General features: G+C 41.5%; 2 protein-coding genes across 2 annotated transcripts; both read right to left on the bottom strand.

The window, feature by feature from the left end:
• Positions 1–16012: 16012 nt before the first annotated feature.
• On the bottom strand, positions 16013–61270 carry LOC137900896 (unconventional myosin-XVIIIa-like). Its single transcript, XM_068745043.1, has 45 exons — positions 60568–61270; positions 57326–57415; positions 57076–57147; positions 56460–56486; positions 55749–55802; positions 55220–55307; positions 54711–54817; positions 54452–54628; positions 54138–54348; positions 53902–54044; positions 53596–53696; positions 53439–53502; positions 52894–53038; positions 51563–51733; positions 50696–50786; positions 50083–50275; positions 48503–48589; positions 47039–47177; positions 46723–46882; positions 46432–46618; positions 45471–45696; positions 45187–45296; positions 43594–43659; positions 42157–42285; positions 37704–37847; positions 37487–37576; positions 37219–37338; positions 37014–37128; positions 35698–35825; positions 35398–35552; positions 34508–34631; positions 34205–34405; positions 33868–33978; positions 33338–33442; positions 33005–33151; positions 32653–32766; positions 31720–31836; positions 30497–30580; positions 28694–28831; positions 27149–27334; positions 26915–27054; positions 26248–26292; positions 22196–22318; positions 20237–21659; positions 16013–18156 (listed from the first exon to the last, which is right to left on the bottom strand). Exons 1-44 carry the CDS (start codon positions 61207–61209, stop codon positions 20246–20248), a joined length of 7281 nt encoding a protein of 2426 aa, XP_068601144.1. The 5' UTR covers positions 61210–61270; the 3' UTR covers positions 16013–18156; positions 20237–20245.
• A 9725-nt stretch (positions 61271–70995) lies between these two features.
• On the bottom strand, positions 70996–72060 carry LOC137900897 (gap junction delta-2 protein-like). The gene has a single exon (XM_068745044.1). It carries the CDS (start codon positions 72058–72060, stop codon positions 70996–70998), a length of 1065 nt encoding a protein of 354 aa, XP_068601145.1.
• Positions 72061–72089: the final 29 nt, after the last annotated feature.

Genomic DNA, 72089 nt, shown 5'->3' with positions numbered 1-72089 from the left:
CCCTGTTTGTTTTTGTTATAGCGATTTTGTACACCGAAACATCATTTATAGAAACAGATTGCACATTTATAATAAAGAGCAAAATGATTGATTTCAAATACACATTGATGCTGGATTCTTTGGAGATTCTTTTCATGCTTAGGTTATTTAAATCTAAACTGAGAATGTGTTGATGCCTCTGATGGGCATGTTTTACAAAATAATAGTTTTTTTGTTTTTTTTTAATTACTCTGACAGTATAAACAGTTTTGGAGTGTAGAATTGGCATGTTGAGATTAAAATGTTTTTTCCCCATTCAGATTTTGATATATTTACTTTTTTTTTTCTTCAACCCTGGTGAAAGGAGGATTCTGACTGAGGCTAGTTAGCAAATAATTGAATCTCAGAGCCAAGAGATGCTCTTTCTTATATTTGTGCTTATAAGTGTATAAGTTCCCCTCAACAGGAAACATCCATGATATTACAGGAAGTATTATTCCCATTACCGAAGGGAATCTAGCTGCCACTAGACATTTTTGTGTTATCTGTATCTCCTTATTTTTCTTCCTCGTGTTATCCATTGTGGTCCTTGCTTCAACAATGACCCAATTTCTATATGGATATCATGTTTCCTCTTATTTGACCCTTGCCCGTGTAGTATAAATAGTTCTGTGTAGTTTGCAGCATTACGCCGTCTCCCTTCTTCACAACCCCCCCCTTTTTTTTTTGTGTGTGTAGAGTACTTCCTCTTGGTGGAGCCTTGTTAATTGCACATTCCTCATTACCATGCATTCAAAAAAGAGCTCCCTCTGAGCGCGTCAACGGCACAGTAGACAGTTTTTCAAAGCTTTCAGAAAATCCATTCTCTGCTGGAGAGAAGGGAAATGGGGGGGGGGGGGTACACACAGGCTCCACCTGATCTTTAACCTCATCTTAAGAATTTCAGCAACCATTCCATGCATGTGTAAGTTTTAAGTGCAAGAGCGTTGGGAGAGTCTGTTAGATAAAACGTTCCTCTTAGCCACTCATTCTCATGTTTTTTTGTGGCAAACTGTGTGTGAGCAGCACAAATTCTTGCCGAGTCCCATCAGTGGGAATAGAATGGATGTGACCCAAAACACAGAGTAGCATCTGTTAACCCCCCTGATCATAGCTTCTATCTGACGGCTAGGCTGGAGCGGTGTCTGCCCAGTCATGCGGGACCCTGCCAATACATTCGGCAGGGTATGGTAATGAGCCCGAAAAGGATTCCCCGGCTCTGCGGTCACCTTGATGACTCCAAAATTAAGACTGGGCAGAAAAATCCCCCCCCAACACCTGCTGTAATAACATTCAAGGTAGAAGGAAAACATCAGAAAGGGAGATACAAGAAAACAAATGTAACCCCACTTGTCAAATGTAATTAGGACTGTAGTGCACCGATAAGGCGCAATAAGTTATTTGAGGGGGGGCGAAGAAGAAGAAAATATTGCTGGAGCGTGAAACTATACTGCGCTGATAACAGTATCTCCTGTGCTTTTGCAGAGGCGTATGTTCAGATTGAGATTTCTGTCCGAGAGGAAAATAGATTTTCTCAGCTGGAAGGTTTTAGACTCTGCAAAACATTCAAACACTCCAGAGCACGGCAACACAAACGCGTTGTGGCAGGAGCACATGGAAAATTAGCATTCACGCACTTTCTCTCTCTCACACACACACACACACACACACTCATGGAGAGTGTGACATGCTGTCCCATACTTTTACATCCACATCTCTGTTCATCATTTCTACTTTCCACCTCGTCATTCTCCTTGACCTTCTCTTTTCATTAGTCAGAGTGTGTCTCGTGCCCCTGAGCATGCTGATAGTGCACTGCTCCAAGGCTGCATTTATCAAGATGATAAAGCACTCTCAGACAATAGCCAAGTATCTCAAGGCTATAGTGGCCACGATACCTGACAAGTGGCAACAAGTCACACAAACAGCCCCCACTCTCAAGCCTCCCAGTCTCCCCGCCCTCCTGCTCTCATTGGGCATGTACCGTGGATAGCCGGTCACAGGTTGTTGCTTCATGTCACACAAGCCCCTAATGAGATATTAAGTGCACAGACAAAGGTGGGAGTGTGCAAAAGACAACAGATCTGCCCAGCTTACACCTGCACACACACACACACACTTTCCTTCCACACAAAGACTCATCGGAGCACACAGATGTCCAATGCACTGTCTGGGTTCATTGAAGTGCTGTTAAAACATGCAGGGCCAAAGTCACAGCAACGCAAGCCTGGCCACTTTAGCTGCAGCTTTCATCTTTCCCTGCCACTCACCGGCTGCTCCTCAATTCAATGGATGGTTTTCTACTCTCGGCCATAAAGGCGGATGTCTGGCTTGAGAGAGCGGGTTCTCCAGTCGGCAATCGCCTTTCTGCCCTCGGACTCAAGCCAACAATGGACATAATAGCAAAGTTATGTGGTTCTCCTCAAAAAAGTATTAGCCGTTTTCCTAATGGGAGGAAGTGGGAGATTTTAACAATAGAGCGTTTGTATTTATTTATTTATTTTTTAATCTTTGTCGTCTTTTCTAGTCACCATTAAATTTAATTTAGATGTAATTTTCTATTAAAGCACAATCTTCAATTAAAATTAAGAAGCCTATTGTTCATGGAGAGTTATTTTTAATGAAAAGGCTCAAAAGGCAATTTCCCTTTATTGCCACATTTATATTGTTCCTTCAAGCTAAAATGTACTTCCTTTCGCTGTATTGTGTGCTCTCTCTCCCTCCCTGCCTCTCTCTCTCTAACACTCATACTTACGCCATTAAAGTGGCTGTATGACCTAACATTAGCCACAGCTGTATGATGCTTTACCGTTTGTCAATAATTATATTTTCTAAATCATTGCCTCTGTATTCAACGGTGGCTTAATAACTATAATGAAATAATTATGCATTAATAAATGCATATTTAATTTAATTTAAACGTGGAGGAGGATGCGTCACTGTTACATTTATTTTTATCTTTACGCAGCTGCCATTTTAATAAACTATTAGAAAAAAAGTGCTGACACATTATTTAATAAATGATATATGTAAATTCCTTTGAGGCTTTTAAAATATTTGTAAGGTTGAGTGTCGCCTGACACTCCCGAAGCCTTTTGTTTTTTTATCTTGATGACCTCTGATGACCTTACCTTTGATGATCCACCAAATGACTGCTGGATAATTAAAGATCTTTGTACTGTAGAGTTCACTGTAATCTTGTGTTTTTCCATCTACTTCAGTCTCTTCGCCTCATGAAAGGATTTGCTACTGTAGTGTTTGTTTGTGCGTATTTAGGACTTATTGTACATTAGTTAAATTAGCCTCATAAAAACACAGCAACGCTTTAGAATCTCCTTTAAAAAAAAATTAACAGTCCAGCGGTAACCAATAATGAAATAACCCTAGCTGAACCCATTTGATTTCGCCACATCATTCTCCTCTACAGATACTGCTGTTCAGTAATGCTACCCCCCCCCCCCCCACCAACAAGGTTGTTCCTTTATTTCAGATCAAATCTTTCTGCTGATGCTTATCTCTCACCTTTGTCAGTCCTGCTGCACATGAACCGACTCGCTTTGCAGCAATATGTCAGTGTTAGTGACCACTGCAGCTTTTTACTTTATATTTTCAGCTTAAACGAGTATATTCATCTTTATACTACATATTTCACCATCTGACATTTCCCTCCCAGCAGAAGCATCCCAGGCTGTGCGGTGGTGGTGGTGGTAGCGGCGTTGCACACTTGGCGCTGCCAGCTGCGTTTATGTTTCATGCCTCACTATTTCTTTTAATGTTCCTTCACTGTGTGAGGACTTTGCTTCCTAATGGCCTCCTTGCGTGAGGTTGCGTGTAACAGTCAAGAGACGCACAATCTATTCTACACTTTCCTTTTTTCTTTCTTTTTGTTTATCCACATACATTCGTCTCCTCTTTATTCAGCACTGTTCAGATGGCTTCCGTGTTATCAGGCTCCTTCCACGCACCGTGACACGACGGTCAGATTCACAACACGACCGAGTAAACATCATTAAAAGCAGCATTTATTTCAAATTGCGGCTCAGACTACAAGAATAAAAAAACAAAGAGGAGAATGGAGTAATGAAGCAGAGTTGCTTTTAATTGATATAGCATCTCTCTCTCTTTTTTTTCTGTCACAGTGCCACAGAACAGCTGCAATGAGCACATGTCAACAGAGCAGATTAAATTTCATAAGGCAGAAACACAAAGACACAAAGAAATCGTCACATTTTTTCTGATGTGTTTCACGCACTCTTTTTGTGATCTATTCACCCTGAAGGACGCAAGACAACCAAGACTTTCCTGTTTCACTGTCTGCTTTAATCCTGTATAAAATACTGTCTGTATAAATAATATTAACACTATGTTCAAAGACACAGTAGCCACTCTAGCCCGCAAATCTGACTTACAGCTGTGACATTTCCAGCAATTGATTTATTTTTAGTTTGACTTGTTGATTTCCTCAGAGGTGTGTGTGTGTGCGTCATTGCTGAATATGTGACATTACACACACATCACTTGTGAGTGGTTATTGTCTGGGACTGATGCAGCCCTCTGGACCCACACCCCACCCACAACGGGCGAATGCTTAAATACCTTTGAGCAAACAACTCCACATCCTGTCCCTTCAGCAGAGAAGAAGAGAGTGTGATTGGTGATAGACAGTCACACAATGGAGCTCCTGAGTTCTGCCTGCTGAGGTCATCACTTGCTTGTAGGTTGACTTTGACTTTGTTAAATGGCCTGCAGAAACATTGGTCATCGCCTCTTGGCCACTGAAAGCTGCTTTCGAGGTAGCCTAATGAAAATTGTTAAATAATTATGAAGGTGATTCTTTATTTTTCACCCTAAATCCTACACATTAGACCAGAACTGCCAGACATGCCATCCCAGGAATAGCTCAGCAACAGAAAGTCAAAATACAAATAAATTGTGCTTAATTAACATTTCTTGAAATAAATTAAATGCATTTTGACACAATATAATCATTTAGACAAACCATTTTTAGAGAGTTCTGCTAACCATGTCTGAACCAACAAAAAGCACTGAAGGCAATGAGCCAATGGGGGTGGCAATAAATAGTAGGACAGTGGTAATTTCAGCTAGAGCCTGAAGACAGGGCGGCGGTTGAAGGGGATGCCAGAAGCTGCAAGGTGAGTGGAATGCAGAAGGTGGATTATTATAACCCGGGAGCTGAAGCAGAGAGGGTAACAATAAGGAATCCATGTGACCGAATCAGAACGATGGGCTTACCTAGCCATGAATATTTCAGACAGCAGTGAGGTGTGTTATTACAGCACAGAGGCAGCAATCACAACATGGGGCAACACATGTGCCATCACAAGACAGCGCCAACACTAACACGCGCGCGCAATAGATTTTCTGTAACATTTTTCCATCATTCAGAATGAGCACATTTCAGATTGCTTCTTCAAGTTGAACCGCTGAATGAAAAATCTCTATCGGCAAACTAACAACAACATCTTCCGCTGACATTCTCCCTTAAATCAATACACCAGCTAATCAATAAGGAGGAAGAGGTTTGCACACGGACCTAGCTCTGCAAATGGAGGAGAGAGAAAAAAATCCATGCACAGCATTTTACTTCCGTTGGAACAGTTCCTCATGCCACAAAGACAGTTAAATAAACATTCTGTTTACATGGACTGGCTGCCCAGGGGTCTGCAAACTAGTACAGGAAAGCAGCTTCACTCACCAAGCTAACAATCTAGAGCCTCTGGCTACTCTCATATATTCCCCTCCATTATTTCACCAGCATGTGCCTCTCAAGTCACCATGACAAAACACTGTCTGGAGATGAAACTGTCAGAGAGCGCTCGGCTGGGGAGGAACGCTATACGATCGAGAGGAGCGATATGAAAGAGAGGGGAGCGCCAGGAGGGAGAGGAATGTTGATTTGGAGAACCCTCACAGACAGACAGACAGACAGATGGGTATTCGACATTAAGGACAGTTGCTTCCTAATGGTTCCTTCCAACATGGACACCTGAAGCAACAGGAAAGCCCAAAGCAGAGGACAACCAGCCTTATGCATTAAACATCATCCTTTAGTTATTCATTGGGAAGGACGCTCATTGACCTGTGCACAATCTGAGCACTATTAATATTCAGCAGAGAGCACCGGTTGAGCCAGTCCAACAATGAACTGTGCGAATTGTGTTCTGGTAATTTAAACAAGGGCTCACAAAGATGTGCCGTTTGGCGGACAGAGGTCATTCCTGCCCTGAACTTGCATCGATGTTTGAAACGTCTTGACGATAGCGCTTTAATTTGTGATCACATAGAGATTTTTACTTAAAGCAATCTGGAGCCCTTCTAGTTAAGGGCAGATATACTGAGCAGGTATAAGTAGCTACACCAAGGAGGGATTGTTTTGCAGGACTTGGTTCGTTTATTTGTTTACTTGTATTTCAGGTCTGACTGTTTGTCTGTTTGCAGAGAGACACAGAAACTGCTTGATGGAGTTTCATGAAGCTTGGAGGGAGGGTTTGGATTTACGATAGGAAAGAAGCCAACAAAATTTTGTTTGGACACAGCATAATTTTCAATTTTAACAATGGAAATGTATTTGTATGTTTGTTTGTTTTTGGCTAAATCAAAATAGCAATTACGCATAAACATAAAACTGGAGAGTGAGAAAAAAGTGTTTGAGAAAAAAACTATCAATATTTGATACATGAAATTATGTTACTGCCTTCAAAATAGCAATATATGATTTTATTTTTTACATTTGAATAAATTATATATAAACTACGCACATTTCCAATCAACTTATACACTCTCATCGTCTGACTGCAAGCCACAAATATTTTTAAAAGATGTCTGAAAAACATGGAAGTGTTAGTATTTTCTCTGTTTTCCATTTCTCGCCCTAAGGTTTTATAATGTTGTATATATATTTTATAGATGTTTTTTTCAGTTCCTGATAACTTTTCTTTTTTGCTTTGTTACTCTTATTTTACCTTATTATTCTTTTGTCTTAAAAGAAGTCAAATTAGTTAATTAGACCAGAATCTTTTTTAACATAATTTGACATACAAACACCGTACCAGGTGACATTAAAAAAAAAAGAAATTCAAGCTTATACTGATGCAGCAGTTATTTGTGTTCTCATGGGCGTTTTAGAAATAGTCACGTGTCTCTGGCAAATCCAAAATCAATATTTGACCCAGACAATATAAATATTTGCTGCAAATATTCTGCAAAATGATAGTGAGAATCCCACAAGTGTAACAGAACTGGGAAAAAGTTCATGCTGCTCACCTGTGTGCCCAGAAATACAATTCTACGGCTGATTCAGTTAGCTTGTGAATCCCGCTGGCAGGCATCGAGACCATCGTGTTGAGACTAGGGAGGCATCCTCAGAGGAAGCTACCGTCCTTTGCAAGCATGAATTGCACCTGTAAAATAGCCGAGCAGGTGTACATTCAAACTGTGTGGAGTGTTTCTCACAGAGCACATTTCCATACCTGCCAGAATGTAATTTTGGAGGAGCAGCAGGAATGCCTTCCACTTTATCCACAAATCACACTGGCCTTGTGTGTGGGCAGGTGTGTTGTGTCTGTGACAGGGTTGTCCGTGAGAAATTTCACCTTCTTTTCCCCTGTGAACATGAAACGTGCCACTCGTGTCCGAAAAGGAACTGGATCCAAATGTAAAAAAGATATTGAATTTTTACATTTGGGCAAGCAAATGTCAAGCAGAATGTGATCAGTCGCCAGGCCATGTTTTTGTAACTAATATTACCCCTCCAGTTTTCATTAAACAGGAGAATTTTTAACTATTTTCGAGATTAGAGTAATGGGCTGGAAGGCGAGGGGGTCATAAATGTCATCGTTTTCTCAATTGCTCTCATTTCAATAAACCTGACACTGAACTTGCACTGCAGGGGTCAGCTGGTGGAGTTAAAATAAAATCATTACCAAATCATGTTTTACATTAGCCTCTGCTTATTACCCCCCAAAGACACAGGAGGTCATCTCTCAGTCAGGTTCACTCGTATAAATATGAAACTTTTAGCGATGAGGCAGATAGAATTACCACCGAATTGCAAAAGAAACATTAAATGAACTGAGAGGAATATCTGTTTTGTTTTTTTGGTTTAACTTTTGCCACATTTACAAAAAGTGTAGCTATAATTCAGATATGGGATGAATTTTGAGTCAAATATTAATTTATTCGGTAAGCAAGCAGAGAAATGAAGGGAAGTCAAGCGATTTCGTATTGAATGTTTCCAAAGTTTTGGGACAAAGGTGTGAGCCTATGAGTCAACGGCAAGTGGGGCTATATTCATGCACAATAGTAGTTAGAGTTAAATGCCATCTCCTCTTAGCATTGCATGTTTAATTCCAATTCCATGTTTCAGAAAGTAGCACCTCAGTGTTAAGAGCAGCGTGCGTTCCACGGCTTGGCCCCGACTCTTGGCTGTTGCCAAGGGAGCAGCCGTGAACCTTCATGAATACTCCAGAGGAGATTGTGACTTCATCCTCCAGCACTGCCACCAGCTCGGGGCAAAGCGAGATGAAGCCAACGCCAATGGAATGCAGCAGCTCCTTCATATTTAGAACAATGATACAAAAACACAGAAAGATATTCAGAATAAATATCAGAATAAATCTGACAAAAAGAAACAACTATAAAACAAATCATAGAACTTAAAAAAAACATGTCCAAAAAGGAGTGAGAAGTGAAACATATACTCACACCCCTCTTACACTGTAATTGACAAAACGTACACGTGTATACACAGTATACAAACATGTAACTACACATCAGATACACCTTATTTGTTACTGCTATGACTTACTGTAGATCAAATAGACACACTATATGTTACATTATGAATAAATACACTACCTTATATACTGCAGCAATTCCAATCAATGCTGTGCTAATATGTTGTATATAGTATTATACTACAAAATAATAATACAAACAACAGCAATAGTAGATATATCTTTTACCACACTCTACTACCCTATTGTCCATTTCCAACCTCACTGTATTTAGTGAACATCATACATTTGTTTTAAATTGATTAATGCTTGGATATTGCTTCTGCTCCTCATCCATACCATTCCACAGTTTCACACCAGCCATTGATCTACAAAAACCTTTCACTGTGTACTTTCTATTTCTGTCATTAACACAAAATATTTTATTAAAGGAATTGTTTTATTAATCTAGAATAGAATCTGCAACAATGGTGATGACAGACGGATGATTAATGACTAATCACTGTCATTAGGTAGGACTGGATTCTCTCACATGTTAAATAAGCAAGTCTAATTAAGCATAATCTCTGTATACTTAAATACTTAATATTCTCTTTCAGTGCTTTTGATAGAGTTTAATGATAATCGGTCCTTATTACCTCTGATTATTCTGCAAACACATTCTGTATGAGCCAATCCTGCATTGCATCACACTCAATTTTGTTGTTCGGCAAAGTAATGTGAAAACAATGAGTGTCAACTGTACCGCAGAGCATTGCTGCTGGAACCAACGTAAGGGAATCTGATTTCCGTCGCGCATACAATGAGGCCCATCACTCATCGTCTGCCCTGCAGTTCTATAGGCTGCATTTTCACCTCGACAGCACATCGGGACTCCAGGGACACAATGGGTTGCACAGGAAGCGGAGGTCACTTGACCAAACGCAAGCCACAAAGGACCTATGGGAAGAAACCAGCAGCCATGCCTCATGGCTTAGAGACCATTTGTCATCCAGAACGCCTGATTTGTGGCAGTCAGTTTGAGATTTGTTGCGGTTGCTGGCCCTTCAGGGACAAGCTGGTGACAGGGCCTCCTACAAATACGCACCATAGCGCTCAAAAGCTGGACATCGCACGTAAGTCAGACGCATCAGGAACCTCTCATAAAATACAACAAAAGGAAGTAGTTCAAAATCCGTGTCACTACGACTGTATATGCAAATAAACAACCCGGATTACGCTACATGCCCCTTTTTTTTCATTTTTCTTTTCCAAATTTAAAAGAACTTGCTTCGTACTACAACAGCGACAGCCGAGTTCTTTGACAAGACACGTGTCCAGTGGTGATGTATTTCTCCGACAGTGATTTTGGCGCTCATTGTCTGCAACTTGAAACATTCCCATTAAGCCTACACAATGCGCCAACACACAAAAGGCTCTTTTCTTGTCTTCTGACAGACAAAAAGGTACTCTGTGAGAGAGACGCGCGCGAATGCGTCTGCAGCGATGATTCACTGGTTTCTGTACGCCAACTGCGCCTTTTCGGGTGCAATCAGATGGAATGTGGCACTTGTTGGAAGAGTGTCGTCTGATTCTACAATGAGTGGAGCATTTCTGGAAGAATAGAAATCAATTTCTAAATTATAGCTAAATGCATCGTACTGGAAGCAGGACGATATTCTCCCACATGCCAACTTTGAAGCTGCTCGTGGCTTCCATTTCATTTCTTTGGTATTTTAGATTTTAATTCTGACAGATTTATGGCTACAGCAGCCATAATTTTTTTTGCAGAGTGTTGTAAAACACCTACTCAAATTTCCTGCTAAATTTGCCAGCTGCCAGAAAATCGTGTTCCTATAATATGGTTGGATTAAAAGGCCATGTAATTCTGATTACCAGTTACTTTATATGTTGTATATTTTACATTATTAATCTGCATAATACAACCTTGATGTAATTAAATGATGCCGCTGTGGAAAGGTCAAATGTACACTCGCCACTGATGTAATGATGCGGGCGAAAGGACAGCGGAGCTATTAATAGCATGTCACAGCGACACTTCTCCAACAAGTACTCTGCGCGGCTTTGCGTTTCCCCTCTCATTTGTCCGTAGCTACCTGGACATCATGGTGATGCAGATTACACACTGAACCACCAGAGAGACCTTAAGCTGTATTTTTCTACGTAGGCTCCATCTGTCATTTCCTATTTTTAAAAAAAAGGCCACGAGCAATTTCCTCTTAAGTCCCCGTTACAAAAATAGCAGCAAGCGTTGCCACACAACCAGCGCTGCAGAACAGACACATATATATAGTAGTATATACCTGCCACATACATCAATGGAAGAGTTGTAAATTATTCATTCATAACAGTGCAGAGTTTAAGCCTCATTTGTCATGTCTTTGGAAAACCGGCTTTTTTCATGCCGATAAGGCTTAAATAGCAATAGTTGCCCTCTCACTGAAATGCTGCACCGTTTAGCCAGAAAACCTGCAGATAGTGGGACAGAAGCTCGAAATTATATGCCTCTGTGTGTGTTTAGCCCCAGCAGGAAGGAAGCGAAATAAATGCTCGTGTTGTACGGGGTCCATGCAGATTATACATTCTGTACATGGCTCGAGTGTACAGAGCACTTCTTGCTTGCCCTTCAATGCAGAGGATGAACATGCAGTATTATACATAAATGGATCAATGTGAACCTTTAATGATTCATCCATTTTGCGAAAGGAATCGGGAAGAGAAAAAAAAAGGCCTTCGGAGCTGATGTAACCTTTCTGAACAGCATCGCTTCAAGTACTTACACTGAATAATTCACTGTTTATTAGGCTGCCATTCGCCCAGACTTCAAGTCTCCCAGCAATGTTGCTCGGAAACACAATCGGGAAGGTGTTTGGTCAAGAGAACTGCGACATTGCTGCCATATTCTACTTTAGATTGTAGCATATTCTCCATGTCTGTCTTCAGGGCTTCTCAAAGCTTCAAGATTTAGAACATTTCTGTCCAAATGGGCAGATATCCTAAAAATATTTGGTAGTGCCGTGCAATTCATGCGTAATTCATGAGCGTTATTTCTCCCACATACGCTACATTGCCAGTTCCCTGGGTATGCTACAGAGCCAATATTTAAAAAAAATAAAAAAATTGTATTTATCTTTGATATATTCAGAGTAAGAACAGCTAAAGGGAAAAATATTTGGCTCACACGGTATATGCTTACTATCAACAACGAATAATGACCAAGAGGCATAAATGTATTATAAATGTGCAGTATGGCCACATTATCACTAATTTAGACTCAGACTATCCGCTACAATTGTGTTTTCATAGAGTAATGGTAGCCCACACTTTGCAGCAGAGCAATTGCAAATGTCAGTGGCTTGTCACTCAGACTCAGTCCCACATGGTCAGTGAGATGGAGTCTGCAAAAGGGAAAGACCAAATGACAGGACAGACATTACTATCCTGTCTGACTCGCTCAGCATCCGACTGTCAATCTCGGCATGTGTTTGAAGCCCTTCTTTACCACTTTATGCATTTTCAGATTTCTGTTCATTGCCTGATCATCTCCGTTTAATACCTTACGGCAGGATGCCGATTGGCTCTGCTCCTTGAATAACTGTTTAAGGTCTTAAATTTCGATGCATCTTAAATTGCTTTCAATAAATTCAGTGCCCTTAAATTGAGATTGAAAGGAAATGCAGGCTGCAGTTTCAGGGATTGGATGCGAGTTAATATCTTCTGACACAAAAAAGTTAAGTCTTTTAAATATGTAAATATCACAAATCCTAATGAAACTTTATTCATTGACTCACCCATTCGATTATAAAGGACAACCGGTACACCCTACAGTCCCCTATAATATGTTCTGATGTCTTCGGCTGACGATCTATCCATGCAGCCATTCCAATCCATCTTCAGCTATTTGGACTTGGACCAATTTGGACCCTAGTTTCACTCTTGCATTACGTTAAATAAATCCCACTTTGCATTGGAAAATATTTCCCTGGATTCCAACATTTTGCAACATCCTGAGGTTTGAATAAAGTCACTCCAAACATGTCAATGGCTCCCATCTGCTCGGTCAGTTATGCTTATAAATTCTGAAATTAGATGAATAACTAATTTCTGCTATCCATCAGTTTACAGCTCCTGAATTTAGCAGCAAAGACGACCAAGCTGTCAAATGTTGGCACAAAGACGAAAACATTTGATTTCTCAGTGCAGTGATTTGCCGAATGCAAAGACTGAGCTGTAGAATTTATTAGCAGTTTGTTTAAATTGCCATGATGTACGCTGCCGCACTTGCTGTCTAACTTTATTCAATTCCTTTAAAATAACTGACCTTTATATTCTCAAGAATGGATCACTTTTCATTTTCATGAAGAAAAGGTTTCCTCCAGAATAAGAATGCTAAATTTAATTAATGACATTCACTTCAGCGATCTTTGGGAGATGGAGTTTCTACTGTCGCTGGGAAGAAGAGACATGAGGGAGCTGGAATTTCAGGGATGATTAGAAATGGGCCAAATTGCAGGAGAGGTGGTGCAGAGGTTGCAATGCAATAATTGAGCAGCACCTTATGAGTGCAACAAAGAAGTCTGTGCTTAATTCTTGGCATAACATTTTCTCTCAATAAAACATACAGTGCAGTTCATTTAGTCACAGGAGGGGCAGCTGTGACTACAACTTCTAGATCAGCCTCCTACACAGATCGCTGCTACCCCCAGCCACCCATGACAACTCTCCCATCTGTTTGGCCACTGATTAATACGGATCATAGAGCTGAATTTTCACAATAGAGACGTAATAGCAAGAGGAGAGATCCAAGAGAATACAATAAATTAATTCTGTTGCAGTACAACTGCTTCATCGTGGACCATTTCAGCTTGAAAATGAAATAAAGCAAAAACTCTCACACAGCACTGGACGCCATCACTGGACAGTAGGGGGAAGAAAGGGAATGGACAAACAGGGGGGGGTTATAACAGGTGGCTAGATGTCATTCCTACCGAGTAATCGGGTTTGACGAGAAGCCACAAATCTCTGCACAATGCAATCACTACAAATCAACAGTCAAATGCACAAAACACATTAATAGCATGTTTTGTTGTTTTATTTTATGATGCAAAGAGAGGCGAGGGAAAATATGACTTGTGTTCATTTCAATGCAGAGTGTATTTGAGGCAGATTTGAACTCTGGTGAGTCTTTTCACTTTGATTTGTGAGATAACTTTACCTTTTCACATGCAGTGTACAGTGGAGAAAGAATGTCCCTAGAGAGTGCAACAGTGGAGAATGAAGGACAATGCCTTCCTGCCGATATGTTGGGTCGAAGGGGAAGTTGAGCACCTTTTAAATCCCCAATATGTTCTAGATTGGTGTGGAGCACATCCTCACCCCCAATATATGTATACACACACACACACACACACACACAAAGTCAGAGAGACAATGACTCTCCTCTGACAGGGATGCCGAGCACTGAATAGCTCTGAGCACAGCAGGAGGCATCGACCACATGAATACTGTTCAGTGGAGAAACTCAAATCCAATGGTGAAATATTTGATAGATACTACAGTCTTTCTTTTATCCCCTCTAGAGGCTTCACCTATTTGTTTTCAAGATTTAAACTGCACTTTGGCATATTGGGCACAAAGCACAGTACAATAAAGATTTCAGATTGCTGTGGGTCCTGAAACAAAATTTTTACAACACATGAAGGGGAAGTGTGTTTGATTGCTCTCCAGACAAAAAAAAAAAGACCAATGTAAAACGTAAACAACATTGAGCGCAACTCTGAGCCTTGGTACAAAGGGCAACGGCTGTGCAGTATTCATTAGAGTGGATATGATATGTGCAAACAAAGAGAGGAGCCCAGGCAGCACACAATGCTGCGTCTTTTCATCTCAGAATTGCAAATGAATGCAGCCTCCTCACCTGGTCCCTGCAGGCAGTGTCCCAGTTCCTCCAATCAGGGCTTCATTGACAGCAAGCATCCAGCAGTGAACCAGGCACGCTAATGGTTGCGGATGATGCCCGATAAACACATTCCCCCTCTAACTGCTCCCCCCCTACGTATTTTACTGCATGGCAGGATGGCCTCCAACCAAGGTCAAAATGTGAGGATGCTTGGCAAACAGAGCTGCATAAGCAAAAAAAAAAAAAAACTGGCACACAGTTTTACCGAGGAGTCCGCTGTGACTCATTTTGGATGCTCTCCATCTGCTTTGTAATTTTAAAAAAGGTGCATCCTCATCCATACCGATGCTAGATCTCGCTGGAGGAGATAAGAGTTTTACATGAATATATCAGGAAAACTATACAATTTCAGGTGAATTCAATGAATATGAAACAACAGGAAAACAGCAGACTCAGATGTTCTGCCCAAGTGACAAATGAATCAAGACTACTGGCATTCAGTGTTGTTGTATAGGCCAGCTCTCGCCGCGGAGGCACAGCATTAGACTGCCAGTGCCGCAAATATATGTGTCCAAGCCATTATGTTGAAATAACGGGGAGGGTGGCACGGTAAACACAGCCTTGCTTGGCTTTGTCGAGCTAATGACTTCCTGCTCCAGCGGCTTGCGAAACAGTGTTGGAGGCCAAAAATAAGTAAAATCAGGAGCAGAATTTAATCTGTCACTCAGTGGAAAGCCTTTAAGCAGGAAGATGCAGCCACCCGGAGGGTGCACACAAGTGAAGTGAAATTACAGCGAAAGCTCAGAGTGACGCATCAGAACAGGTTGTGTGTAGGAATGAGGATTACAGATTGGTTGGATAAATAGCGGATTCTTTAAAGCAAAACAAGCCAAGTGTGAATGTCAGCCAAGGTGGTGATTTAAAAGCACCAATCCCTTTGAAAGTAGGTAAGCTTCACCAGCGTAGAATAGAGATTTATGTTGGGAGGAAGACTATGCTTGCTCTCAGTTTCTGATCTTCCTGAATTTGCCCCCAAGCTTTGGTTTTCAGCACTGCCGCTGTGCTGTAGTCTGTTTGTATATATTAACAACCCGAAGGTTGCGAGCGGGCGCGAGAAACATTCAGTCTCAGAATTAATCATTCCGATGAATTGTTTCCTTTGTAGTCGGCCGAGAGAGCTGGAAGGATACAAAGAGCTGTTACTCTGGGGGTAACTGTGCTAAAATTAATCAAACACATCAATGACTTGTTTTGTTTCCTGCTTACTTCAAGGCTCCGATTCCCCAACCGCTGTGAATTTGAAACACTGTTGTATCCAAATGACACCTCTACGCACTGATTTTTGTAAATAAACACCTACCTTTATTTACTAAAAATAAATCCTTCAAAATCACAAATACATATGGTGATCTGTTCAATAAAGAAAATAGACAAACATTGATGAGAGACAGGAGGTGGTGTACAAACTTTTAACCTCCAACGCCAGCTACTCTGACAAGGACACGGCGACTGAGAATACAATATATAGGTTTCCAATTGAACAAGTCTATTCCAAATCATTGACATCAAAGTTTTCGATATTTCTCATTAATATTCATGTGTGAAGGAAAAAAAAACTCAGAAAATAAGACATGAAATGCAGATTAGCTTCCTGTGAGAGGATATGCAAATAGCAATACCAGACACTTGCTGCCTTTCTTTTGCGCAAGCAGACACTACACACTGCTCATATAGTGCAGCTGCTCCTGTATTCAAATATTTCTACACCATAAAAAAAGTTTCAAAAGGTCATCACCTAAAGATTCCATTTGAATTTTTTAATTCTGTATTTGGCTTGCCAAATACAGAATTAACCAGTTTGCCCGGACAGCAAAAAATAAACATGTAAAGGCAGTACATAAACAGGCTTTAAGCTTTAATTTTTTAGTATTTCTAGCAGTATGCTTAGAGGTAAAAGCCAATAGAGTAAGTAGTAAATGGAGTACCGCTAACAGTCTGACAACAAAAATACTTCTGAAAATGTGTAACTTGGGAATACAGCAGTATTAGGTGTACAGGTAGGGGACGATTCCATCAGACACGAATCTGTCATTGAAAAATTATTTTTAAGACCCACGTTTCGCACCAGTTCAATAAATCCAGAGTCTTTGGCACTTTAAAATGGGAGAACCCCGTTGTACTGGTCATTATTTTACCGCTTGTTTCAATATGGGCCAGCACTTCTGTCTTTTCAAGATAATCTCCACTGTGCACCTGGGAAAGTACATTTAAACTGGAGGGCTGACATTAAGCATAATTTTTCTTGAATACCCTTCTGCAGGATTCACCATCAGAATGAGATTTGTTCAGTCATATTGTATCCAGTGTTCGTGCATTTTCAAAAGAACTACACATGTCTGTCATAAGGTCTTAAAAGCTTGATAGAAAACTCATATATATGGAAAACACTGCATTCTGTTCAAGTAATATGACATTAGCAGACAAAGAATGATGGAGCATCAAAGAGCCAATGGAAGCATTTCAGCATCCACCGCACTAAATAAGAGTAAATATCAGAATATCAGAAATATGACAAAGCTTATCTTCATAAAATACTTCTTAAAAATAACTTAATGTTTGGTTATATATCTGATATAAAGGCTTTAATTCAACATTTTATATATATTTTTGTCTGTAAACCATATTTACATCTCCAGATCATCAATTTCTTAGTATTTTAGACACATCTTAATCTACTAGCTTGGCTTAAACAGTAACTTATTTCCTTTACTTATTTTCAACAATCATGAGCACCACTCACTGTAAATGATGAACATCTCATCCAGGGAAATGGGCCACATGTTAACTTGTAGAACGATAACTAATTGAAAATGGGTTAATTCCTCCATCTGTGCAAGTCCACATTAAAAGGAAGAGATAAGAACAGACTTAATAGTTGGTCAGACCTTTTTGGAGAAATGCAGCCAGAGAGAGCTTATCTAAATCCTCTTGGCAGTGCTATCTAAATAGTGACGGCAAGTGCAGAGGAGTACTTAAATCTCCCTGAAATGCAGATATTATAAATAATATTGCAGCAGGAAATTGTTTCAATAGTGCTCAACTTTACTATTCAGTATCGACAAAAACATTTTTTAGATGATATATTAAATACATTAATGTGTGAGTGTTGATGCAAGTGTCAAAATAAGTAAAATGTGATTAAATGTAAAGGTGTTCTTCGTGCGCCTCTTCTCCATCCTTGCCTCTGGATGCAGCTGGCCTGGAGAAGTTGTGGTAAAGTTGTGGAGAAACAATCACATCCATCCCTTTGTGTTTGCGGTTAGCGAAAGCACAAGGTGACCCGAGTTTGGGTTACGATGTGCTCTCTCTGTCAATGCGCCTTCACCGTCGCTCAGCCTCAGCTACTGCACACTGGAGTCTCTGTCCGTCTCATCCTCTTCATCAGATCTGCCAAGATCAGAGCGTCCGCGGCTTATGGGAGGGCTATGAGGGTCGAAGCAAATACAGATAGGCCATCATATCATTACTGGGTTACTTCTAGCAGAAATAAAACTGAAAGGTATTGGAGAGAAACAGTGCAAGTGTTGTGTGAAATATGACAAGGAAACCACATGCAATTTAAGTTGCAGGATTCTACTCTCCCCCAGGACGTATAAACAACAAATCCCCCGAGGTATGCACAGCATATGTCCACATCATTATGATGTTGGCTTCCTGGTTTTTATTTTTATTTAGTAAATAGAAAAAGACTATTAGAAATATCCTTGGTATATTGTCATTGAAACAGAGATTCTGTGCAGCCAGACATCAAATCTGCTGCACTTCAACAATAATCACCCCATAGCAAAATCACACAAATCTACTTGTGACACAAATGCATGCTTTCCATGCACAAGCATCGTAATTGTGGCACAACATTCACATTGGTAGATGGTCTGTACAGTTAGTATGATCAACGACAAGCAAGGGATTTCCGTTTAGCACCGATGACCCAAATACCTCATGACCCAGCCATTAAGGATTCTGTGTTCGTATTCTAACTTTGTTCTACCAACACCACTATGCTCATCAAAGCCAACTTCAACCCAGGGCTTTACTTCCTCAGACATAGAATAGCAATCGCTCAGTGAATTACCTGAATACCAACTTAATTCACGGCAGACATTTCAGGAAGACTTTAATGGACATTTAGAACAAGAAAAAAAAGTGAAACATGCCCTTGGAGCGTAGCGTACTGCCACTCTTCTATAACAACTGAAAATGCCTTCATGCATTTTACAATAACCAGCAAGCTATTACATATTTAATTTGAAGTAAGATATCTGAAGGTCATGATGGCTCCCATTTGGTGTTGGAAGTGCGCTAAATACTAAATATATCTAGAGACTTACTGATGATAGTATGATCTGTTGATTCAAAAAAAAAAAAATAGCCTCATATTTACAGTATAAAAACTTTGAAAACTGTCTCATCGTTAATAGCCTTGTTTTCCGAGTAGCATGAAATGGTCTATGGCAAAGCAAAAAAAACAAGTGCTATGAAACAAAATCAAATGATAGCATGAACCCTCTATAAGGGTGTTAGAGTGCTCACGAGAAACAAAACGCTCATTATCTAGCAACAACACATTGTTGATATAGCAATCTGCTCTGCTAGTACCAGCAGCAGTCCACTCTACCCGGCTTGAGTTAAACTGGAGAGACAAGCATGTTAAAGGATAATTGACAAAGAAACAGATAAAGCCTTAAGTTCGGCTGTCATGCATTTCTCTCAAAACACACATTAAGCAGAGATGCTCAAACTGTCAGTAAAATTACTCCTTAAACAGAAAGACTTTGGAAGCTTCAGATCTAATCTTAGTTTTATTTATGATGCAAAGTGTTCACGTCGAGTAACATCGGCAGTCGTGTCACTCCTCTCCAAGTTCTCCTCAGTTAAAATGTTATGGCATAATATTCTTTTTGCCTAATTGCCAGCATCTGTTTGAAGTGCACCCATAGCCAACCACCCTTTAATGCAACAGAACATTGCAAGGCATGCTTAGACTTGCAGATAGGCTATCCATCTTTGCAAAATGGTCAAAGGAAAGTAGCAATGCTTTGCTACACAAGCACGTCTGACGTGCTTGTGTATGAAAGCAGGCCGCTTCTGATGGGAATAATAAACGTTAAAGCGCCTCAAAATAAAGTCATCTTCAATGCTTTGCGGTGACGGATTACAGCATAATTCTCGGAAAAAAACAGATGTGGCATTTTATAAATCAAATTTAATTGATTTGAGAGAGGTATAACGGCAACATACTGCGGTAAAATGGTGATATTTTTAAAAGATGATAAATGCAGGCAGTAAAAAAGGAAAACCAATTGGCAGCATGAACTGTCCAATATGATTTTAGAAAAATACAGCCAGGGATTCCTTAGAATATAAATCAATGTTAGGTGTATTACAAAGATTAATCCGAGCCACACCCAACAAACTTATTAGTACATCCAGTGAAAGTTAGTCTCTGTATTTCCATTAGGTCAGGCTCCTTGGTTATCATCACACCAAGCATCACCTTCACCTGTTGGTATCAGTCACTGTCAGGTCTGTAGAGGTACTTCATCATCAGGTTATCCACCTTTTTCTGCTTCTTCTTCTTGCTAGATGGCCTTTGACCTGCAGAATCCTTCTCACCATCATCATCATCATCATCTGAGGGTCGTTTCGGGCCCTTCTTAATACTGCTAGAGCTGCGGTAGGAGATGGTTGAGTCAGAAGAAGAGGACTCAGTAGAGGAGGAGGAGGAGGAGGAGGAAGAATCCGACTCCTGGTGCTTCTTCTTCTTCTTAGATCTCTTCTTGGACCGCTTGCCTTTCCTTCCCCTTGAGCTCTTCCTGCTGTGATGACTGTCTGAAGAAGAGTCATCTGACAGAGAGACTTTACTTTTCTTATCTTTGCGACTGTGAGCGCTGCTGATACTCAGAGTGCTGGATGGTCGATTGCTGTAGTCCAGAGCAGAGCCTGACGCAGATCGAAGAAGGCTGGATGTGCTGCAGCCAAACCCCTCATCATCTCCCTTCTTCCTACTATCCTCACTTCCTGGCCCCTTCCCCTCATCCTCCTCTTCACCACTAGACTCATCGAGTTTGCTGCGTTTGAACTTAATGGGTTTGAAGCTCAGCACTTCATTGATTGCAGCCTCCAGGTCAGGGTCCAAGTAGTTGCGGTGGGTGACCGTCTTAATATCAGATGTATCTGTCAGATTGCCCTCCGAGGGTCGTGGCTGGACTGGGGTAGAAAAGCTGCGACTGAGGGAGCGAGGACTGTAAGATGAAGTTCTCCCTCCACTGAGAGCAATACTCTTGCCATCATCGTCTTCATCATCTACATGCAGACCATATTCACTGAGGCCACAGCTACGAGCAACAGACAAGCGCGAGCTGCTGCGTCTGTCGTCTTTCCAGGAAGTGCTGCGATGCAGTGATCGAGGGCTGGCATGGCTCACGCTGCTGATGGTTGACTTATTGTCGTCATCCATGTCCAACATGCTCCGTCTGGTGGACATCCTGCTGGGGGCAGCAGAGGATACCATGGATTCCTTATCGAATTCAGGACTGCTGCGAGAGGTCCAGCGAGACTCCAAACCTTTTCTAGCTCTGCTGGTGGCTTCGGAATAGGCCAAGGAGATGACAGAGCCTTTGTCGTCAAAGTCCTCCTGTTCCTGACCCTTCCTCCTGTCATCCTGAAGGTCTCCAGACTTAGACTTGGCTTTCCGAACCGAGGTGTGTTCTGGTGTGTCTGGCTGCTCTTTGAGAGTGCTGAACAGGGAGTTCTCATCACCTCTCCCCCCTATAGAGTCTTTCAGGTTGGAACGCTTCCTGTAGCTTAGGGTGCTCATGACTGACACTGATCTGTTCTGCTCAAGCTCTTTCCCATCTTTATTTCCATCAGCCATCTTCTCCTTACCTTCTTTACCCTCTTTGGGATCTGCATTTGCTGAATATCTAAATGATTATGAAGTAAATCATATACAACCAACAGAAAAAGAAAAACATCAGGAGCGAACATGAAGGAGTTCAATAAACCTCACGTTGGCACCTTGACACCAACACCTCCTGCTGTCATTTTCTATCCATCATTTTCATTTTGCCCTTGGGACCAATGGTGGGTCACGGGACATACACAATACCTGTGGCTATTACAATTATGTACAGTATACATTATAGAGATTCAAAGTGAGGCAGTCAACCAACGAGACGATCTATCTCACTGTGGCAGAGTCATCGTTTAGCAGGCGTGCCAACTGGCCACGGGCCACTTCAATAAATTTGACAGCAGCCACTTGTCCATTCCGCCTACTGTCATTAGACAGATTACAGGGGAAAGAGAGACGACACCTAATCACATGAAATACCAATCCCTCTAAGAAAATCTGCCACAGGTAATCCTGGACCTTTTCAAGGCGAGTGGTTTTATCACTAGATTATTATGGGCATGTACATGTTTATCCGTCATGAAGGAAAAGGATTTGAGGACTAACCTTGTGCTCTTCAGACTTCCCTCATCTGACAGGGTCTTGGTGGAGCCTTTGTTCTTTGAGAGCCAAGACTTCACTCCGTCCACACGGTCCTCGACCTCTGAATCGGTCTCTCCTTCATCCCCGCTTTGAAGACAAAAATCAGCCAGTTTGTCAAGAACATCAGATACTCTACTGCATCGCAGCCAAAGTTATTCATCATCAGTTCCACATCCAGAAGAGAAGGAAAAGTATTTCCATCATGTGGGACAATTCCTCTGGTTTTCAATATAAATAAACTTTTTTGGGGGAAAAAAGTATTAATGCATATTTGGCTTCATTACAGCTACTTTTATTAAATTAAACTGGATTTTGGGAGAATTCAAAGCATTTCAAACAAGAAATATAACTGAACAACTTGTTCTCAGAATATTTTAGCCTTTAGAATTACACAGGCAAAATACTGGTTTGTTTCCACACACAGAAGCTTGCCGTTAGTAAATGCAATCTTATTTTATCACACATGGGTCAGTAATGCAAACCAATCCAGACAATGGAGATGCTTTAAGAACGTGTGAACCAGACAGAGACAGTCAACAAACTGTTCCGCAGATGCTTGAAGTAAATGCAGAATGCAGGCAGAATGTAGATGAAGCTGTCGGAAGCATAATTCACTTAATTTTGCTGGTTCTGGGCTGCAAACATCTGTGTGGCATGTCACCTGCTCCCAGTGATTGTTATTGGTGTGAAGACATAAGATGGTCCCGAAACCCTACGCTTGACATAATCAATAAACAGGAACCCGTGGATCCCAAAGAAAAAAACTTGGCAGCTCCCTCCTGGATAAGGTCATGCTCCTCACTCATTTGAAATCCACGGTGATCTATCGGAATTATACATATCCGTGTCCCAGAGAGTTAATGAGGCAGGAAATAAGGAAGAGGAATGGGCTTTAAGTCCAAATTGTCATCATGGTTGGAATGTATTTTGGATACATTGTGTATTTTTCAATTTGTAGAGAAAGTCAAACTTCAGTGCTAAATAAGCCGACTCCTGTGTTGCATGTTGACTTAAAAGGAATTATCACATTTCAAAGAGACATTTTTAAAATAATACAAACGCATCCCTTCAGAAAACGTACATTTCATTTGATTGGTGCAGCTACGGAAAGCCCTGTCAGAAGAAATTACATTTCACATAAAACAGGTGGGGTTTTTTCTTCTTCAGAACAAGATGCTGCGTGACGCATAATGAAATAACAGCAGTGACCACGAAAGCTGTGATATTACAGCGCTGCAACTTACTCTTTCAGTTGATCTACAACAGCCTTTGAGTTTCATCTAAACTGTTATTTATAGTCTCACCTATCCATTAATCTGGAATATTTGCCTTGTTTATCACAGAGGTGCAGCTATTTTTCTTCTGGCGTCCGCAGACAGGTGACTATCATTTCAAATGAGAAACAGCAATGCAGGCAACAGATACTGATTCTTCGACAAGCTTATCTGACTGAGCCTTGGAACCGATATGTTTGCAAAATGCTTATGTAATATTCAAAGAGGTGTGAGATGACAGCCACTGAGATCTGTCATCCACCTCTATTACACACATCCATCTCTGTATGTGTCCCAGCGAACAGCTTACATCTTCCTTCACCATCAAGCTTTGTTGCTACGCATTTGCCCGAGGAACAAACGGCAGAAAAGTGGCGGTCTATGAGTTTTGCGGAGGGGTGATGACATGAATAAAGTGCCATCCTCTGGTGCTCACACTGAATGGCATTCAGGCTTTCTAAGAGCATTGACATGTTTAACTTTTCATCATTAACCTTACATCCAGGCTCTCTGGATGAAGGTAATCATGACCTCAGACAAACTAAATGACTTGATTTTATTATTTTCCACAGGAAAATCACCTAATTTCTGATTCTGAGAAGCGCCTCATGGGGCAGCAAAAGAAAAATTTAATTCCAAGTCCAGCTATTCCGCATTCTCCTTTTGTTTTACTCCCTCTCTTCTTCACCGCATCCTAAAAAAAATGCATCTGAGAAAAGCTCACAAAGATAAAAGGTTCATTAATACCAGAACGTTGAATCTACATGCTTCCCATTTGTCATTGCTGCGATCCTCTGCCTGTTTAACATATTACACAACAAAATACTGAAACCAGCCCTCGGTAAAAATAATCTCCCTGTCCCCTCACTAACATACACACTCACACATACAAATGTGAAATGGAAGGTGGCTTGCAATTCAGTGCCATGCAAATGGTGTTACAAACGATCTGTCCTTGGCCCCGAACGACTAGCTAACCAGTCCTGAGGCTCGTGGAGTCGAGCAAGCCCAAAGAATGGAGAAGTGAACAATAATAGCTTCTGACAATTGGCCAACACTTGCTGTAAATCTTTGTCACAAATACTTAAACTCAACATCAAATCCTGTATAGTTTGGTTTTATCGGTTTAGCCCTCGCATTACTAATATCGTATATTTATGGGATTCACGAATTATCTATTTGAGAGTCTAGGAAAGCCATTTAGGTTTTTTTATTAAAAACATGCACCGGTACACACTATACCTCTAGATGTGGAATAATGTCACACCAAGTTGATCATGCCATTTATTTCTCTAAAGTTGGACCTTACGTTACTCGGATGCTGCAGCTTCTACATAGACCTTCAAAACAATAATTTGACACAATGATGTCAAAAGAAGGGAAATGAGATTAAGTAAAAATAGAAAATCATTCGTTCGTCGAGTTGCACAAAAGGAAAAGCAGAGCACTGATACACAAAAAGCAACACGATCATGAGTGTGATTTCATTTCTCTCCGAAGAAGCAATCAGAGGTTAAATCTGCAAATTCTGACCAGGTATACCCGCTTCAATCTACAGCAGAGATTTCTTTCATACGCTCCGGTGAAGGTTTAAATTATTACAAGCCAAAATATTAGTTTCACTGCATCAAAAGGGGAAGAAAATGGAATTCAGTCAGTCAGAACATTATTTAACATTTAGAATCAATGACGTTTGTTGATAACGGTTAATGCTCCGCAACGCTTTGTAATGAGATTGGATTAACTTGCCTCAAAATTACCAGATGAGTTTGGAGTGAAAACATTTCATTAGTGCAGCGTCACTGTCCACTTGCTGAATGCGCAGCCGTTACACACAATCACAGCACGCAGCATGCATTTCAGTCACAAGCATTGGTGCACACGATTGTGTCATCCACACCTACCTCACCAAATTTGTTTGAAGGGTACAGTACCGATAAATTAAAAAAATATATATATATTTTCACTGGGGGCAAAATCCATCGTACATATTTTTTGATGTAATGTACTAATATACTTACTAGTAAATTCAATCAAGTTATTTTAACGCAAGATATTCACATGATAAATTTTGGAATCTACATGGCTCCGTCTTGGAATGATGAAGATCTATTGTGTAAAACCCAAACAAACTCAGTGAGCTATGGGATTTTTGCACGTGCTTTGAAAAAGACAGAGGAACAGATCAGTGCAGTTCATTGCAGGCACGACACACTCAAACCAAATGCACGATGAAGGCGTCTAGTCATGCAGCACATTTATAAAAAGGTGTCTGGGATAAAAAATACTCACAAAGACAATGTAACCACAGGTCTGAAACACGGTGCCGTTTTTAATTTGGGTCAAAAATTTCCTACGCAGTGAGACTGACTTAAAGGGGAATGCCATTTAGAGTTGTAGTCGATTTACCATTCAGGTTAGCGCTTCCTCTAGCATTCCGCACAGTATCCTGCATGCCATCAGGTATTTCAAACTGTTTGGTGTTGCTCTGAAAACAAGCTCTGAAATCCTCTAATGAGGCTAACTGTGTGCAGAAACTAAACACCAGGCTATCCTCGAGGCACAGCTTTTACCGGAGATGCATACCATCAACAGTTTTCCCCCCATTCTATTTAAAATCATACCTCACAGTGTTATTGTGAATAACACAAACACAAAGGATAAGTAGTACTGCACGACGATTGAAATAAAAATGGAAACAACAATAATGATGGAAACAAAGAATTCATTTTATGTTCTCACATTTTGTTCTTTCTTTTCTGGTATTTTGTCACCATGTCTTGCAAACTGCCAAAAGTGCGGAATGCACCGAAAGGAGAACAAGGAAGGAGAGAGAAACAGAAAAGGTGAGATACACAAAGGACTGTGTGAAAAGAGGACAAGATTAGAGATAAAGCAAATAAAGCATTTTAATAATATCCATTGTAAAGCAGTGACACGGTAAATCTACTCAAGTTGGTCGGCTTCCCAAACAGCGCTGGTGTGTGTTGTGCTTTCCTGTCTTTTTGGAGTTTGTGTTTACCTTAGTTGCATTGACGCGAGCCCAACCCTCAACCCCTCTGCAAAGAGGGAAGGCGGACGCAAAAATGAAAAACCAATTCCAAGACAAAAGATCAGAGGTGGTGAGGAGAATTAACTGAAGTAAGATGTATTTTGGAGAACAAAATATGACTTACAGTGTATAAAAAAATACTCTGAAGGGAGTTGTGTGAGATTTATAGAATGAAAATGTATCGGTTGCAGTCGGCCAAAAATAAAATGACCTGTTCTAATTTGACACGAGTTAACTTGTGTTTGTAATCAGGCTTCCAGCTACATTGCAGTGTCTGCTTTACAAACAGACACTCAATTGAAATAAAAGGCAAGTTGATCTTCATTTCTTGTTTAGAAAAGTAAAGCAATACCCTACCTGCTGATTAAGTCGTCATTATCATCACTCTCCATCTCGTCCTCTATGGCGGCCTGCAGGTCACCTATCCTCTTGAAAGCTAGTTTAAGGTCTACTTGTAAACTCTGATTCGCTGCCTCCAAGCTCTCAATGTCCATTTCCTGATGAATGGATCACAGCACAGAAGAAGCATGGTCACTTTCTCCGACAGCGACAGCAGGGAATCATTTTGGATCCCAACTTTTAAAGCCTCACCAATTCGTGTTTCTTGCGACTTGCTTCAGCCTCCTTCTTGGATAGCTCTCCTGTTTCTTCTTTCATGTCCCTTATCTGTCTCTGCATTCGCTTATTCTGGTCCTTCTCCCTGTTTTCTGCAGCAACACGTTGATTTCTTTCTTCTGTCATCTTTTCAAGGTTCTCCTTCAGACGACCTACCAGGCTCTTGGGAGAACAAAGGGCATGTATGGACATATGAAATGAAATAAACACTTATTATAAAATGGTGTTTACCATTCAGTGGGTTTTTTTTTTTAATTCTACACATTATGAAGACCGGGTATCAAAGGATCAAACTTATGTTTGTGTTCGACCAGCATTTCTTCGGATATACTGTGAATCTACTTAAAGACAGGATATGATAGGAGCATGGTGGCGTAGTGGGTAGTGCTGTCACCTCACAGCAAGAAGGTTCCGGGTATGATTCCTATCTGTGCAGTTTGTGCGTTCTCCCTCTGCATGAGTTTTCTCCAGATTACTCCCAAATCCCAAAATATGCAATTTAGGTGAATTGCTCACTCCATATTGTACGCAAGTGTGAGAGTGTGTGCGTGAGTGGTCATCTGTGGCCCCACGATGCACTGGCGACACATCCGGGGTGTCATCAACCGCGGCTGTAGACAAGATTTTCTCGACGACAAGAAAATGGATGGATAGGACAGGACAAGATAGGAAAAGAGGAATAGGATCCCTGTCCATGTCCAGTTTCTGTTCCATTTGTGATCCATTTGATTAGAGAATTACTTTAATCAAGACAAGATTAAATGCACACAGAATAGTGCCGGTAATCTCATGTGTGGCCATGAAGCAACTATTCACAACACGGTTTCACAACACGGATTGCAAAGTGTCAACAGCAAATGGTTCAACTCACATAAGGTTAGACGTTAAGTCTGTCTCAGTTATACATTCCATTGCAAGTACTAAATTAATCCAGATTAAGGAATCTGGATTGTAGGAGCAAACACATGACTCACGGATTTCATTCTTGCATTGATTAGAGGAAGATTTTTGCTCTGACAAAAATAGTCGTGATCACACACTCTTATAAATCACTTCCATGTGCCACTTGTAGCACAAAGATCATCTACTTTCATTAAATGTTGACATGTCCCCAGCCAAACCTGACACAATAAAGCTGCTATAAATTGAAGTTATAGTCAGTGAAGGCTGAATGCGTTGATCTGCATTTTAAGCCTTTTTCAGCAGCACGTCTGCACACACTATTAACTTGCTTTTATCTTCTAAACAGACATCATCCTCATGTGTTGTCAATTACTGAATCAACCTTGAAAGTATATAATAAAAAGACAAAAGGTACAAATACTTTTTCAATTGTGAATTCAATATACATTTATTCTCTGATGGAATAACAGCACCTCACAATTAAGGGGGAATGAGGGGACACCATGTCCTTGATTTATACAATATATACCTCTTAATAGAAAATGGAACTGTCAAATTTGCAATTACAGGTTCACAGAGCCCTTTTTTTATTTTAATAATCACAGAGGTTTATCTCACCTCCAAGCGTTTGATCTGCGTCCTCTCAAACTCCAGTTTGGTCTCGAGCTCACGGATCTTGGCCTCCTGACGGCACACAAGAGACTTTTCCACCATGGACTGTTCTTGGAATTCTAGCTGGCTCTGGAGCGAATGGACCTAGAGGACAGACGCACACATACATATGCCTAATTAGACACGGAAACATTCCCATTGTTGCCTCTTCTTTTATACTCTTACGTAAGAAATATGAAACCTAAGACGATGGTGACGTTATGAGTATTTGTTAAATTAACATTCACTTTTTCTACCCTTTTAGTGTAAATTGAAAGCATCGTGCAGCATCTAAATATTGTACATCCAGTCTGAATATCGAGGTCTAGTAAAGACTCCAGTATATCGTCAACAGAAGGGTTTGTGGTTCAGCTTGCGTAACAGATTAAGAGTTTTTTTCCACAGGCTTTTGGGAGGAAGCCGAGCAACATGCAAAGCATGTTTGTTTCATCTAAATCTTTTTCTCATGACTGATAAAAGGAAGAAAGATAAGTCACAACAAAACCGGACTAAGGGACAGCATGGCACTTAATGAGGGACTTTGTGTCTGAGACAAGGAGGATTTGGAGTCCTGCTTTGATATTACTAAAGAAGCTAGACTTCCCACCTACTGGGGATGAGATAAACACTTCAAGGTCAGATGCTTTTGATGGCTATCACAGCTTTCTGTGGCAGGTTTTAACAATGCCTTGCAGCCTTTTGTATCTTTAGTGCAGCCAAAATATATTTTTGATGGGCTTTGCTTTCATTGAGCGCACCACAGATACGGCAAGTGTAATGCTTAATTGCATAAGAATTAGGTTCTGCTGTATATTTAAAGTACTATAAAATGCAATGCAAACAAAACTAAAACAGTCACTAAGTTCAGCCATAACAGCTGAGGGGTAGAATCATTTTTCAAACAAATGCATTAACAAATTAAATGGGCCTCCATTAATGCATGACACACACAATACGATAGAGGTTATAGTCTCAAAACAAACAACGCTAAATCAGAAAAACACCGTAATTATTGAGGCCCCAACATGTGGCTAAATTAGTAGCATTAACCTTTATACCACATGAATACACATTTACTTCTAATCTGAAACATTTAGCTCATAACTCAAGTACACAACATCATGCAGAAAGTAAAGCATTTTGATGAGGACACTGTCTCTCCTAATATATTATTCAAATACAATGTGCTGTTGTCAACGTGCCAACACACCCATAGTGAAGATGTTATCATTTTGGCTCTTAATACACATTTACAGCACACAGTGACGGCTATTACCATTAAGAGTTGTTTTGTGATAAGTGATGGGCTTGCTGCAAAGATAAGTAGAGCAGTCTTGAAACATTTTGACAAGCTTCTGGTTCTAGATTTTAAGTACTGGCAAAATGTAAAAATATATATTTATAATTTTTCGGTCGTTACCTACTTTTTTCTGACAAATTTCTGAAATTTGAACATTTCTACATTAAGCTGGAGAAAACACAAGAATTTGGTATAATAGGTAAAACCATGGAAACAAGCTGCTGACCTCATGTGTATGACCTCTCTTTAAATAAAACTGCTTAGAGGCAAAAGAGCAATTTCTCCCTTTGACTCCAAGTCACTGCTGATTCCTGCTATTTAAATGGAAGTTGCATTATAAATCTAATAAGCTGCCCTAGGACCAAAAAATGTGTCAAAAGCTGAGATCTAATCAGAGAGAAATGTTCAGGCACATGCAATGTAGGTTCCGAGCAGGCAGCTGTGATGTGTTTTTCAATGTTTCCTTTAACCTTTTCTTGAATTTCTTGCTTCTCCTTTGTGGCCTCTTCCAGCTGGGCCTGCAGGTCACTGATCTGGCTCAGGTCCCTTGTAGACTAGTGAACAGACACCCAAACACACAAAAGAAATTAGAGTATAGAAAGTCAATGTATGCCTCAATTATCCTTAATTGTTAACATAACACACGTCAAATAATCCTCACAAAAGAGGTGATCTTTTCAACCCTATCTTTACTTTGTGTATTTGTTGACTTGTCAGGAGAATTACAGAGAAACTCCAGTCCAAATTTACATGAACCTTTTGGTTCCCAACGAAGAACCCATCTTGGAGGGGAGCAACATAACACTTAATGTCAAATAAGTAGGATGAGTTGTGGACTGGTCTCTACTCGACAGCGAAAGAGAGAGAGAGACATGGTGGCATTAACAAAAATAAAGAAGCCTATCTGGAAGATCAAGATGTTTTCTGGTTGTTCCACAATGGTTATGTTTTGAAGCATAAATAAACCCACCTACACGAGTGCACAACCCCGCAGAAAGGTGTCAAATCGCTGGATTTTGTGTTAATTCAGATGAAGTGCATGCCAAACATTTACATACGTGTAGCTTTTTATAAATCCATGGCACAGATGGCGCAGAGGAGTGAGGCAGACTGTGTTTGCTATGCAGCCTATTTGACCTCAGACCCTGCGCTCTGATACGAGTCTGGGCAACAAACCCACTACCCAAATGCAAATGCATAGAAAGGTCCCAAGAACAAAATAAGAAGAGAGGCAAAATCAGGGCTTCTACAGACAACAGAAAATACTTAATAATCGGAAAAACTTTTGAAAACACATCCACACATGTAGTGGGTAGTATTAGTACAGTTGTATATCATGAAAGAGTGAAATATCGCCCTCGGAATAGGTACGCACTCAGAGTGCACTACTAGTCTGTCATGTGATCTGCTGAACAGATTGCATCTCCCTGATTGCAGTCACATATCGTTTGGAGAAAGTCTCATCCAAACCTCAAAGCCACTCTACATCAACATACAGTAAATAACAGAATGTTAATTGCACTGTTGAAGACGGTACCCAACAGTGTTTTAAACAAATTACAGTACGCTTTGCAATCTGCGACTTGGTCCATTTCCATATTAGTGTACCCTTCAATACTGATAAGGATTTCCTTCACAGAGGTCTGAGAATGTTCAAGGCTTTCAGTCTCTTCACCAGAAGAGTTTGAATTACCTGCACAACTGCGGCTTTGTGTTTCTTCATCAGCTCATTCACGTCTTCCTGATCCTCCTCCATGCGTGACTGCATGTCATTCTTCTCCCTCTGCTGACGGCTGGCCTGCTCCTCCAACTGAAGCATTAAGAGACAGGGAAACACTCACTTTAGCCGAGCATGACAGGATTTATTCATGAGCTATTGAATATGATAAATGGTCATTAGCCGGCTGAGCAATAGCAGTCCTGGAATCTTATCTAATGCAAAAAAAAAAATCACAATCTGGATGAAGGTTCTGGGTGGAGGATGAGACCAATTGAAGATAATCAATTGGCTCATTTAGACAGGAAAAAGTGCAGTGCCAGTTCAGCATACTGGTGACGTCCTATTTCAGTTTATCCTCTCCCCTCAATATGCATTCTCGAATCTGAGACATTTATGAGACCTTCCCTTGCCATAAATGCAGCAATTAACTAGCAAAAAAAGTCACACGGCACTCAGTTTTCAATCCCAGGAGACGTAAACATCCTCCGTCTGCCAGTGAGATGCAGGCAGCTCTCTTGTGATACAGACATTAATGAGCTGATAGAAAAGAAAAAAAAGTATTCAACAAAGGACATTTTTTCATTATAGAAATATTTTGAAAAGACATATGCCAAAGGGCATTTATAGTTTTATTATCCCACTATGTCTGGATTATGTGTGAAATATACTTTCTTAAATAATTTCCATTGATTGACTGTTTACAATAAACATTTTCTTAAAAAACACTATTAATGTTTAATATTGTGCACCTAACTCCACTATTTTACGGTAGGTTATTCAATAAAACATTTACATATACTATGTGTGTGTACAGACAGACAGACAAGTAGATGTTTATACAACTCTTTGTTGCAAATAAACTTTGATGTTTTAACTTCTCAACAGCTTAAAGATGAAAAAACTCACCGACAATTTAGCTTTGACCACATCCTCCATTTGGATATGCAAGTCCTCTATTTCATTCTCCATGCCCTTTCTAGCCTTCACTGCTGCTGCACAAGTGAACTCTGACTCCTCCAGCTGTGAGAAACAGGAGGAAGGAAGAGAAACCGAAGAGGAGGCAAGAGTTAGTAGGTCAACATCAAGGACCTATCCGAGAGAACATCCCCCCCCTCTGATATAAGGAGGAAGGGGGATTTATCTTCTTCTGTAAAATTATTATATACTTAGTTTGGAAATAGTGGGGTGGGGGGGGGGTATCACAATTTCAAACCACCATCTTTTGGGACACAATGAAGCATTTAATGGATTAAAATACTTGATTTTTGAGCTGGGCGATCTCCCTCTTGCTGGGAGCATTACTCTTCAAGTGGTCCAGCATGACCTGTGCGTCAGCCAGAAGGACTTTTGTTCGTTTCAGGTCTTTCTTCAGCCTCTTTTCTGTCTCCACATCCCTCTGGCTCACCTGAAATGACAAGTGGTACTGTCGCAGATTGCCTTACACATACTGTATATTTCTATCCTCCTTAAAAACCTCTAGCACCTCTCAAAATGCAAAAATCAGTATATTCACAATCAGGGGAAACATCACAAAGTAAATCACACCCAGTTTACGGCACCGAAGGAACCAGAGGAAGAGTGATAGAAGTACCTGGTCCTGGTTGTTCAGCAGTTTGGACTCCAGCTCTCTTCTGTCACGCAATACTTTCTGCTTGTCATCATACTCCTCCTCCAGCTGCAACTCCATCTGTTTCAGCTGCAGGACACATGAGCAGCATGTCAAGATGCACCAACAGATGATGAGCGAGGGCCAATGTCAGACAGAACACAACATCAAGCAGGCTTAGACACGGCTGCTCTCACACGTCATAAACTCATCAATCCCCCTGAGCAGATCTGCTGGTCTAAACAAAGATATTACAAGATCAAATTTCAGCTTTTAATTTTTACACTAAATGTTGCAGATATTTTTTTTTCAAAATTGTGCTTGTTGTTTGTCATACATATTAATCCCATGTGATTTTCTTATAAATACAAATATTTTTTTATACAAATGGGATGCACTTTATTTTGTTATAAAATTTACATTTTCAAAATTAAAAATGTAATTAATAAACATAGTATTGGTTAAGTTTGCATAAATGCAAGTATGAGAATTAGCCTGAGAATGAGACGGCCTACCTTCTTACTGCAGGACCGCCTGATCTCATCCACCTCTTCATCCTTACTCTCAATTTCTTTGGAGTGGGTTTGCCGCCGCCTCTCCATCTCCATCTCAAGCCGCAGCTTAGCCTGAGAACATAATGTCAACACACACAAATAAAAAAAAACACACAAGTGCAAATCAAACAAGAGCCTTTCCTCCGTAATTAGATATCTAGCCTCTGTCGCAAATAAGAAACACAAGATGCTCATGCAAAATTTGTATATTGTAGGATGGAGTTACTTTTGAGTATGGTTTGATACAAGTAGCATTTATCAGTACATTCTCAAATGCCACATCTGCTCCAGTCTGTACCTGCTCCAACATCTGGATGCTTCCAGCCTGTTCGTCCAGCTCCTCCTCTTGGTCTTTCACCTTGGCCTCCAGGTCACGAAGCTGCTTCTTGACCTTAGCCAGCGAGGCTTCATCCTTAGACTCCTGGGAGGACAGATCTTGCAACTCAGCCTCCAGCTGCTCTACTCTCGTATTTACGGTGCACAAATCATTGTCCTTGTCCTGCAGGTGGAGACCAGGCCAGTTATGTGGAACAGATAGCAGGAAAAGAGGACATGCTGTCTTCAAGAGGACTTCCAAATCGCACAGCGTAAAGTAGCTTACCTGCAGCTGCTGGCGGAGGTTGAACATCTCACCAGTTAGTAAATCTTTCTCTCGAGCAAGCTTCTCCCTCTGGCTTCTCTCTCTTTGGACCTCAGCCTGAGACTGGTTCTGCTCCAGGTCATATCTGGACCGCATACACATGGATGCACACACATATACACAGCTAAGGAAAATGTTGACTGTTACCAATCTGTTCATTTCACTGGGTTGAATAGGTTCATATCGAGTGGAGTAGAAACAATGTGTGCTTATTCCAAAGGCTACAGTACATTTAGTAGATAAAATTAATGAATTGAGTCCTTTAGTGGATATAAACAAAATCTCTGGGTTTATGTGGAGTTGTGTCTGAGCGCAGTAAAATGTGGCGTTTCCTCGCTGCTGTTACTTTACAGCTGTTGAGTTTATGACGCGTTTCCCAACAACGAGTCCAACAATCATTCAGTCCCACTTCTATTTCAGCCTCCACTGTTTATCCTCTTCCATTAGCCATCAATTTACAATTGGGTTGTAATAATGTTTTCCTCAATTGTCTAGGGCAGGAACACTTCTGGTTAGTGAACTCAACAGCTCAGTGTTTCATGCTGTCAGCTCGCTGTAATTCCCCGTTTTCTTTCTGAAGCGCATCAGAAAATAATTTCACCCACAGAGCATCCTCAATTAGCCGCAAGGGAGAGATCACATTCTGCCACAACGATAGCTTCTCAAGTACTTAAAGTCTGAGTCATTTCCTCTGTTAATGCAATTCCACAGATTACAGAACATTTCAGTTCCTCTTCAAATGAAAGGAAACGTTAGCGTTCTGCCGAGTGGGTTAGAGAGTCTTCTCCTGGACAAAGAAACGGTATTTTCTGCAATGCAAGTGTAACGGACAGACAGATGGACGAACTGACCTCCTCTGTTTCTTCTCCAGATCATGGTTGCGGCTCTGTAGGCCCTCCAGGTGGAGTTTGGTGTCCTGCAGTTCCGCCGTCAGTTTCTGGCTCTTCTTCTTCAGCTGCTGCACAGATCGCTGCACATCCTCATTATCCGCCTGCAAATCAGCTAGCTGCAGCATGCACACAAAAAGACACACAAACTCAGGAAAATAAATACGCTAGGCCAATATATATATTGTTATCGGTAAGTTCATGCAACTAACTGGACTCAAGTGAGGTAAACGTGATCCTTTAATGTCATAAACTGTTCCTTGCCCTTCTCTCAAGATGTCTTTTTCCCTGCTGCTCCGTCTCCAGCTCGTCATCAAACTCCTGCAGGAGTTTCTTTTTGGCAAAGTCCATTTCCCGAATGGCTCGGTTGTATTTTATCCGCCACTCACCTCCTAGAGAAAAGGCGTGCAATTTAGAAAATGTCTGTGTGACATTTTGGCTTCTTCTGCCTTTAATCTGAAAAGGCTCAAAAGATCAGAAATGATGGATGCCGTGGATTATGGAGCACAATGTACTAGCTGTGACGGTTATCATATTCAAGAGCTGAAATAGTAAAATCTCTGCAGGAATAAAACTTATTTCATCAAATCCTGACCTTGCAAGGTCAAAAAACTCGACAGGTAACTACAAAGCCGTCTTTGTGCTTCAACTCTAATCTTGGATAAACCTTAGGTAAGAATTCAGAGCACACCACAATAGTAGTTAGAGAGGGACATGTCTAAGTGGCACTTTCCACAGTTCTTTGCCGACTCTAATTTTGGAGCTGTCAGAGGCTATCGGAAATATAACATCGGCCAAGCAGACATTCAGGTTCAGCTTCATTTCCAAGTCTTATCATTTTAGAGGTTGTCCATTCCTCCTTCACATAGCAACACCAGCTCCTCCATCAGTGTTAGTCATTAGCATATATATAGCATAATGACAACTTGCAGGGCCACCGGTTTGATCCCAAAGATTATTTCCTCATTCATCTAAGAATTTTGATATGCTCTGTAATGACTTTTCTGCTGAGGTGGGTTGAAAAAGAGGGGATAGGAAATTAGGGGGAGGGGGAAGCCTAAATATGGACAATATGCTTTTAGTGGGAGCTCTGTTACCCAGCAGGAGACCAATCAACAACAGGCATTAGCTGTATGCCTGGGAGGGGGGGGGGGGGGGACATTTTAATCCCCGGGAGGAAAATCGTAAGCTTTGAAAATATTCTTACTAGCAGCATCACGCAAAGAATTTCAACATCATGTCTCCTGCTGAAACGCTCGACAAAGCCGCTAATTCCCACAGCTGCAATTAGTCTAAGAGAGATTTCTCAACTTGTGGATTTAATGCTAGTGCGAGTCATTCAGTAAATTGGGCTTCTGACCTGAGCTGACATGCCCAGTAGAAAAGTGAAAGGAGGCTACTGTCAACATCACAAAGTCTAAATTGAATTAAGTAATAGAAAACACACATTGGCACAAGCTCCAACAGCCAAGATTGTGATTCCAAAGAGAAGGGGAAAACACTGCCAATAGTTGTTTCTCAAATGTTGGGTTTAGAATTACATAAATGGATGGAAGTAGATCGCCTGTGTCAGCACTAACCAGCATCATCACCGTCGTCCATCTCCCCATTGAGCTCTGAGGTTTTCATTAGCCGAGCTTCCATCACCTCCATCTCCTGTGATTCCAACTGCTTCTTTGTGGCATCAAACTTAGCCTGGATGCAGAGTCACACGGCATTAAAGAAGAGCTCGTCAGTCACAATCAAATCTCAAATATTTTTCATGGATGTGTTAAGTATATGTGCCTGTAGGTCTTTCATCTCCTTCTCCAAGCAAAGTCTCTCTGAAGTCTCAGTCTCCAGTAGCTGGGATGCTGACTCACTAGTGCCTCTCTCATCGGCCAGCTCTGCCAACAAGTCTGTGAGCTGGACACACACACACACACACACACATACACACAAGACGACGCATGCTTTCACTATGATCAAATTCTTATCTGAAATTAAAGTCTGACTCTGTCACCACTCCAACACAATGATCCCAGCGTGCGTTGTCACGTGGGAAGAGACCCACCCTGCTCTCCAATCGATCCGTGTTCAGTCTCAGCTCATTTCGCTCTTTCTCCACCCTCTCGAGCTTCAGCTTCTGCTGTTGTATCTCCTCCTAGATCACAGAATGTAGCTATATAAGGTTACGTGTATTTTTACAGCAAAAGTCTGATCTACTAGGAATTACAAATGAAAGAGGTTCCCTGCTGAGCAATGTCTGACTGATGGAGAGGTTTGCTCACGTCTTTACTTCGCATCTGCTCCTCCGTGAGCTGGACCTTAATGAGGGGCTGGACGGTGGTGAAGAGCTTCCACCATGGCCAGTCCTTCACGCCACGGTTCTTGTTGATGTTGTTCTGGATGCAACGAATCGCTAGATCCTGAACCTAAATGCACAAACAGTCATAGAAAGTCATGCAGGTGTTTTAATTGCTTTGTCAGTGTCAGCGTAGTATTAATGGAAGTAGATAAAAGTGTATCTGTAAAATATACACGTTTCTTAATTAAGTCAGTATAGATAATACTGGCTTTATAGCTGGAGTATGTCCATTGTTGAATAGGGACAGATGGTTTGAGTGCAGTGTTGGGCGGCTGTTGCTCAGTTGGTAGAGTGGGTAGTCCAGTGATCAGTAAATCAGTGGTTCGAATCCCAGCTCTGTCCTTGGGCAAGATACTGAACCCCAAATTGCTCCCAGTGGGTCTGGCAGCACCTTGTATGGCAGCAGTCGCCCACTGGAGTGTGAATGGGTGAATGTGGGGCCTAAAGCACTATACAAGTGCAGTCCATTTACCATTTAATGCACAGGTCTCCTATGGGGACAAGGAAACAATGGCAGAAAAATATTCATTACTCGGCAGAAGTGCTTTAACTGAACTCGGGTAGAACCTCATCCTCAGCACCGATGAGCAAAACATTTCAGTCTCCATTTTTGTATTATATTGTCTATGAATGGGCTAGCAGCCATGCCAAGACTTGCCAGCCTCCTCTGGAGAGTTTCTCCAGAGTGCATTCCAAGGCTGGAAGCTAATTTTTGATTAATTAAATCAAGCAAGTTGGCAGCTAATTCCAAGTCTAACACATTTTCCACGTCACTTATGCATGGGGCTCTCGAGCTGCGGCAGATTATGGGCAAGCCCAATCAGAGCGAGACAATACCCAGCATCAGGTACATTTCGCCCTAAAAGGTACTCGCTATGACAAATTAGGATTTGTCATGCAGTAAAAGCCTCAAAATGGAGCAGAATAGAACAAATTTGATTTAAAATGAACTGAAAACTAAAAATTTTGTTTAATTCATATTTTAAAAAAACAACAACTATAAACTGTGCAATGTGAATAGTTCTTTCATACTTCCATTCCACGGAGATGTGTGTGTATGGACACGCATGCAGGCATGTGTTTATACAGTCATTAACATCCTTGGCCACATGTTTGCTGGTCTCTGATGTGAAGATAAAAGTTAAATAATGAGATGTATTTACAGCAGTCATTTTCATATATTAGTTCCAAAAACGATTCACAAAATTTTTCTATCTGTCACTTTTTGAGACAGTGTTTGAAATGGACATGCAACTTGCAATATTTGAATGAAGGGTTATAAATTCAGTGATAATTGTTTTTCAGCAATATTTTTCCTATATTGCAGTACATAATGAAGCTGTCCATTTTGTCAAACGTCTTTAATAATGCTTCCAAAGAATGTCATTATCTCCCATCTGCCACCTCATGGCAAGTGATAACACAGCGACTCGATCACATATGGCCAAATCAGGAAACATAGTTCACTATAGGATTCTACAATAGAAAAGTAACCTATTAACTCTCTGTGTGCCAAAGTCGCAAAACTGCGATTACTATTACTATTTATTAGTATTAGGTTACTACTACTAATAGTTTTTAAAATGATATGTCCTTAAGGGCTACGCTATAAAAATAATATATACCTTAAACAAATGCAGAGCTCCTTCATTACTTTACAGTTGGAGGTAATGTTTCTTCAGTATGAAACTACACAAATACATGTTTCAAAAGGAAGCGCTACTGCAGAATCCTGTCTCGTGAGTAAGTATAACTTAAAATTCAGTGAGCACTGTTGAAGGGAGAAGGTTCAAATGAATAGGTGTAGCATTACAAGGTTAAAGCTACCTTTATGAATACCGCTTTATACTGATTTGAATGCAAATAACACACAAAAAAAAAAACCCAGCTTGTAGGGTACCGCAAGGACAATATTCCCAATGAGGTAAGTGCCTGCTGTGGCAAAATAACAGACTTTTAAGAGGTCACGTTGTCCCTTTGAGAAGACGAACAAAAGAGGGGAGGGGGGGGGGGGGGGGGGACACAAGAATTTGTGGATTTGCTCTTTAATGTCACATGGGCTCAGCACAGAGTCACAAGGGTAACCAGCCAGGAACTGCCACTCAAAGAAACTTTGAATGACTTTCCGTCACATTTCTGTCATATTCTCATACATCAGAAGCTCCACCTGAACTCACTCCTATGGTTCCACAAGCAAATTATCCTCTGCCATAGCTGCTGCTACTGAATACTTCAAGCCGTGCAAGAGGCATTGGAGCCAATCAATTTCCACAAAGGAATAAAAAGGTAACAGCAAGAGCACAATTTTACATGTTGTTATATTCACCCCGAGTTGCAACATAGCCTGCAAATCTTCGACATGGAGAGATAGAGCGATGTCCCGGGAGCTTGAGATGCTCCCGGGACATGCAGTAATCTGCCACAGCCTCACGACTGTCCAGTTTAATTATTGTAAGATAATTGAAGCAAGTGTGATACAAAAAAAAGAGATCCAACAGGAAAAATGCCTCGGAGATAATCATTCCAAGAGGTGACAGTATGATGAAATAAACATGTCATATTTGTCACAGAAGGACAAAGAAAACCTTTTTTTTACACACATCTATCTCTGCAGATAGAGCTAATAATGTTAAAAATATATTAATGGTTTTTTGTACACAATACCTTGTCAAATCTTTGTTTTGTTGGGGAAAAATTCTGATTATGCATGTGTGGAATTCTCCAAGGCCAAACGACTCCAAACTGCGTGACGCGTGTTTAGTCATGTCTCAGCCTGAGTGGCTTTTTTATCCAATGATCTTATCAGTGATCTGTCATCCTCTGATGTTATCAGAACTAACTTTAATCATATTATGGAAATGACTAGAGAGCCTGATTTAAGAATTCGGTCTCCAGTGTTTGGACTCACCTTAGATAACCAGCATATGCAATAGCTTCAGATTCAGCACAAAGGTAATAGTTGCGAAGGTGCATGTATATTTCCAAAAGAAAATATCGCAAACAGGTCTTTGAAATATATCTCAATTCGTCTTAATTGTGTAATTAAAATATTTGCTGTGAGCAACTTTTTAATTACCCTGGATTTAAGAATTCTGGGAGAATTAATTGATATTTGAGATAAGGTGGGGACAATCATGACAGCAATATGTCTTTTACACTATCTGATCTTCTAAGAGATTTTTCAGCATCTCTTATGACTTTCATAAATTCATTTGCACTTCAGCCAAACTGAATTAGAGACCCAAATGTCTCAGCCTTCTATTCCAGATGTATTTACAGGAGATTGGGAGCACATGGGGTAAAGGAAAAACTGGCGTCCTTGCTAATGGATTTTGTAATTGCATGGCCGCCTGGCAATTTTGGTTGGTTTTCTTTGGTTGTTGATTTGCTTCTAGTTCAAGCAGATTACGAGGCGTCAAGCTCCTTAGACTGCTTCACTGTGTGAATAAATGACCTTTGAACTTGAGAAAATAAACTGACCTCTCTCTCCGTGTCACATTTTGAAACAACATTTATTACTGACACTCTCATGGTTAAAACAGTGAATGCTCAGAGCACAGAAGTTCCCAAATATAAACAACTTACTGATTTTCCATTTAAGAAAAATAAAGAATTCATTGGTTTCACTGGTATGTGATGCCATGAAAACAAGGTAGTTACTCACTACCAGCATATCATACTGCAGTAGAGCGGCACTTTGTGACTGCTGGTTCATCACTGAAGCGACACATTCACTTATATAGTAATCACAGTGACGGGGAAGGGCCGTGCTGCTGCACACATCAAAAAAGTACTGTGTGAGGTCCAGAGAGATGGACTCATCACATACTGGGAGAAAAATTGAGGATGAGTGGAGCAGATGAGAGTTTGAGTCAGCAGCACGTCAAATGAAGCTGCATTTAAGGGGAGCCGTTGGGCAATGCAAAGAAAATGCACGCGTCATGATCAAACATCGCCCCGGAGCAGCTGATTGGATTACAGTACAGGAGGGCAATGGATTTAAGGAACATATTTCTAATTAGATGAAGATTTACAGCAGCCGTGCTTCCATCCACCCCAAGAGTAGATCAAACTAGCAATACAATTAGCTCTAAGCAAGGAACTCTCAACTCCTGGTGGTAAGAAAGCCTCTGAAGCTTTCAATCCCCATCTAATTGATTTAGAGAGAAAAAAAGCAGCTGAATGGCAAAAAAAGACCTTGGAATCCACTTTTTTCTCCACTCCAAATACAAAATTTGTTTTGCCTTGGAAATTTGTGCCTTCTAATGATTATCCTCATTCAAATGATGGCTTGGATGAAAAGTGTGATCGAGGGACAGTTTATTTTATATTAATGAATTTAGATGCATGCATCTTTGGCGTCCCGTCCTGCTCACCTTTCTCTTCTTGAAGGCTTGCCGGGCCAGGTAGCCTCGACAGGATGCTTGGAACAGAGTCAGATTCCGCTTGGTCTGCTCATCCCTCTGCTCCTCCAGCTTAGCCAAGGTGCCAGCTCTGAAGAACAACTGCAGCAGAACAAAAACACATGGCATTGGGACATTTTGTTTTCTCAGAACAAACGTATGATTCACCAGAGGACTAGCATAAATTTATTACAGTTAAAAACAAAAAACAAGCCTAGCATAATAATAATAAAAGTATAATTGGATGGATGGATGGACGGAAATAGAACAGCAAATACAGTAAGATCTACCCTTGGTGTTTCTCCTTATTGAACATAACTTCCTTCAACCTTAACTTTCAATATACCCATCTCAATCATCAATGTAGCCTCAGATGGCGCACAGGTAGTGCCTCCCTTGAGCCGGTCCCAAGCCCGGATAAATGCAGAGAGTTTTGGCAAGAATGGCAACCGGCGTAAAACTTTGCCAGAGTTAAGCATGCAAGCGATTATTAGATTGATTTGCTGTGGCGAACCATGAAGGGACAAGCCGAAAGTGGAAGAAGATACCCATCCCAATCACAATATATTTGAGATAACAGATTTTTATATTACTTAGTCAGGATTTGGCAAAAACAATATTATAACTTATGTCGATATTCATCAAATTCATTTGGAACTTTCAAATGTGTGATTGTCAGCGATTGTCTTTGTCGTCATGGCAATCTCTGATGACGTTATCTTTATGGGCTGGGCCACTGTCACTGGTTTTTGACACAAAGCACATTGCTGGGAAACCACGGGAATGCTTTGTGAATGATGACCTGTGTTTGTCCACTTTTGAGACCATTCCACTCTCTAAAGTGTGGAGCCATGAAAAGCTGCCTTCATTTCTTTTCGTGAGCCGCATGCAGCGCTCATACAGTTTCTGGGAGCGCAAGTTGCTCTGTTTTGTACATTACTGTATCTGTTTATTTTCTTCTTGGCTGATGGCCACTTTTCCAGATGATAGGATTAGACGTCGGTGTGCCAGGTATTGTTTACTGAAATAGCTTTACCGCGGTCATGGTGAAAAACAAAGAGGGCCATCAGCTGCGAGAATTTGCTCTAATGACCTGAAAAGAAAGAGGGAATTACTGTCACACAGTCGGGCAAGGGTAGGGACATGAGTCACGGGGAGCCGCTGGGTGACAGGCTGGAAGGGGGGGGGGGGGGGGGGGGGGTAAGGCTTGGCGTGCCTCCAAATAAGGATGGCGAACAAACCTCAAAGAGGGGCAGGTTTATTGAAGGGCACACTCCCCCAGACAACCGGTGTCTTTTAAAAAAATGCAAGGATTAGAGCTGCAGGAGGAGTGAACCTAACAGCACCATGCAGCAAAGGTTTATTTGTCTTAAGCTGTTCATTTGTTTGAGATGCGGGATCATTACTTACCCGACTCAGACCCATGTGGTAGATGCTTTTCTCCAAATCCAGGCACTCCAGCAGCTCCTCCACAGCCTGGGTTAAGGAACACAAGTACACAGCCGCACACACACACACACACACACACACAAATGTTAGTTTATCAGCTACCGAGTCCCGTGGGATCTTCAACTAGTTCCTCAACTCTTCAGTCTTCCGCAGTTCCATTCTGCTGCCATATTAAACTAATGGTGGAGGTTAGTTTCCCTGTCTTTTATCACATCCCCCCCCCCCCCACACGGATCTTGTTTGCCCCATCAGGAACTTCCCAACCACAATTTGTCCCCAATAATCCACCTGGTCCTAGATTATTCCTCATCACCTCCTGGTAGTTTTGGCCCTACGGCACCTTTAAACACACAACATCTCTACAAACGTAGATCCTGAGCCATCTTGAAGCATCTCCCTGTCCATCTAGCAGGCTGTGTACACTGTAGGCATATTTCTAGCCCTGTTCTCGCTACTTGAGCCTCCAGCATGAAAGAACACATCTAGATTACACCAGGAGAGATTTACAACGAGCACTGAGGGGCTTTTGTTTGCCAGTGTTTCCACAGAAACTCAGCCCCAGTGCACAGACACAGGGGAAAAGAGCTTTTCTCTTCCTTAACCCCATTCTTTCACTCTCTAGAAACAAACTTTGCATTCTTTTTATCTTTACTGTACTTCATCTGGTTCCTCTCTTGCAGAGGGCCAATTCACAGCACATCCTCACTTAGAGAAAACAACAAAACCTTTAAAACAAATATGAAAAACAACTTCTACTCAAGGTTTTTTCTGATTATTCCCTCGGCTAAAGAGATTATGTTTTTGTGCGTGTCTCCATGTCTGTCTGCAATTCGTTAGGGTGTCTGTAGCAGGATTATGCAAAACTAAAAATCTGATTTCTGCAAAACATTGTGAAAGGCAGGACAAAGGCCAGACTATCACCAATTTCACTGGATCCAGACAGTTCCATAAGGTTTTTTTTTTGGAAACTGGTTCAACAGTTCTTGAATAATAAGAAAAAATGCCAGAAATAATGTTGGAATGCTGAAGAAAATTGGGGGGAAATCTACCTTTTTATCCTTTATAAATGTAGAAGTTAATGCGCTATTCAGTGGCGTGAACAGTCACACCAGTGAAAACATGTCCCTATTGGAGGAATTTAGGTAGTTGAGAGTAAAAAAAAAAATAAAAAAAGGATGTTAAAGGATCTTCTTCTATTTACGGACGATGACTTGAACCAACTGTACGGTCTAAGGCAACAGGGAAAATCCTTGGGAGCCAGTTCCCAAAGTCCACATTAAAAAAGATGACAAGAAAATGTAGTTGAATTTATTTTACAGTACTTTCCAAACCACAATAATGCACTGCCTGTTTAACAGGGATGACACTGATAAGGTTAAGTTGATTAGATCATTACAATGGCTCTGATGAATGAGGGTTTATTTCTCTGTCAGTCTGCTGCTGACGAATCAGGGCCAGATGTAATGAAGCCGCCTCCTCACAACATTAATCTTGGCTGTTGCTCGGACGCAAGGGGAGCTGAGCATTTTCCTCCTCTCTCGCTGATTGACTTACTCTCTTCTCGTCCTTCACAATGTAATTCCTCCCATGCTTCTTTGTGAGGTGCGGCGCCAGAACATCAAAGCGTCTGCGAAACTCTGAGAACACCATGTGATCCGGGTAACCTGTGAAGGTCAGTATTGAATAACAACATTATATTCTGAAAGTGTTCGAAGAGTCTCATCAGTATTTGGGGAGGAATCTCAAGAACCTGGTTAGATTTATTTTTTTAAATACAATTGGGCAAGGGCGTCTTGGCCTCTGTGCCTGTCCTTGTGTGATTTATGCAGCTGGCTCACCTTGCCTGTAAATCCGAAGAGCATCAAGCAGCTTGGAGCCACGCAGCTGAGCACGGAGCAAGGCTACATCCAGCTGCATTAAGTTGGGATCTCCAGATTCCCCTTGAGTATCGCATTCCCCTGCTTTGAACAAGGATCCACTAAGAGCCTTGAGGGCATCTGCCTTAGGCAATACGCAGTGAACAAAGTGAATTCTGGACCTCCGCACCATATCAAGGAGAGCATCCTGGCAAAAAAAAAAAAAAGTGCTCTGATGAGGAACAGATCATTCCAATGCAGTTAATTATTATTTGTACGCAATCAGAAGTTTGAAACATCTAAAACCTATCCATGCACAATTTACCAAGATAATTCGGCATAGTGCACATGCAGGCTAAATCTCCAATCTCTGTAATCAGCATGACTATTTGACAATACAGAATATACATAAACAAATACACAGCATATCAAGTGTAACTAGAGCCACCGACTGCTGCTCAGGATCTTTACTATGACTATAGGCATAGACAGTGTTAATAACCCTACAGCTAGCCATAATAAATTGTGCCTGGACTTCAAGCTCAAGCAACCAGGGACATCAGCCCCCTCAGTGATGGCTGATCACCAGACTTGGACTGGAAACAGGCCCCGAGTCCAGCAGAGCCTTGCGTCACATCTCGGAATATGAAGGGAAAGTAGGGATTTATAGCAACTGGGACAGTAACTGTAACTCTGAGGATGAGAAGACCACGCCACCGGGGACTTGGTGGAGGTTAAACTGCGGAGCAGTGAGATAATATTTTCACTACTAATTGAGTAAATTATGATTTATTTCTATGAAATAAATTAATATGAAACAGGAAACAATGAATGAAGAATGTGGAGACTGGGACAGTGATTTTTAGAGTGCCTGGGAAGACAGGCCAACAAACACCTACAAGCAAAGGTTGACTGAGTGAGCATATGCATCCCCTTCTCTTACCACTTGAAGCTTTATCTGGATGCACAAGGACTTCTTCTTGATTGCAGCAACCCCTGTGGTGAAGGTCTTCCTCATGCTAGTTGCCCGTCGTAATGACAACTGGGAAACACCTTCAAGGCCCGCAATGGAGCCTGACAAAACAGTGGCTCCGCCTGATCGACTCGTGAACAATGCACTGATGATCTTTCTGCAAGAAACAAACTACCTCACGCAAAGTTTCGCAAAAATCTTCTAAAGCAATACTTCTTGTGACAGCCCCCATAGGACAGACTCTTCCCATCTGACGCTTACTTCTGGGACTCCCGCAGGAGGTTTGCAGCATTGCTGCAGGCAGGATTCTGTTTGGCATAGTTCAGCCACCCACAGGCATCGTACTCCACCCAGTCGGTGCCATGACCGTGACCCAGCAGGAAATGATTGTCTTTTTCACTCTTCAAGAGGAAACTGTGACCTGGTGTAAATGAAGGAGACGGTGTGAGATCCCGTTCAATAATAGTGACAATAAAGGATGATGAGTGAAGTGCTTTAATCCATGGTACCTTACAATCATAAGTAATGCAGCCATCTGACGGGGGGCCTAAAATTGAAAACAAGCCGTCCTACTTGCCTTTACTTTCGCCTTCAGCAGGTCCATAGTAGCTAAAGAGACGTCCCAACAGGGTTTCCTCTGATCCCCCTGGCTGGAGCGCCTCCTCCTCCATGAGCCACAGCAGGCCCCTCGCCTCATCCGTTCCTCCTGTCCTTACCTGTCAAATTAATGTGCATTGGCGTTCTGCTTTCCATGCTAGCCTCAATTGATCTCATGCGACAATCAGAACTGTTGTTCCTCCACCTTTTGTTGATGCTTATACTAAAACTACTCATTGCTATTTTAAAATTATATTCCATTAAATATCAGAGAGAGTAATGTACTGTATGGTTTCCCACCATACAGTTGTGACAGGCCTCATATTAACACAAGCATCAGAAACGAAAGTTTCAAAAGCATTTGGAGCCTCCAGCAGTTGCTGCGATAATGGCATCATCAGTTAAGCTATTCGCTCTAATTGAAAAGGAAACAAAACAGAATTCATGAATACGCATCATGAATATCCCCCACTACATATGAGTGGTGGGGAATAAGGGATTAAAAAGTAATACAATTAGTATTACGATTAGTGTGAACACAGAAGAGAAAGTAAAACCCTCTCCAGCATTAATAAGGTTTTTGTTGTGTCTGTGTTCTCGAACAGGTAAACGTGACTTCTCTTCTTCCATTAGAAATGAAAAGCACGCTCTATTTACCGCGCAAAGTTGAAGAGAAACTACAGCTATGTGGATTAGAATGAGCTCTACGACGAGGCATGGTTAGGATGACAAACACCCGAATCCACCCGGCTTAAAACCAAAAAGTTATGCTTGAGACATCTTTATCAGTGATGCACACAACACTCACTTCAAACACAATCAGTTCAACAGGGGGGCATGTGACAACTAGGTCTACCAAGGTGATTACAGAAATCAGAGTTTCAACAAGAGGAAAGAATTATCTGCGAGTCAAATGCACGTTTTATGAAAAGCAGCAGATCTTTAGCGGACTTCTACAACAAGAACCTGTGGGGGGGTTTTTTTGTTAGTGCAATGAACTCCAGTTCACTGCTTATGATGACATTCCCATTAGAGTGCAGACCTGTTAAAAAGTGAGGAAATCAAACCAAACACACTGGAATTATACCAATGTGATCTATGACTTCCTAAACTCTGCCATTTCCGTTTCCATGATACACATCACAAGCTGCAAAGGCCAAACATTGATTTTCCTTCTCAAAGTCAATGTTGTAACCTTTCTTTTCCTGCTCCCACCCTCTCTTTCGATTCGCTGCCAAACACCTTTCTATTTAAGAAAGTAAATCTTTGGATGGTAAACAATGAGATCCATTGTTGAGCCTAGATACTGTATTAACATTTTAAAATATGACATTGAAAAGGGTCTCATTGTTAACAGCAACATTATTATGTTGGTATTAGCAACACAAGAATTATGACATCTGAGTTAATAAAAACAACAGACACGGTAAAACACTGAACTTACCAGCGCTTGATTGGAGGTTTGGTCTACCACGGAAACAGACAGCGATGCGCTGGGTGCCGTGTCATCTATAGCGAGCTCTATGTTCTCCTGAGGGGAAGATAAAGACTTGTAATGACTTACGATGATGCAAAACAACAGGACATCTAAATATTATACACAAGATGCAAATGTGATGCTTCTGTCTCATGATGTTTTTTTAAAAAAGCCTAATTTCATACTACATTGCAATATTGATTTAGCTCATTAAACATTTGTTTTTGGAGCCCTTTTTTTTTGGTATTGGGCTTTCCCCAGATGAAACAGGAGAAGTCAGTACTGTTCGCGCTGCACATACAGATGTCACTCATCCAAGTAATTCAAACTCCTTGTTCCCTTTAAGGGTGTGTTTATCTCATGGATAATGGAGTCAACAAATGGACAACAAATCTATTACAATAACAAGACCGTTTGGCATTTAGACTGTTTTTGCTATAGGTAAATGGAAGCGCAAAGAAATTCAATACTGTTGCAGATAATGGGATTTCTGGAAATAAGTACATTAAATTGCCTTCCCTAGAGCAAAACAGCAAACCTGCTGGATGCCAAAACAGGCATCCAGCAGGTCACGGTGACAAAGTGCAGGCTGCATGGAGGATGTGGGTGTGCTAATAGTGTGGCTGACTGTTTATTTAAGAGTAGCTAAATTATGAGTCAGTGTATAGAGGAAATGTGAAAAATATCCAGCATTTCAGCGCCAACAGCATTTAATTCATGAATAGAAAGTATGCCTGCTGTGTGTATCACAGTTTAACCTGTCTCTCACTGCTATTGTTGGCAGTGTGTGTCATTTAAAATGAGTTTGACCTGCTTTTCAATGACCGTTTCACTACTTCTTATATTGTGAAGATGGACCGATGAATGATACGCGCCACAGGGACTAATGCAAAACATAATTTTTGCTTTCAATTCAATTCCTTTCCTCCCTGGCAGCAGATGCAAGCGGAAAGAGGAGCAGTAATCCCGGGATCCTTGTTCGGAGTATTAAAAATTGCTATTATTGAGATGTTCCTGTTCAACTTTAATGTGCAGTCAGCCAAGTCTTAAATAAAACTTCTGAAATTAGAGTTCGGGGCTGCAGCAATGGGTGGATTTATTTATTTCTAGCAAGAAACCAGAATGTAATATTTATCTTTAAACGTCTCATACTGTCCAGTTGTTGTGGTCTGGTATAACTAGATGGAAATTACTGGAGAACAGAAGAACGCTAGTTCATTAATCAGTCAGCAACACCACCGCTGTGCAGCTGGGCATGTCTCCCATAGGCAGTTGTGAGTGACTTTTCTTTCATCTCAGCAGAGGAGGCAAAGACTGGCATCACTAATGAAGGGGTCTAAACACATGAACTCGGCTTGTCATGGCTTGTGACAGGTGGGTGTGATAGTTTATCTCGTGTGTACACATTCTCTATTGGAGTTGATATATCTGAGTGAAAGCGGCAGACAAAGAGAGAGAGATAGGACAAGGGGGGGTCGGGTGGGAGAAGAAAGACAACGAGAATGAAGCTATTTGTATGCGTGGTGCATCCAATTCCACGTCCTTACCTCTTTGTATCTCTCCAGCTCTTGAACGACGGTCCGCTGATAGAAGAGGGCATGCAGGCGTTCTTGGGTGTAGTTGTGGCATAGGTCTTCAAAGGACGCGCTCCACTCGCGCTTAGCCAGCCGGGGGTTTTGGAAGCCTGGTGTGTCCACAATGAGCAGAGTGCACAAGGAATGTTGGCTGGATTTCAAAGCCCTGAAGCAAACAGGGCAAACGCACACACACACAAACATTAGCGGCGTGATAATTAAGGCAGTATTTTATTGATTGCATTCAGCGCGTACAACTCTTTGCTTTACCCTTAGCTCTCTGCACCACATCCCTAACTTTAACCCTCATTATACTTAATCCTACAGTTTACAAACTAAACTCAAGCCGAAAATCTTAAACGGCTTCTAAGATTTTCAAGCCACACTCTCCCAACATTGTGGTAACCTAGAAATTTATTTGATATGGTTTTTGGTTGTCAAATATGTTAGGCTGAATTTTAGCTACTCGTTATATGATGCAGGGTGCATCCGCATGTTTCCAGTGCACACATGTGCAGCCAAGAAGATGTCATGTCCAGTTTCAGAAAGTAAAACTTTAGTAAGGCAATGGATGAGAAATACTTACCGGTTTATGAGAGAAATGAGGAGAGTGAAGACTTCAGAGTAAAGCCCAGACGCCATGGCCTCTAAACACTCTGCGGCTGTAGCCTTGGCTCCTGTTGTGAGAAGCAACCAGACGCAGAATAAATCAGAACCAGCAAGTTTACAACAATATCCCCATCAACAAACAATAATGTGAAAGCAACAGTAGAAATATAGACACAATGTTTTGTCTCCTGAAGGATGTAGAATAGCATCATAAAAGTGGATATTGCTCCCAAAGACATGAACTGCTAAACAAAAGTCACAGTAGAACAGTTCCATTTAGACTTAAGTGGGGCCGAATTGGACAGATCAAAAAGTGTACACTCATGTCTGTATTGAGCGGCAATGCCCACCTGTCAAGCTCTCCTAATTCACTGAATATACACAGAAAATAAAGTGGTTTTATTGCGTCTGAGGGATATGTTCACACATGCATGCATATGACTATGTGAGAGGGGGAGATACAGGGAATGTGGAACGGAACGGTATTCTGTTCCTCCCCTCTGTGACAGACTTCAAAATGTCATCATCTTTCCCTTCAAAGTGACTTGTAATCTTGATGAAAGTCAGAAGACCCGCACATGTGTGAAAAATCAATGTGAGGCAATCATCATCTCAAGGACAATGAATGAAGATGAGAGAGAAGATTGCTTGTCCTGACATAGCGTGGATACATAGCATCAATAGCCGCATTTATTAAAGAGTTACGTTTCTTTCTTCACAGGATGCAGTTTTCCTCAGTTGCATTTATTTACATGTCATGTGGGTATGGAAACAGAGGCGAGAATGGGAAGGAGCAGGGTGTGATGGTTTGGAGGGAGGGGGGGCAAATGTGTCTGTGGCGTACCTGCATCTGCTGCGCCATTTTCCTCAGAAGCCTGGCGAATGAAGCTGGCTCTGGGCAGGGTGCCCTTGGCTTGGTGTTTGAAGATGGAGGCGGAGAGCTCCTCCAAGGTGCAACCCAGCAGGTAGGCTGCTTTCTGAGCCCACTCGTGACGTGCAAATTGTTTCCTGCCAGCTGAGACACATGCATGAAAACTTCCATTAAACCTCCTGCCAGCTTTCCCAGGCACACGGGTAGCCCGGTAGCTTTGTGACAGCCCTGTCTGACAGGGCAGGCTTATGTCTGGTCAAGCTGACACTGACACAGCTGTTGTAAGGATGCAATTAAACCTCCTCAAAAAGCAGTGAAGATTCTACTCAAACAAAGCCTGTGAGGACAAAGTAATAATTGCTCACTTTACTTTCTGGAGAATGAAAGCAACACTTCTAATTAGAGTACAGAACAAATTTTAGAGATGGAAAAACAGTTTTGGAAACCTCTTTCTCTTTAATCTAGTCCCCGAGTGGCGGATAAATGCATATATGAGTGGAAACATCAGTGGCATCCTCTCAGATTGAAGACAGAATCCGGGGAGATTTCACACAGGGTCGTGGGTTTATCTGTTTCATCACCGCTGCAGGCACCCTGCATATTTTTCTTGCCGATAGGCAGAAGGCAAAGAATTAGATTTAAATATTTGCTTTGATAGTCCCTTCTCTAATTATTTAAATTCTTTCCAAACATCATAAATAGGACATTGGGTTTTCCCATCTTTCTGCTAAATCAAACATCAAGGAGCATATGAGTCTTAAAAATAAAATAACTACATATGGACACTAGATGTTCTTAAAAAGCATCCAGAGCATCATTTATTGTTAGAGCTACTGTTAGATATAAGTGTTGACATGACAGTATGTCGTGAAAAGCAAGTTTATTTTATTAGTACTGTACTCTTTAATTTGTTTAGAGATCAGTGCTGCCCTCTTGTGTTACACCGTGGAACTACACTACACTGTATGTAAAACGTGATGGCAGCATGAGCTATGAAAAGCAGATCTAGCAGGAGATGTTTCTGGCAAGGAGGCTCAAAAGTTAGTTATTTTTTAATTTGTTAATATGGAAATAGAGCACATGCATCACCGAGTTGTGAGGATTACAGCTCCCTTGGATAATAGGTAGTGACTGAAACCATTTCAGCTAAAAGGGGGAATTTCTACTCATTTCATCATGAACTATAAGGTGATGATATTCATTTACATCTTGGTCGCTGGTTTGCACGTCATCATAACTGAGATTATCCACGAGAGTATGTAGTGCAGGTGTGACAGGAAAAATAAATTGGTGAGAAATCCTACCCTTGGTAGCGCCTGCAGCACCGAGATGGTAGATGGCCCCAAGGACAAGCCAGAAGGCCCTCTGCTCATCAACACCGATGCCAAGAACCTTCATGGCTGCTTGCAACTTGGCAAACTGCTGGGAAGCCCGCTGCTTATCCTCTGCCTGACAGATAGCACATATATCCAAATTTATTTTCCTTACACCAGGCCAACACTTCTGTGCAGAACACCCGTGTGTTCTCTAAAATCACACAACGGGGTGTTGTTACCCCACTGCTGTTTTGTTCATTGCAGACAAGCAAAGGGCGGTGAAGAGTCCTCTCTGTGGACTTATTGCACAGTCTCTGTCTAAAGTGATCTCGTATTCGGTCTGTTTGAAAACGCGATTTCATTGTGTGTTGCGGACAGATAATGATTAATAAAAAAAAGCATTTCGTTTGGTGCATGTTGGGTAGAAATATGGCGGTAAAACATGGTGGGCTCAGTAGAAGAGGTCCTTTTCCCCACGACTGGTATAAAACGCTCAATCTGAGGTAATGAAAACATCCTATAAGAATGTTTACCTTAGTCTGAGGCATGATCTTGAATGCACTGTTTTCAGCAAAGTGGTTGAGGTGCAGCTCAGTCCTGATGAAGAAATGGGAACACAGAACAGATCAACTTCGCTGATGTCTCCTAATGCCTACAGAATAAATATGGCATATTAGCATTAATTCAAACCTGAGAGAACCGTCTAGTCCAGCCATCAGGTAGTAAAACACATTAAAAGTGAACTCTCCTTCCGGTCTCCTTGTCACCCTCATCTTCTCCAGAAGCATAGTCTGCATGGGCATAGCAGGAGAGACTATTAGCATAACTGGCAATAACATTCCTACAGTTAGAACAAATATGCAAAATAACAAAGCTGCTGGAGTTGAGTGAGAATCTACTGCAGCTCATGGCCCCATTGTCTGATATCATAGCAGATATGCATGTTAGAAACTCAGAAGCACCAGTGACTAGAATAATAAATTGTGTTTATTGTACCTGGATGGAGGCTGAGGTCATCAGACCTGCCTGATCGAAGTCCAGAGAAACAATATGGGAGAAGCGACTGGCATTCCCATTCATGCAGGTAGAGGCATTCCCAAATGCTTCCAAAACCGTGTAGACCGCCTGCCATTTCTCTGCTGCAGAGTGCACAGAAAAATTAACCCTTCAAATATACGGTACTACAGTATATTTAAATTCTTGAGGTACCGGTAATTAGTTTTCACACCCACAGGAGAATGCTTTGTTGGCACTGCCAGCAATATTGAGCAGGTATTGGATGATGTGTTGACAGTTGGTGGTTTTGCCACTGCCGCTTTTGCCAAGCAAGACAATGGACTGATCCTGGCGAGTGGTCAGGAGGTTCCTATAGGCTGTCTGGGCCATGCTGTAAATGTGAGGGGCGGTGTCCTCCCTCCGGCAGCCCTTGAATATTTGCATCACCTGGAAGAAAACAAAGACAGATGAAGGAGAGGAAGAATTGCAAAGAAGATATACATATCTTCATGTAGATAATGCTTCATATTTAACACAGGCTGCAGGCTACCTTCTCGGAGTACATCGAGGGGGCGCTAACGGGGTTAATGACCACCATGTTGGGCCCAGCATGAGTGTGCATCAGGTTAGCGCCGTATCGCTGCCTCAGGGAGTGCATCATGCTCGACTCATTCAAATACTGCAGAGAGGCCAGGTCCTCCACCCGGTCGAACATAGGAGGGTTTGCCTAGAGTTCAAAGCCAGAGAGGATGACATCATCTGTGTCATGTCTCAGTGATGTGGTTCAGAACCATTTGATGATTAAATACCTTCTCTACATCATCTTCATCTACATCCAATAGAGATCCATCACTCTCCAGGCGGATTTTCACCTTCCCCTCTGGCAGGATGTCTGCCCCGGTCTTCAGAAGGGTCGCTGCATCACCACAAAGAGTCAGAATCAGAATTTTCTTTATTTGGCCGAACACGTGAACTCATACAAGGAGTCGGACTCTGGTTTTTTTGCATTGCAATCACAGAATTTAGACTGAAGTACAAGAATCTGCAGAACTCCTCTGTAAATGAATCTACATACATGTGCAGAGTTGTAATCTTTTTATATATGTGCAGGGGTTAAATAAGGCGACAAAAGGTCATTATCAGCTGCAAATCTTAAGATGCAAGATCAACTTGACTGTCTTTTCAGTCATGTACGATACTTCAAAATAATATCTCCCCTCTAAAACAAGCATTCCATGTTGAAGATGTGCCGGGTCTAAGTACAAAACGTACTTACGGATACACGAAAGTACATCTAAATAAAGATGTTTTAACTTACCCAAAGAAAACCCATCCTTGTGGACGAGCCATACTTTCTCTGTGTTATACCAGACTCTCTCTGCCGTTATCTGCTCCTCACTCTTCCCCTGTTAGAGATAAAGAGAGATTTTGTTTAATTGATAGTTGGAAAGAATGCACCCAGCAAAGCAGGTGCTCAACAGACGCCAAAAGGTAGACATTTCCAAACCGAGGTGAATGTTTTCATGGTGAAAGAAGAAAAATGGATGTGCAGCATATAAACAGGAAAGTAATTTGTGGGATGGAGATACCTCTACCGAGGCTCGCTTCTACATTTTATATTTTTAGTATTGGTGAAGTAGTGGGCACAACAGGTAGACGAGCTGAATTCTGAGTGAAACCAAATGACTAAGATTATAGATTATAGCCTCCCCAGTGATCGGATTGTCTCTCCTGGACCATTACCCTCATAGATTAAAATACTCACCACACAGGATCACCACAAAACAAACATCGCTATCTAAATCGGTGGGTTGCAGCCAGAGCTACAATCTAGCCTGTGGTCTGACCTTAGCTGCAGCTGAGTGTGCTGCCTGAAGGACGGCCACGGGGTCCTCAACAAGCTGCAAATGGAGAAAAGAAGGAAAGTATTTTTAGAAATAAAAATCGAACAAAGATTTCCAAATTAGCCAATCAGAAAATGCAAAATATCATAGTATTCCAGGACAGCAGTATGCAAGTCAAGCAACGCAAGCGGTCTTTCTACCGAGTCTTTTGAGTGCATCACCAAACAGCATTTGAATATCACTGCATTAATGAACAGGGATTATGAGGTGCATTGAGGCCTTGTGTGTGGCTTTGTGGGGAAATTCATGTTCGTTCATATTGACAGTCACAGTTAACAGGATTAGTTGCACACAGTAGGGAATGTACTGTAATAGGTAAAGCTAATCAACTTAGCTATTGATAGCTCAGTTCTCCATAAGGAATCAATGGAATGTGACAAATGCACTGAATGGATGCAAACAAATGCTGGATTCCTCGAGGTTTCTTATGTGTAACTTCAGTAGCAGAGCTCAAGTCACAGCAACACATTCTGCTCATTTGTAAGGTGAATGCACCAGGGATCTGTTCACGAGTCCCTTGACCAACATTTGGGATACGTTGCATTAAAGCATTCCACGCACATGAACCAAGAATGAAAACTGGTAACAAAGACAAGTAGGCACACACAACAAAGTCAAGGGAGGGGGGGGATTAAGTAGCAAACAGGGGTGTACCTTAGCGGAGTGGTGGCGCCTGACAAACTGACCATGCAAGCAGCAAGTCAGCATCCAACGACCCACAGGGAACGGAAAGCACAGACATGGGACACAATTTCAGACGTCAGAGCAAGCAGGGGGAATACAAAGAAGTTCCTTTCAGGTTCACTAGACTTTGGGTGAACTGTGTAATCAAGCAATACCAAAATAATCCCAATGGGCAAAGTACAGTGCAAAAATAATCCTCTGAACTGATTAATACAGAATGAATGAAAGGCAATGAGGAAGAGTCCTGAAACTAAAGATGTTAATCAACACAAAGCACAGTTTCAGACTGCATACAAGAGCAATGAGCATGTTTCAGCATAATTGAATTATACACAGCCCACATTGCCAAGTAAGCATTTATTCACCTAATCTCAGTCAATCTGTTGTCAAAGTTTCAGATTTCACACCAACTGAACAGTTACGCAGAGGACTCTTGTTACTGGACAGGCCAGCATGGATTTGTGGGTTTTTTTCTCGACACGTTTCCCCATATTCAGAGAAGCACGAAGTTGACTGAGGCTGGTCTAGACCTTGCTAAAGCATGGCAGGTGCAAACCAGGCAATTATACAGAGACAGTGATGTTACATCTTTGCCAGCAGCGCTGAAGATCCTCCTCACACGTTTGTAATCTTCCTCAGTGGGAACCAGCTCTGGGACCTACATTTGGACACCAGGGCCAGGATGTGATCCAGAAGGACTTGTTATAATATATTAATTATGTTGTTATAAACGTTCACTTCAGACAAAAAAGAAAACAAGCATTTCAAGAAATGTGAACGTTTGAATGTAAGAAACACACACTACATTATGTGTAAGCAGGCAGATGAACACACACCTGTATATTTAGTTCAGACTGCACCTGGAGCAAGTCAACAGGGGCCGTCTTACTAGTGGGGGCCACTGGGGGACATGGTGTCTCCTTTACCTTTACACGATACATGCAAACGTTCACACAGACAGTTCAGACAAGGAGGCAAACAGAGATGGAAAGATGACAATGAGGATGGCGTTCATGTGTATTTTCTTTTCACACATTCGGCACCGCTGTCAATGGCAGTTTATAAAAACCATTTGATTTGTCAAAAGGATATGGCATGCCGTTCAGGAACTTATTATATATATATATCAAAAGTGCTGGAATATATGGACCGAACTATGAAAAGTCTGAGAATATGGACCGAACTCTGGAATATATATACGAAAAGTCTGAGAATATGGACCGAACTATGAAAAGTCTGAGAATATGGACCGAACTCTGGAATATATATACGAAAAGTCTGAGAATATGGACCGAACTCTGGAATATATATTTTGATATATATATTCAGACATTTTCATAAATATATTCAGACATTTTCATATATATATTCAGACATTTTCATAAATATATTCAGACATTTTCATATATATATTCAGACATTTTCATAAATATATTCAGACATTTTCATAAATATATTCAGACATTTTCATATATATATTCAGACATTTTCATAAATATATTCAGACATTTTCATAAATATATTCAGACATTTTCATATATATATTCAGACATTTTCATAAATATATTCAGACTTTTTTCGGTGCACGGGAATATATATTTGAAAGCCGCGGTGTAGCGGTTAGGGCTCCGCACTCACACCCCTGTCGCCCCTGTTCGATTCCCGGTCGGGCAAACTAGTTTATGACTTTCAACGGAAACAAATCCACGGGCGCTTTTTTGAAATCCTCCACTTCGACAGGATATTTGTACTGTAAGACATGCTGCTGTCTGACTGTACGTGTACTCTAACATTCTATCTAATAAATACATTCTATCTAATAAATATATTCATCATCATCACGGCGCAGCTGCGATCTTGCGTCATCACTGAGCGAGTCAGCTCGAAATCTAGTGCCGGCAATTCTCAATGAGGAGATAATGAACGCCCTGAAACAGATCTGCGAGGGCTTTTTTGAAATGCTCCTCTTAGATATGATGTTTGATTGTACTTGTACTGTAATACATGCTATAAGTGTCCGTGATGGGGTCGAGGCTGCCTGCCCCGGAACATGCATAGCGCCGTTCTGGCTTTATACGGCACTTGACGGGTCGCGTGATGGGGTCGAGGCTGCCTGCCCCGGAACATGCATATCGCCGTGCATAAAGCCGTTCTGGCTTTATACGGCGGAACATGCATAGCGCCGTATAAAGCCAGAACGGCGCTATGCATGTTCCGGGGCAGGCAGCCTCGACCCCGTCACGTGACCTGTCAAGTGCCGTATCAGGTCAGAACAGTTTGGCCAGCGAGGGGGCGTGACGATCAGCTGTCGGCACGCCAGCCATCACGTGACTTGTCGGACACCCACAGCATGCATCACACTACAAATACAGTCAAACATCCTGTCTAAGAGGAGCGTTTCGAAAAAGCCCTTGCGGGTTTGTTTCAGGGCGTTCATTATCTCCGCATTGAGGATTGCCGGCACTAGATTTCGAGCTGACTACATTTATGACACAAGATCGATCTGGCGCCCCGACCGGGAACCGAACGGGCGCGACTGGGGTGTGAGCGCGGAACCCCAACCACTACACCGCGGCTTTCAAATATATATTCCCGTGCACCGAAAAAAGTCTGAATATATTTATGAAAATGTCTGAATATATATATGAAAATGTCTGAATATATATATGAAAATGTCTGAATATATTTATGAAAATGTCTGAATATATTTATGAAAATGTCTGAATATATTTATGAAAATGTCTGAATATATATATGAAAATGTCTGAATATATTTATGAAAATGTCTGAATATATATATGAAAATGTCTGAATATATATATGAAAATGTCTGAATATATATATCAAAATATATATTCCAGAGTTCGGTCCATATTCTCAGACTTTTCATAGTTCGGTCCATATTCTCAGACTTTTCGTATATATATTCCAGAGTTCGGTCCATATTCTCAGACTTTTCATAGTTCGGTCCATATTCTCAGACTTTTCGTATATATATTCCAGAGTTCGGTCCATATTCTCAGACTTTTCATAGTTCGGTCCATATATTCCAGCACTTTTGATATATATATATAATAAGTTCCTGAACGGCATGCCATAAAAGGACTATTTAAAAAATGGATCATTAAGCACAGCAGCAGGACAGGAATAATGGTTCAGGGATTTTGTTTGTCAGTGGTTGCTCAAGCAACAATCTTTTGCAAATAATTAAAGCACTTCTCAGCCGAAGTACACAACAACTGCACCGACATGCGAGGACTCAGAGTAGCAACTGAAATTCAATTGCATTTTATAACTTTGCTGTGTAATTGTATGCAACAGTGGGACTAGAATCAATATTTTTCCACTGTGTCCAATTGGCATCTGATTTGTATTTCAAATTGAGATTATGCAGTTAAAAAAACCTTTTAAACACACGTACAACTGTAGTTCTTTTTCTGTGAAATACACTGCTGCAGAATGCAACAAAGTTCTATAAAAATCCCTACACACAAAGAAAACACACAGACTGTATTTATATACAACCTAAAAACCGATGTTGATCCAAGTCCATGAGGAGCAGAAATGCAATTTTACTGCTCGACTCCAAAAAGGGATGGTTATGCATTAAAGTGCATTTCAACTGACATCTTGATTCTATACTTAATATTGGAAAATACATTTCCCCCTACAGGACTGAAAACACAACATCACACCTGAGAAAGGACTCTCTTTACTCCATCACCACACACTTGGCAGATCACCCAATCTTGTGGGCATCTTTTTGTAACACTGAAGTAGCCAAAAATGTCTTCCAGCCTCAGTGGTCTCCAGCAGACAGATCACATCTTCAATCCTCTGCCTCCGGGAGGTGACAGAAATGAGTCACAGAAAACCCTGCCTCATGTCGACTTCATTCTATCAAAGCTATTATGTTTGATGAGGATAATTAGGATGGCAGTCGTAAAGAAACAGCGATAATGCTCCATATCCAAACACAGGGTTGAAGAAGTGAATAGTTATTATACCTGTGTTATTATGAAACGGCATGCTCCACCCAGAGGTTAAGTAGCACACGTGCACCTGCTTCACTCGGTACCTCTGGTTTCTTTACAGCTGAACGAGGCTTTGGGATGAAGCCTGCCGGAGGAGCCAGGGAGTCTGTCTTGATGACGGGGATGAATCCCGGAGGTCTTGTAAGCAGATTCTGATTTGGTTGCAATGGGCTGGTTTTTCTTGAAGGGATAAAACCAGGTGGAGGAATCAAAAGTTTCTGTTTGGGGACAGGAATGAAACCAGCAGGTGGGGCCAAAGGGTCAGGTTTGGGAGTGGGGAGGAATCCCACTGGTGGGCTTAGAGGTGCTGCGGCAGTGGCCTCCTCTGTTTTTTCTGCAGCTGGTTTAGCCTCCTCTTCCTCCTCCTGCTGCTCCTGCTCCACTTCGTCCTTCGTGTCCTCTTTACGGTCCTGGGTTCGGGTACGAGGCCTGTGTTCTTTGGTTCGACGTCTGCCCATGAGGCTAGTCAGGCCCATGGAGATATCATCCTTGTCCACATTAGAGTTCTTGGTGGTTCTGAGAGTGGGGTCTGCAGAAGAGGCCGCTTTAGCAGCCTCATGAACGGCCGGCTGGTTCCGTGGTTCCGTGCTAGCCGGAATTACACGCCTAACAACTCTCCTCACAACCCTCACCACCTTCCTACCACTAGAACCCTGCTCGTCTTTCGGAGCATCCGAACCTCCCATGTCCACGTAGTTATCGTGTTCGGCAGCTGTTGATGCAGTCAGCTGTGTTTCGCTTTTGGAGTCTAGCTCAGGTTTAGGGACTGCCTGAGGCTGGCTACTGTCGACACCAGACTGGATGCAAACAGAGACAACAGCACAGATTACAACCAGTACTGAAGAAAAGATAGACGCCGTCATTTCCATTAGAGTGTGTGAAAAAACCCTGATGCATGCTAGTATTTTCAATCAGGCGCTTTAATCCAACTATTTAATTTCCCTCCAGCTTTGTCATTTAAATACTAAAAAATGTTTAAAAAAAATTGCAAAAGTATATATAGAGTACATCCATGTAAGAAACAATGAATGGAAATATTTAGCAGAAAACTTCAATAAATTTGAAAAAAATAACCACAGGTATACATTTATGTTTAAGTGATGTTCAGCACTGACAGTGAGGGAAGCCAAATAATATGAAATTGCTCCCGATACTGAAACAGTTCTTCAGGTCAAATATGACCTCAGACCAGCTAACGGCTAAACAATGATTAAGACCCCTACTTTTAATCACCTACTCCAGAATTCCACGTACAGCCATCTTATTTAACTGAAACCTTAGAGGTTTTACCACCTTTAGCTTGCAAAGATTGGTAAATGTTTCTCCATCTTCTTTTAGCGCAGCACAAAGAACAGTTTGCATCTTGGGAATTAACTTTTAAAAGAATGCTACGCAAACACACTTACATCTGGCTTGTTCTCAACCTTAACCTGTACAAAAAGAAGCAACACAAAAAAAAAACCGATTAAACCACACATTAAAAGATGAAACCACACACAGCCTAAGAAACAGTTCACAAATTCAATGACACGCCGCATGCAGATGAGAAGTGAAAGGCAAAAATGAGCACACAGAAAAGCGAGACTTCCCTTTTGCTCCCAGAATGAAAAGCGTGACTTGTACGCCATGACGCCGGGTCAGAAGACATGGAACAAGCTGGGCGAAGTGGAGAACAAATGTGAGGAGTGATGATAGCACAAATGATAGACTGGAAGAGCGAGATTAAATAATTGCTGGCAATGATGAATGGGAATGTAGGGGTGAGCGGTGGGATACTGGGATCTTGTATTCTGCAAACGGCAGGATACACACCAACAGGGAGGTGGGACCAGAACACATGAACAACAGCATCAAATGGTTTGATTTCTTCACACTGCCATAAGCAGATGAAACACACAAACATCTACTGCAAACAGGACTAAACGTCTTTAATGTGTGGCATCACTTTCAATTGATTACTATATATATATATATTTCAACTGATATCTTGATTCTATACGTAATATTGGAAAATTGGGACATATATATATATATATATATATGAAAAACTAGACTTTAACTCAACTGTTAAAACGATTATATACAACGTTGGTCATTAGCTTCACTTGTAATGATGACAAAATCCATCAGGAGACATACGACTGTTCCACACAACATGAAAAATAATAATAACTTAAGCCGGTATTAATGGTCAGACGAAACACTATATTTGATCACACCACTCTGCTCAATAACCAGTAAAACAACAAGCTCTAATTTGTACAGTTCCCTAAATATTTTAAACTTAAAATTAGCTTTTTTTACTCAGAGTAAAAGAAAAATGAGTTGCGCAGCAACATGTTTCACCATCTCTGGCCCCGCTTTCATCAGAGTTCACTCCTATTAATAGTTTCAGCAGGAAAGGAGGCCATTCTGATGCCACCAGAACCCAGATGAAAGTGCTAGACAGACCGCGTACACCCTGAACACATCACATCGTTCACCACACACACAGTCCACCAGAGGCTCAAGGCCATTACCTTCTCTCCAGGCCTGGTTAACCTTCCAATTTTTGCTTTGTGCAGCGCACTCTCAGCCGAGGCAGGGTAGGACCAGGGTCCGCAAAGAGAGCACTCTATTCTTAAATGAGAGGGAGGGCAACCTCGAGGGCGGGGTCACAGTCAGCAGAGCACGGTTTAGCTGTGGTCTCGTCTGAGGAGTGGGGTAACCTGAGAGGAGCTGGCAGGGGAGATAGAAGAGGGACAGCTGCTGGAATACAGACGGGGCCACAAATAGAACGTGCACAAACTACGTCAATTAAGTCAGACTCTTATCACTGTTGACGGGGAATCACCGAGGTAGTCTGCCTCATCGGGAGACAAATAAATATGCATTTGTTCCTAGCTGAAAAAAACAACATCGGGAAGAGATTTAGGGATTTATGGACACTCAAAGCTTAATGAAAATGTATGTATTTCTTCGTTTTCCTCTACAGTAACAAATTGAATATGACATTTGTTAAAAGTGAAGAATGCACACAAATATCGGCAATTAACATTTTCATTCACTGCAAGAGGGCTTTCGATTAAAGCAGCTCCAGTAATTCCAGCACTAAGCTAATGAAGAGCTAAGTGCAAGCAAAGATCCAAAGCATGGATCAATTGTCTACACATCGTGCTTTTCATATTTGGTGGTGGATTACTTCTCACTGCCTTCTGAACCACAAGAGGGAGCTATAAACTAATGTAAGATTCAATTCCGATTTTGCAGAGGCACACTACTGACCTACATTTGATATGCCATGTGGTTTAGGACCAAACCATCATGCAGCCCTGAGCAAACAAGCCCAGACAGACTAGTCAGATGTAATTTTATAACTGCTTCCTCAATTAAAAAAAATAAGTTACAAAATGTTGCCTCGAGTAAAATCAAAAGTGAAAATGCTGTAAATCCAGTTGAATCAAAACATGTGATGTCTGGAGGAGGATGGTATTCAGATCATTAGTGCCATGGAGTGAAACCACACAACACGCTTAGAGGCTAATCCAATCTTGGCATGCTCTCTCTTCATAAACTCATTAACAGTTACATTTATTAAATAATCTGCAGTTGTGTACAAAGGACAAAGCAATGACGTGAACCAAGTCATCAAGAATCATCAGATGCAAAGCCCTCTGTGACAATAACACACTCGTTTGCCTCATTGCAAAAATAGAGTCTTCCTGAAAAAGACTGTGATGCAGCCGAACACGCATCCACACGTCCATCCAGCACAGTTAATCCGCAGAGTCAGTTACTGGGACACAGCATCACGTCGGCTGGTTCTCCATGCAGAGCTATGCAGACCGAAGATTAAGGGCTATCTGCCACAAACACGGCCGATTCTGTCCCACTAAAATGCTTCAAGAGGGGGGGAATTGTTTCAATCATGTTGCCAATATTGTGTGAGAATGTGGAGCTGAACAGAGGACCCGACTAAATAGTTATACATTTACGAATGGATGAAGGTCATTTTAAATGAAACATTTTTACTGTAAAAGTAGAAATGAATCATGGGACACGAGTCAAGTCCAGAATGACCCAGATTTTGTTCAGTAATAGTATATAGGCCTGAAAATCAGAACACTCTGAAAGTGGGCCGCGTGAACACTTAGGCGCAGAGAATTTAAAGTCTGCGTGATCTCACCTGTGGTTTCTGCGCTTGGGAGGGGCAGCAGAACAGATTCCCAATATCAATAAAACAGGAGTGTATAAAACAGCATTCATGTCTCACTAATGATAAATAACTATTGATGTTCTATTGAAATGTAGCTGACAAGTATCACTCACACATTCAAAACCATCAAATATCCTGCCTTTCCATGTCAATAACCGAGAATCGCCCACTATACAAGAGCTGGACTTGAGTCACATTAAATACTGTACAAAGCAGCAAGAATTAAATTATGAAATATTACACGTTAAGAATGAAAGCCAAACAGCTTTATCCTTAAAAGCCCCGCCTCCTTCTAATCCACGCCCATGTTAATACCGTCTGCAACCTCAGAGTCAACCCTCCTGGAAAAAGGGATGGCGTGATCTTAATGGGCAGTCTGGGGAGGAGATTACACCATTTTCTAATTTCCTAATGGTAAAACTGTGTCTGGATGACAGAAAGAGAGGAAATGCATGTGAAAAATCATCAGTGATAAAGGGTTATTAGATAAAGCATTCGGCCCCTTCAGGCCACCCATAGGCCACACTGGGATTCAAATTTACTTTAAAGAAGAATATGGGTCCTAAAAGGAATGGTGCGAGGTATTATTGAAATATTACTTGGATCTGCATGTTCCATTTGTTATGCTGACATTTAAATGATGTCGGTAAGGCAGCGCAGCAGTGGCGTACAGTACTACTGTCAGAGGGATATTTTCCATTTTCTCAGACCTTTAGCGTTTCCGTTTATCCGTATGGGTTCCTCTTACTGTCCAAACACATGCACTGTAGGTGAATTGGTCATTCTAAATTGCCCACAGGGTGTGAATGTAAAAATGACTGACGACCCCGTAAGGGATAAGCTTTTACAGAAAACGGCAAATTATGAAGGCTCGGAAACTACAAAATGATAGCATTCAGCCGAAACATCCTCCGACTTTTAAAAAGGTCATGAGGATGCAAATGTGATTGTAGAAATAATCTCATGCCCTTGCTATTATGATCGTTACATATAGGAATAAAACGCATCAAATGTCAAGGCAGCTCTGCCAACTGCACTCGGTTGTGCAATAGCAACACACTGGCATACGGCGTTCATGGAGATACTATCCAGTTTCAGGGAGCAGCCTTTTTTGCACTGGTGACTTCAGTCTGTGCATCTCAACGTGGTTCTGAAACCCATCTGATTGCTTCTTTTTGTGGTCATCCTTTGAGGATGTCTGTAAGACACATGGTGTCACAGCCCCACTTTCTTCCATCGGTGCATATATGGCCTTTTGTGCCTCGTTTAGACACACAGGATTAGTCGAACCTCATTCAATTGTTTTGGAGAAGAAAACAGAGGGAACAAAAGAGATGTACAGTTGCTCTGGCCTCATGAAGTGTGGACAATGGCTGCCACCCTATGGACAAAAGATCCATGTGCTCAACTGCGCAAACTTAACCTAGCTGTAAAATAAATTGCAATCGATCAGTAGTGCTGCTGCAGTTAGGAGATTTCAGTTGGACGGATTCAAGTCTAACCAGTAAGGGATGTATTCAGTGAATGCAAAAAATATTGATATGACATTGACATGATCATGACATTGTGAAACTGAAATAAAGAGACACAGACACCAAAGCACAGAAGTGTTCATTTGTGGCTTTAAGGAGCGATTTGACAGGAGCTAGCCTCGCCGTTTGTTCGTAGATTACAACCTTCATGCAAAGCTAGGTTAACATCAACCGAATGCAGACAGGTGTAGACGGAGCAGACAGATGTAGACGGGGTCTTAAAAAAAATTCCATCAAACACTCCGCAAATAAGCATAATTCCCATTTTGACTTTCTACTTAAGCAACCATTAAATAACCTCAGCTGATAACTTATCAGATGTGGTTCTACCTGCATTGCTGAGCTCTAGATCCAGAACTTATTATAAAACACCCTATTAATAGTTCTGTTGGTTCTAGGTCATGTTCATACGCTCATTTCCTGCTTTGAGAATGGACCGTCTTGTCATGATCACCATCAGCTGAATGTGGGACAAAGCAAAGTGAATTCATTCCATCTCTGGCGGTGTACGTACATAATACATACGTAAACACACCGGCCACTGCTTAATCTGGATCGAACAAGCAGTTCAAAGCAGGATTTTCTTTTCTTTTTTTACGGTTGCAATGTCAATCACAGTCTACATATTACTTGCTTTAGTGCATCAGAACAAATACTTTAATTAATATCATTTTTTCTAAGCGTTTTCTGCTTTTCTGGCTCTAAAATGAAATTATTAAAAGGGTGATATTGTATTCATAGTTACACTAATGGTGTAACCGATATGCTGGGGCAATTAATTAAAACGGTACATTTCATTTTGTCATAGTTTCATTATTACAGAGTAAACCCAAGAGGCGTTTTCCTAAAAGGGCCAAAGTGCTGTGAAATCATTAGTGATGAGCCTCGACTAACAGCAGTTGATATTAAGATTTTGCTGATGACTTTTAAAGCGTATTATAGTTTAGCTCACAGCTATATTGGTGAACTGCTGCTTCCCTAATAAGATAGAGCGCAGTCTAAAACCCTCGGCCAGGGCTCCGCAGGCTGTTCTGGACAAACGATGACCATAAAAATGTTTTCATTAAAGCCCCCCCCCCCCCCCCCCCCCCCAGATCTGGAACATCCTGGCCAAGAATCTGAGGCTCGCAGATTTACAAATACATTTTAAATCTCTTGAAATCTCTGAAAACGAGGAGCAGCTGTAGTAGTAGGAGTATTATCTGGACTGTCGTGGATTTTGAGTTTTCTCTTACATAATATAAAAATGTTCCAACTAAATATTGATGTAGAAAAAAAAGAAGACGTTTGTGTATAAATAAAAAATGAATCTTATCCACTGTATAAACTAACTACTCACACACCAAACTACAGACTCATGCATTTGTTGTGCCAGCTAATAAAGAATTTCACTTGATGCTGCTTTACATGTTGCACATGATTATCCAAGCGAAACGATCTGAATGGGCTGCCAGACAAGTCTTACAAGACCATATGGCCGTGGTCTGCCGTGGTGTTTGGGCCGTCGTTTCCATCAGCGGTCCCATTGTTTGGTGTCAAAGGATTTGGGGGGGGGGGGGGGGAGGAAGGGAGGATTATAGATACCAGAACACATTCTCGCTTTCATAACACACACAAATACACGCCCCCTAGACAGAAACACAATAGCGCGTTACAGGTGTGAATACAGCTCTGTCCATAATCCAGGCATCTTTAAACCAAAAGACAAAAACTACTTCTTTTCCAGGTCTATATGCATTTCTAGAAGCACCAGTAAATATGTAAATATGATGAATAATTTACAAACATCTAAAATTATTACGATCCGCAGGAAAAAAAAATATCAGATTTAGAAAATAAAAGTAATCAACCGAAGCAACACAATCGGGAAATGTGGAATTTGAATAGAATCCGTGCACTAAATGTGCCCAAACATTGAACTACTTACAGCTTCTTTCTGCAGGCCTCGAGTTGTCCTCAGCCAGATGCGGTTCAACTCGCTCAGCTCCAAAATCGTCTGAACCTTCAGCCGGACCGTCTCTCCCGACAGGCGGATCATCTCCACGATCTCGTCCCTGTTCTTATTCTCCACGTTGACGCCATTGATCTCCACCAGCCGGTCTCCCGGCGCCAGACCCAGAGCCCCGTCTTTGGTTGCGGAGCCCGGTTCGGCGAAGTGAACCACGCGCCGACAGGCCCCTCCGTCGGGCAGCCTGTCGATCATCGTGGTCCTCCGCAGCGAGAAGCCGAAGTCTCCAGCGCTGCGGCGCTGCAGCTCAAGCTCTCTTTGATCAGGAATCGGTGGGGCAACGACTAAAGGCAGCTGGAGGTCTGCGCCGGGGAAGGTCTTCTCAACCGTGTTGGGAATCTGAACCGCGTTGGTGCTGGAGTGGGAAGATGTGATCCAGGTATGCCCAGAAAGATTTGAAGGATCCGAAGCATTGTCCTCTCTGACCTTCAGAGAAAATGACACGTGCCTCTGGCCTGCTGCGGAGCTCTTCGCCAATTCGCCAAACTTTGCAGCTCTTTCCTTTACAGAGCTACGACTGTGTTCCAGTTCATTTCCCTTTAGGTTTTCACCAGAGGAACCTGCGCTTATTTGACCCTCGACGGAGTTGGGAAGGTGCTCAGCGTCCAGGTCCGTCAGGCAGAGCTCCGTGTCGCTCGCCACCTTAATTGGGATAGGACTAGAGATCTCCAACCGGATCCTGGGGTCCCTCTTGGAGCTCCCTCGGTTGAGGTGGAAGAAGCCTCTGCGAATGCTCATCTCCTCCAGGCTCTTTAACTCGGCCTGTGACATGTGCTCCTTCTTCTCTTTCTTGTCCTTTCTCTCCTTCCTTCCCAGGTCCTTTTCTTTCTCCTTGTCCTTCTTAATTAGATGAAACATAGTTGAGCTTTGCTTCAAACTTTCACCAGCGTGAATTGTTTCCAGCGAGAAGGGAGGAGAACACGAGAGCATCTACGGTACGACTATGAAGGCCTTGGTGGGAAGAGGAAAAAGCAGATGTTAAAAAGGAAGTATTTGCTGCCATTAACCGAATCGTCTTGACTTACTGTTCAGATTATACACATGCATACACGGTCCAGAAACTCCTAACTGGATATGTTCACGCTGCAGACCAAAGCGAAACAATTCTGATTTTCAAAATATAAGCAAAATGAATAAATCTTCAGATTAAGACAACCCATGTTAGGATATCCTCGAAGTTCTCCTACATACAGACCAGAGCTTCAACCTTATCTGTCTCGTTGTCATGACAATGTTTCAGCATCATTAATAAAGTGATCCAGGACATTTTTCACTCTCCATTCGATGCACGCCTTAAACACTGGGCTCTTAATCCCTCCTCCATGGTTATAACCAAAGACAAATCGCATGACAAGACTTTTAAAGCAGTTCCATGAATTTTCCCTGATGACTTTTGACAGGCTGCGTCAAATACTGATAGTCTTTAGCGTTAGTAACTTAGTATACACATAATAAAGAGAGCTTATCGCTGGGGCCGGTCCAGCTTGGGTATAATGCCCTCCTTTAAAGCTGCTTTGCCCTCGTTCTCGATAACCTGGCCTAAGGGAACCCCACTAATGCAAACGTGTCATTCGTATAAAAGGACAAAGCAGGATAAACGCTATCGTTAAGGTGACACAGACGTACCCAGAAGGAGATCGCGTTAATGTCTTGCTCGGAGTTTTCAGCATTTTCTGTTCCTTGGAATTGACAGCAGGTGCGAGGATGTACTCGTGATGCTTTCAAATGCTTACCGGTAAGCTTCGCCTTTAGGGAATCGTGTTCGTTTACGACTTATTTAAAGAAACGAAGAATACACCGGGGTATTTTTTGTTTTAATACACAGGAATTGCTTGTCATAGAAGGACTGGAAAGTCGAAATTGTGTTTAATGCAAACGATGGTTGAATTATGTGCGCCTTACAACACCAAAAACATGAAGAACACAATCGAGCACACGCCTTATTCAGCCCTTTTACTCCGATGCTGCGTCCATAGAATCCATCTTCAGACTTTCCATTCTTACAAACTGGGTCGACATTAGTTGTTTAGCGTTTAGCCTGGACACGCTAAAAACTGATCTCATGAAAGTTTTGGTAATTCCAACGGTAATTTAAGGCATCATAAATGTAAACTAGACAGCAGCGACCCCTACTGGTAGTTATATTTATTGACGCACTGACTGCAGCTTTCGAAAACAACAGGTAGATAGATGTTGCTTAATTTGTCCTACAAGGACTCGAACCACATACCTTAATTTAGAGATTTAATGATGGTTTGATTATCGTAGCCTCGGGGTGTTTCCATGTTTATTATATTTTTGTTACACCTGCCCCAATTTGGGCCTTTGTAAAGAAGGCTTGATATATTATGGACATAATTATCATATGGTAGTACGATAGATAATTTTTCAGAAAGCAATATCTGGACATGTCAAAGGAAACAAAGCATTCTGTCAGTGACATTGATAGCTTGCTTTCCAGATTACAATTCAATGACTTTTCTAAATTGGTTATAGAATGATACAGTACATTCCTATCAGTGATTTACTTGATTGCGCAATAAACCAAGGAAGGTAAAGAAATTGCATCACCTCTGAATCATTCCATAACTAAAGCTTATTCATGTTTAGAAATACTTTGAATTATGCTTTAAACTATAGAGTATCAAGTACTTTAAATGTATTTCCCTTTCTCCCTTAAAACAAAGCTTCTCATTTGAGAAATGCAAGTGGTTTTGTCAATAAATAAATAAAACATTTACAGCCATGACTTTTTGCCCCTTCCAATCTTGGCCAGTCTAGCTTTGGTGCGTTCCTTCTCATCAGGATTTCTCTTTGACGTGCATTCCAAAGTCGAGTCTGTCTCAAAGGAGATGGCTGAGGTCTGGTTTGGGTTACTGCTGCACTTGTCCCGGGACAAGGTGGAGGTGGTCTGCAAGATGACCCTGCCACGTAAGGAATGTTTGAGCTCAAGCAACAGCGGGTTGTTGTCCGAGTAAAATCCCACCTGTTTCATGGGGCCTGTACCTGGATTGCAGCATGTGCAGCACGCAGAGAATAATACTCTGAAAATATATATCCAGCCCAAATAGTGCAGCTCCACAATGTTCAGGATGAAGCAACCGAGACTGACGCTGAACATGAAGTTGAGAAAGATGGTCTTCTCTGTGGCTCGAGATACAAAGCAGTCGGTTCTGTTTGGACAGGGGTAAGCGTCACATCTGTAAAGGTGCGGAACTTCAAATCCAAAAAGGTAGTACTGCCCAATAAGAAAGGTTATCTCCATGATGGAGCGCAGCAGAACATGTATGATGTAGATAAATAGCACCTGGCTGGAGAGCTGGGTTGGATCCTTTCCTAACTCTCTCGTTTCCTCCTTCAGATGACTCTGGTCTTCACACTCATCTTCCTGTGAGCGCCCCTCCTCGGTGCCATAAGCCGTGTCATAAGGACCGCCAGCTTGCAGCATCATCTCTTTATCTCCTTCAATCTGTTTTCTTACTTCTAACTTTTCATTCTTGGTGATTTTTTGCAAGACATACACGATGTAGAAGATCGAAGGTGTAGAGACGAGTACAATCTGAAAGACCCAAAACCGCAAGTGCGAGACAGGAGCAAAAGTGTCATAGCAGACATTGTTACATCCAGGCTGTAGGGTGTTGCAGATGAATTTGGACTGCTCATCACTGTAGACAGCATCGCCCACCAGGGCCACAAGCAAGATCCGGAAGATCAGAAGCATTGTCAGCCATATCTTTCCGATGACAGTGGAATGGTTTTGAACCTCCGTTAGGAAGCGGCCAAGAATGGACCAGTCTCCCATTTCTGTGGGAACACAGTAGTTCGATTGAT

The sequence above is a fragment of the Brachionichthys hirsutus genome, chromosome 10 (genome assembly GCF_040956055.1).
Source record: "Brachionichthys hirsutus isolate HB-005 chromosome 10, CSIRO-AGI_Bhir_v1, whole genome shotgun sequence".
Classification (NCBI taxonomy): Eukaryota; Metazoa; Chordata; class Actinopteri; order Lophiiformes; family Brachionichthyidae; genus Brachionichthys; species Brachionichthys hirsutus.
Note: the sequence above shows the minus strand (reverse complement) of the source record. Positions and strands in the feature narration are given on the sequence as shown.

What these genes read in the sequence shown, in the direction of transcription:
- LOC137900896 (XM_068745043.1), bottom strand. Translation starts at nt 61,209, where the DNA reads ATGGGAGGTTCGGATGCTCCGAAAGACGAGCAGGGTTCTAGTGGTAGG. An exon ending in GGACTAGACGGTTCTCTCAG is followed by an intron (nt 53,503 to 53,595) that starts GTTTGAATTAAT and finishes TTTCTTCATCAG; the next exon opens with GACTGAGCTGCACCTCAACC. An exon ending in GGACGACGGTGATGATGCTG is followed by an intron (nt 35,826 to 37,013) that starts GTTAGTGCTGAC and finishes CCTTTTCTCTAG; the next exon opens with GAGGTGAGTGGCGGATAAAA.
- LOC137900897 (XM_068745044.1), bottom strand. Translation starts at nt 72,060, where the DNA reads ATGGGAGACTGGTCCATTCTTGGCCGCTTCCTAACGGAGGTTCAAAAC.